Consider the following 72,089-nt stretch of genomic DNA (forward strand, 5'->3'; position numbering starts at 1 on the left):
GAAGTTGTTAAGAAGTTAAGTGAATTATTCAGGGTCATGGGAACTCTCCTAACTGCCCCATTCATTTTCTTTCCACTAACCTTCCTCTCCTGAAGGACAATTTGAGTTTTCTAGCAAAAAGTTCAAAGCACTTGATAATTTTTTTCAGTGGAACATTCCCTAATTAAAATATTGTATCTCTAATTAAAATCTTTTCTTTGCAATAATACCATTACAAAGAAAAGAAGGGGAAAAAAATCTCATCCCATTCACCCAGCTTCTCTTTCTAGGTAATTTTGATGTTCATATAAAGTTTTAAAAATGAGATTGTATCACACAAAGTGCTGTGTGTTCAATAAATATTGAATGACTGTTATACAAACTGCTTGAATGAACTTCTGCCTAAAAGAATTTTGGCTGTTATGGCATGTTTTCTCAGCCCTCCATCATTTATTTGTTTTTTGTTTTCTGAATTAAGTTTTGCTGTCTGGGGTTCCATGTCTGATTCTCCTTTGTTTTTATTTTCCATGGCACCAAACACTATGCTCCGAACATTGTATGTGCTCGATAAACACTGGTTGAATGAAGGAACGGCGACTTGCACTGGGGAAGATAAAACACATCAGTGACAGTAGATTTCTCCTTTCTGAGCTTCCTGATGGCTGTGCGGGATTTCTTCTATGGCTAGTAGCAACTGCTAGCAGCTGAATGCCTTGCTCACAGTTCAGGCGCTCACATTTCTGGTGTCTTCCTGGTTCCAGACAGGCAGTCCACAAGTGTTTGTCAGATGAAGAGAGGAACTAAAGGAGGAAGGAGAGAGAAAGTAGCGAATGTGAATACTTAATGAATGCTGCGTGCTCTCTAAGGGCCAAGAACTGCTTTAGATGCTTTTCCTGGATCATGTTATTTACTGCCCTCAACAATCCAATAAGGTGGATCCCACCAGTGTCTGCATTTAACAAACCCAAAGCACAGAGAGAGTAAGCAATTTGTCCAAACTCACATAGCTGGTGAGTGGTAGAAACAGGACTCAAACCTAGTGTTCTTAATCACTGAGTGATATGGTCTCTTATCTTAGCTACACAAAGCTTCAATATAGCACGAGAGGAAAGAGGGAAAGAAGGGCAGGATGGTTTCTAGTAAAACATCAGTGACAGTCAACACATCACAGTGGAGGACGTGCCAGAGAAATGTCCCCAAATCCTATGTCCCAATAATAACTTTTCCTGTTTTATTCAACTTCATCTTATGTCTCTGGACTCACTATTATAATCTGCTAAATGGGTCTGATTAGTCTAAAATCACCTTACTCAGAGTTGTAAATCTTTATGAACACAGTTTGAACTGAATGAAGTATAAAGAGTATGTAAGCTGAGTATTTTGATAGCTCTTATATTCACAGCACATATTTTATCTGTATTCTCAAAAAATCTTCTTCACTTACTCTTTCTGCCCTCTTCTGATGTCTGTGTCAAAAGCTTTCTCTATGTCTTTTATACTTTAATAAAACTTTATTACACAAAAGCTCTGAGCAATCAAGCCTTGTCACTGACCCCGGATTGAGTTCTCCTCCAGAGGCCAAGAATCCCGATGTCTTTTGTGGTTCAGCAGCAACCTTTCATCTTGGAGGCTCATCCAGGATCTTTCAGGACAAGGTGAGGATTCTTGGAGCTCTAGTTCTTTGTTCGCCTAGCAAACATGTTTTCTGCTGTTCTTTACTAACTCTACAGTGTGCTTGTGTGAATGAATGATGTGCTCTGCGTGAAGCAAGTGAGGAGCCCTGCTCTGTGGTTCTGCAGTGACCTCATACAGCTTGTGGCAGAAACCCTGTCAGGGGTTTATACCGACCTGCCAATGGACTTCCCTGGTGGCTCAGACGGTAAACCATCTGCCTACAATGCAGGAGACCTGGGTTCAAATCCTGGGTTGGGAAGATCTCCTGGAGAAGGAAATGGCAACCCATTCCAGTGTTCTTGCCTGCAAAATCCCATGGATGGAGGAGCCTGGTAGGCTACAGTCAATGGGGTTGCAAAAACTCAGACATGACTGAGCAACTTCACCTTCACTTTAATAAGTTAACTTTATTCTACTGAGTAGAGGCACCAAAATGAACGTTAATAGACGCTGTATAGATTCTTTGCAAATGCCATTTGATAAAATACAGGAATGTTTAATATAGATTTTGAGGAAAATTTTTATGATGAAGCGTAGATGGAGACTCAGTTTAATATCCGACACATCTGGTCTTACAACATAATGGTGGGGAAAGTGGTTGGGGAGGGGGGTAAAATTATAGTCAGAGGAAAGAGCTCCACCTACTGATCTGAGAAGCCACTTCCCATCACACCCTAGAAAGTCAAGCTAATACACAACTTTCAGTGCACAATTATCACTACCACCACTCTGCACACACCCAAACACACAAACCTTATCATTTATTGGATATTTATTATTTGCCAGGCAACTGAAAGTCATTTTTATTAATTTGTTGACAACACTAGCAGTAGTAGTTAACCGCAGACCTGCATCCAGGTCACTTGGGCTCGGAGCCTGAATCTGCCATTTTCCAGATGTGTGACTTTGGGCAACTTCCTTAATCTCCCTGGGTCTGCATTTCTCCATCTGCAAAACAGGGTTTGGAATACCTTCTACCTCATTGGGTGGTTATGGAGATTAGACAAATCAAGGTTTGTACAGAATTTACAGACGCTTGGTATTGAATAGGTATTTGTGAGATAGATCTTAAAAAGGAAAAGAATAGACGAGGAAGCTGAAGTTGACACACGTTTGTAGCAGACCTGCACAGTCAGGCGTTGAACACAGACTGTCTGACTCCCAGTACCCAGGCTCTGGTGCAGTAAGCTGTAGAACTTCTCAGTATGGGACTATATGATGGAAAGACAGCCTCAAAGACTAAGGATATGTATTTGGGGTCTTCCTTACTGATGATGATTTGTTGTTTGAATTAGATTAAATTAAATTAAACAGCTCAGCCTGTTCCATCATATCTTTTCCATCCTTATCTTAGATTCCTAATCATTCTTCAATTTCTTTGCTTCTAGCTTTTGCCATAAGAATTTTCATGAAAAATAGCAATAATTACCCCAAATGATGACCATCATAGAGCATTTCTCTTTTTTCTCCCTTGTAATCTTGAGGGCCATTCTTAAGCACCTCCTTGATGTTGCTTACAAATTTCTCATGTCAAGGTTCTATTTGAAGCTGATTGGGTTTTTTTTAATTTTTATGTTTAAAATTTATTTATTTTTATCAAAGTATAGTTGATTTACAATGTTGTGTTTGTTTCAGGTGGACAGCAAAATGATTCAGTTATATATATGATATACATATTCATGCTTCAGATTCTTTTCCATTATATATTATTATAAGGTATTAAATATAGTTCCCTGTGCTATACAGTAGGCCCCTGTTTCTTTACTTATTTTATATATAGTAGTGTGTATCTGTTAATCCTAAATTCCTGATTTATGCCTCCATCCCACTTTTCCCTTTTGGTAACCAAGTTTGTTTTCTAAATCTGTGAGTCCATTTCTGTTTTGTAAATAAGTTCATTTGCATCATATTTTTAGATTCCCCATGTAAGTGATATCATATGAAATTTGTTTTCTTCTGTATGACTTACTTAGTATGATAATATCTAGGTCTATCTGCATTGATGCAGATGGCATTATTTCATTCATTTTAATGGCTGAGTAGTATTCCATTGAGTGTGTATGTATGTGTGTGTGTGTGTGTGTGTGTGTGTGTGTGTGTGTGTGTATCATCTTATTTATCCACTCATCTGTCATTCCTCTTTATCTATTCATTGTTTGCTTCCATGTCTTGGTTATTTAAAATAGTGCCGCTATGAACATTGGTTTGAATGTGTCTTTTTGAATTAGAATTTTCATCTTTTCAGGATATATGCCCATGAGTGTGATTGCCAGATCATACGGTAAGTCTGCTTTTAGTTTTTTAAGTAATCTCTATACTGTTCTCCATGGTAGCTGCACCAGTTGCATTCCCACCAACAGAGTAGGAGGTAAACCCAATTGTTAAAATCACTATTCAACTCCTGATATGAAGCTGATATTAGTAAAATAATCTGTTCACCATGTTGAAACTGCTCATGGCAATCCTCAGCAGCAACTGTTGAGGCAACAACTTCACTCATTGGAAGAATTTGGAATTTAGGTTGAAGGGTGGGACACAGTACCCTGGGTTGACTAATGATTCCTAACTGAGAAACATAAATAGGCTGAAGTTAAAGAGAACCGTTAGAGAAAAATTCTGAGCAGCAATAACCCTTAAAATGAAGATGAACAATAGAGTGGTAAAAAGGGCAGGAGCATATGCTTTCTTTTCCTCCCTAAATCAACATATTAGAAGATATGGTCACAATTTAATAATATGTGAGATGGGAGAAAATATTTATTTGGGGAAATTACTGGAAATCTATTACAGCATTTAAGTATTAAAAAGCAGAGACATCATTTTGCCAACAAGGTTCTGTATAGTCAATGTTATGGTTTTTCCGGTAGTCACGTACAAATGTGAAAGTTGAATCATAAAAAAGTCTGAGCACCAAAGAATTGATGCTCTCGAACTGTGGTGTCTCAGAGCCCCTTTGACAGTAAGGAGATCAAACCAGTCAATCCTAAAGGAAATCAACCCTGAATATTCACTGGAAGGACTGATGCTGAAGCTGAAGCTGAATCTCCAATACACTGGCCACCTAATGCAAAGAAATGAGTCACTGGAAACGACCCTGATGCTGGGTGAGATTGAGAGCAGGAGGAGAAGGGGATGACAGAGGATGAGCTGGGTGAATGGCATCACCAACTCAATGGATATGAGTCTGAGCAAACTCCAGCAGATAGTGAAGGATAAGGAAGCCTGGTGTGTGTAGTTCATGGGATTGCGAAGATTCAGACACAACTTAGTGACTGAACAACAGCAAAATATGATTGAGTCTCTATATTTTACATGGGATTTACAAAATTTGTTAAGTACCAAGGAAAAACAAATATAGTTAAAATCTTTGGAAAAAGAAGAGATAAAGAAAAATTAAAGGACTGCAGGGAATTTAATCTGGGGGGCGGCAAAGCAATTAGGGATGACTTAAGTGTTTTCAAATCTATGGAATGTTATTTATTAAAGAACCAAGTATTTGTTCTCTATTTCAATAGAGATCAGAAATAGAAATGGGTTTAAGTTGCTGCAAGAAGTTTGTGTTTACACATGAGAAAGAACTCTTGATTAAACTCTAGAACTTACTAGGGAAGGAAATTGTGGGTCTTTGCTTCAGAAAATCTTTAAGAACTGAAGAGGTAAGCCCTGGGTAATCTGATGTGGTGTTGGGTTGACGCAAAGGCTTAACTGGAATTTCTTTAGGTCTCGTCAAGTTCTTAAATGCCATGATTGCAAAAATAAGATTCATCCACAAAGCAGGAAGAGAAGCAGACACAATCAGACACGGCCCATTTAGCAATGCAGTTGCTATTACTGAGAGAAAATTTTGAAAATCTGCTTTGAACACAGTTACAATGTCATAGCCAAAACCTTGTGAACATCTTGGAGGGTCCTGGTCAGACACTTTTTTTTTTTAGACTTAGTGACCAGCCAATTTGAGCAGCAAAGGACATGATCATCATTTTCCATATGTGTGGTAGTTTGTGACCCATGTGTATGTATATGTATGTAAACAATAATTCATGTTTTAATAAATACAATATCTTGGGTAAATTTGTCAGAGATAGACAATGCAGTCAGTTATTCTGGGGCAGTTTTCTGATCGTATTTTGGATTGAAAATAAAAGCTGATGTTAATGACTGGGGTGATACTGAGAAAGTTCTCAAAATTTTATAAATAAAATTTATTTTATTTATTTTATTTTTTAAGTTAACTTTTCTTAACATTAAAATTGGAAAATTCTCATCCCATAGATATGATTGGTGTTGGAGAAGACTCTTGAGAGTCCTTTGGACTGCAAGGAGATCCAACCAATCCATTCTGAAGGAGATCAGCCTTGGGATTTCTTTGGAAGGAATGACGCTAAAGCTGAAACTCCAGTACTTTGGCCACCTCATTCAGAGAGTTGACTCATTGGAAAAGACTCTGCTGCTGGGAGGGACTGGGGGCAGGAAGAAAAGGGGACAACAGAGGATGAGATGGCTGGATGGCATCACTGACTCGATGGACGTGAGTCTGAGTGAACTCCGGGAGTTGATGATGGACAGGGAGGCCTGGCGTGCTGTGATTCATGGGGTCGCAAAGAGTCGGACACGACTGAGCGACTGAACTGAACTGAACAGAATAGATATGATTATCCACCTGTATATGGTGAACAGAGAGTTTGGAAGTGAGTAAGGTTTCGGTCAAAGTAAACTGAGAAATACCAGGAAAGGTGGACTGGAGTGGGGTTTTAAGTTTGTAACTCAGCATGTGGAAATGTGAAACACTGGCTTTCTTTCCCATCTTGGAGAAAGCCTCTGTGAATAGAACAAGGCTCATCAGCTATAGAAGTTTCAACTTACAGGCCAAGCCACAGAAGCCAAAATGATCAGAGGAGACTTGGCAACACTCTCCTCTCTTGGCTGAGTGTCGCCTGCTGCTGGACTCCGTCCTCGCCATCTGACTCCATCCATGCCCACTAGCACCTTCAGAGGACTCACCTTCCCACCAGGGATTAACTATGGAAGAAAGTGTATTGATCAGTCATTTTCCCAACAGTTACATTTTTCATTGTAAATGATCTATGAAACAGTTATTTCATGTAAATCTACTCAAGAGAGATGGCTGACCTGTTGGCCTGCTGATATTAGTGATTTAAATCTATAGGTCTCATGGTGTACTCACTAAGGTAAGTATCAACATGTAGCGGTTTTAGCAGTTTCTCCCCCTTCTCTCATTAATTGCCTTCCTCAAACTGAAACAAAAGTATGATTTAAAATATTATCATTCATGTAAGTCAGACACAGACAGACAAGTATCATGTGATATCATTTATATGTTGATCTTAAGTGATACAAATGAACTTATTTACGAAACAGAATAGACCTACAGATATAGAAGACAAACGTTATGGTTACCAAAGGGGAAAGTGAGGGAAGGGATAAATTAGGCGATTAGGATCAGATACACATTATTCTATATATTATATATCTAATTATTATTATATATAAAATAGATAAGCATTATTATATATAAAATATGTATATAAAATAGATAACCAACATTATTATATATAAAATATATTATATATTTATATATTATATACAATTATTATATATTATATATTTATATATTATTATATATAATTATTATTATATATAAAATAGATAAGCAACAAAGACCAACTGTATAGCACAGGGAACTATATTCAATATCTTGTAATAACCTACTATGTATATATACATAGATATGTATATACAACTATGGGCGTCCTAGGTGGTGACAATGGTAAAGAACCCAGCTGCCAATGCAGAAGACGGAGGAGCTGTGGATTTGATCCCTGGGGCAAGAAGATCCCCTGGAGGAGAAGACAGCTGGCTACCCACTCCAACAGTCTTGTCTGGAGAATCCCATGGACAGAGGAGCCTGGTTGGCTATGGTCCATGGGGTCGCAAGAGTCAGACACAACTGAAGCAATGTAGCATGCATGCAGCATATATAATATCTATCTATATAATACATATAACTGAATCACTTTGCAGTATACCTGAAATATTTAAATCAACTATACATCAATAAAAAGAAAATGAAAAGTGAAAATAGATACCATAAAAATTTTGTTCAACTGACTATTCTTTTTATTCTGGCCATGCCAAGTCTTAGTTGCAACACACAGGTTCTTTGATCTTTGTTACTGTGGTATGTGGGCTCTAGTTCCCCAGTCAGGGTTCGAATCTTGGCCCCCTGCATTGGGAGCACAGAGTCTTGGCCACTGGAGCACCAGAGAAGTCCTCCAAGTGACTATTCTTCTCAGGTTCTTACGGATGAGTACTCCTTGTCTAGTCATATAGAGTGACAGTGAGGAGACTGGGTCAAGACCTAGAAAAAGGAGGCTCTGAGAGGCTGTCTGTCTAGCCTGTAGAGGACCCTTTTTTTGCCAGAACAGTGGTGTGATAGATGACTCACAAGATTAGGGGCACATCTATCAAACACTTTTAACCTCATCATTTTGAAATAGGACAGCCCCAGTATTTAATTAGACATATATTAGCAATTTCCTGCATGCTTTACAGTGATTCAATAGAATGGTCTTGTCTAGATGACCGGAAATGTCTGTTGCCATACATCATAAAACTATACACACTCATGTGTTGGTTTCAGATAGTAGTGGATTTCCTAGACTGGTGCTGTGCTGAATCTCACAACCGCACTACCTCCGGACGTGTCCTTATCAGGGTTCATAAGCAAAACAGACCTTGGCTGAGGAGGTTTGTAAATGGCAGTGGTCCAAGGAAAACCAGGTGCTACAGGAAATAAAATTGGTGATTCAGTCAGGTGAATTCTTTCTTGTGATTCAGGCTGACCCACTAACTAATCATGGTGAGTGAGCACTCTGCTCTCAGGGGTGAATGTGAATAGATGTATAGTAAAGGTCTTAATCACTTTTCCTGACTGAAGCGCTTTCATAGAGATTGCTCTGTTTAATGCCTTCGGAATTTCGCAATGGAGGAATCAATTCTATTGTGGTAATAAAATTTATTGGTAATACAATTTTAGGTATGTTATATGTCTTACTTCCTATCTTTGCTCAATATTGAAACATGGACTATATTATTACATACTCAAGGCATTTTGCCTCTGAGCTAGTTTTTTACTTGACAATGAATGTATTTGTTCTTGTTTTATTAGGTTTTTATTTTTTAGTTTGTTAAAATTTTAAACTTTAAAGCCCTCATATATATGCATACATCAATGTGTATTGTTTGTTTCCTTTATTTGTTTATGCTCTCTCTTTAGGATTTAAAAAAACTATTGAATAAAAGCAAATAGATTAATACATAAGAAAACTGAGGCCAAGAGAAAATAGGACTAAGAAAATAAAGCAGGACAGGAGTGAGGAAACACATATATCAAAGTATCTATAGCGTATACTATAGTTTACCTATAAAATGCTGTTATAGCAAAACTATTCTTGCCTAATTCAGAGGAGAAAGTCAATGTAGTGATGAAACACTTGCTTTTTGCCAGCAGGCAGATCTGGGTTTGCACCTCAGCTCTCCCATTTACTAGTCTGTCATTTGGGGCACATTCTGATGTCTATCCTGTGAAATGCAGAGAAGAATAGTATTCATCTCGAAGCCCTGTGAATGAGGATTAAAGAAGATAACCCATGTGAAATGTTTAGCATGATGCCTGGTACATAGTGAGGTTTATCAAGTGGTAACTATTTTTATACTAGTGATTATTATTTAATTTTTTCATAAACTTGTGATTGAATAAGGGAGTCCTTGATTGCCTTTTCACCACCCTTAATAGCTTTATTGAGATCCAGCTGCCTCTTAACCATGTATATTCTTTTGAAAATTGGAGGAGGCACAAGCCCAGTGGGCCTTGATTCATATGACACCATTCATGTACATTTTCTTCCCAAGCAGAGTGGGATCTCTCAGTGACACTCCTGACGTGACTTCAGGGCTATAACCAAGTGTCTGATTTACTTGAGGCCTGCTTTATCCATATCACTTCCAACTTTTAAGGCCTATATCCATGTCTCCTAAAGGTCTTTGATGATCTGTTAATAATATATTAGTTTATTTTATAAGCTGGGTGAGTTTGCAGAGTTGTAGTTTTCTGGTTTGGCTTCTCTCTGGGATCTACTTGTCTTGGCTCCCTCTCATTGCTCATGGCCTGGAGACAATGGAATCTTCCCAGGGCTTTGGCAAAGACCTTGTACAACCTGCAGGGATCCTCACCTAATCCCTCGGTCTATTCTTCTTTGTTGAGGAGCTGTCCCTGATTCACTGCCACGGGCACAACCACTTACTTACTTAGAGTGAAACTTTGATCCTGAAACGCAAGAGTCAGCCTAATGAAGCTGAAGCTGCCCTGGGCAAGACCATGGCTCACTATGCATTTTGGGGGAATACAAACCTGCCTTGGACGGTACAGCCAAAGAGGATAAAGGCTGATTGTGCAAAAAGAGAGAGGAGACCTCCTTGTGCTTTCTAAAAATATTTCATGACATTTAGAAAAATATTAAGTTTAGTTCTCAGCACTATTTCTTTCTTGAGGACATTTACTATAAGGAAAATAAATTATTCTCGAGAACCATCTTTTCAAGCCCCAAGTATTTTCCTTTCAAAGGTTCTTCTTAAAATGTAGAAATTAAAGTTTAAATATAAATCAGGTAAATTCAAAACCAGAACTTTTCATCTGAAAATAGGTCAGCCCTATTTGAGGTGACAGGCTTAGGGTTCCCATTCTTTAAATGAGCTTGTCACTTCTGGGAACCTTTGCCCCTAATAGATATTCAAATAAGTAGAGTAGTTGAATTGCTACAATAACATTTCCACACTGTGTTTATTTCGCCTAGTAAACTCTTACTGGAGTAAATTCTGATCTTGCCTTTCACATTTTTCTATCGTCTCTGAGCTTGTTCTCTCCTCAAATTACTGAATATGATTACTTCTGGTGGGCTCTGGAATCAGTAGGCATGGGGTTATAATTTCATCTCAAGCACTGACTAGTTCTGTAACTTAAAGCTTAAATCCTAAACATAAATTCTAAATCTTCTTGTCTGTAAACAGAGTATTAATAATATGGGGGTGAAGATTAATACACATCAATTGCTTAGTCCACTACCTGGCTCATACAATTTGTGTTAGCCAATATTATTATTAGTTATCATTATCTTAATGTAAAATGTTAACTTTAAAAATGATCAATTCAAGAATATGAATGTATAATTTACAAAAGAAAAATTCAAAAGGCAAATAAACTTATTAAGAAATGTTCATATTTACTAAGTATCAGATAAATGTAAGCTAAACACTGAGAGATGATTTTTACTATAGAATAGAAAAACTTGAAAATAATACTCTCCTATGTGGTCAAACAGGGGCTTCCCAGGTGGCACTAGCTGTAAAGAACTCACCTGCCAATGCAGGAGATGTAAGACACACAGGTTTGATCCCTGGGTCAAGGAGATCCCCTGGAGGAGAGCATGGTACTCCAGTATTCTTGCCTGGAGAATCCCATGGACAGAGGAGCCGGTGGGCTCTGGTCCATGGATCACAAAAATTCAGACACGACTAAAGCAATTTAGCACACACACACCGTCAAACAGGCAAGCTTAGACTTAAGTGTGAGACTAAATTAGCATAACTTTGGGGGAATGTAATACTATAAGTGTCAAGGGTTAAAATTTTTCATACTCTTTGACCCTATAATTGGGCACATCTTTTATGGAGATAATCAGTGAGACTGACAAATATTTTTTTTAAAGCATTACATATAATTGTGAAAAATGCAAAACTGATGTGTGAAAATAGGTGACTGAAAATTTCTTTCTACTAATGAAGTTTAAAAATAATATTCTCAAAGAACACGGAAGGTTAGGAAAAGTACTCCTATGATATTATAAAACTGAATAGTGTGTGTGATCTCATCTCATTAACGTATATATCATGACACATCAAGGCTTCCCAGGTGGCGCTAGTGGTAACGAATCTGTCTGCCAGTGCAGGAGACAGAAGAGATGGGGTTTGATTCCTGGGCAGGGAAGATCCCCTGGAGAAGGTCATGGCAACTCACTCCAACACTCTTGCCTGAAGAATCCCATGGACAGAAGAGCCTGGTGGTCTATAGTACATAGGGGCTCAAAGAGTCAGACACAACTGACGCAGCTTAGCATGCACACAGATTACACCTATCAATGATATCTTTCAGACATCTCAAATTTGACCTATCTCCAAATGTTTTTATTCTCAGACACAAATCCCTGAATCTGCTCCTCTTTTAGTCTCCCTTGCCTCAATGAAAGGAAATTCCATCCTGCAATTATTCTGGTCAAATACCTGGGATCTTTCTTCAACTTCTCTTTTTCTTTTATAATCAATCCAACAGTAAATCCATTCACCCCTCCTTTCAAGGTATCTGCAGTCTGGCCCCTTTCCACCATCACCAGCTTCTTCTGGCTCAGGCTGTCTGATGGGATCACTGCAGAGATCTCTTCACTGTGGTCCTTGTACCAGCCCTTCTGCACTCCATGCTCTTTTTGTCATACAACAGCCAGAGTGAGCCTTTAAAATATGTCCAACTTTGTCACTCTGCCCAAAGCCTCCAGATAAAAACCAGACCTATGCATTGGTCTGTAAAGGCCTTCCTGATTGGCATTTCTGCTCTCTCTGAATACATTCTCTACTACTCTTCTCAAACTTTTGGTTTCAGTCACACTAACTCCTTGCGTTCTCAATCCTCACCAAACACCCTCCCTTTCCACCGGGTCTTTCCACCTCCTCTGACATCCAGTGAGAATGTTCGATGTGGCTGGTACCATCACTTCCTTAGGGCTTTGCCTACCTGTCATTTCCCCATGTGACCACTCATGTTAAAAGATACCCCAGCCTTACGCCAATATGTCCTCTCCCTATCTCCTTAGACAATTTTTTAGATTATCACTAACCTCTGAATGCTTTATTTATACTTTGCTTGCTCACCCTCTCTCCAATAGAATAGAAGCCTTCTGAGAAATGCAGCTTTTTGTTTTTGCTCACTGTTGGAACTCTATTACCTATAATGCTCTCTGCCTTATTTGTTGAGTAAATAAACAAATGGACCAATGAAGCCTATATCTCTAGATGCATTTGATGTTTTTTATTTTCTGGTTTATACTCTTCTATATTTAAATTTTCAAAAGTGAGGTTTTTTCCTACTTATTATCAGAAAAAAAAACCCACTCTAAATGTTATTAAAGATTTTTTAACTAGGTCCTTTGCTGGTATTAAAGGGCTGACTGAATGCATGAATCTTCCAGTTCCCTGTACTTTGTTTTGGATCACTCACTATGAAATCTAAATCAGTTTATTAAAGGATGAAGTTATTTGCCTTTCCTCAAGTCTCATTTCCTCTTTCTTCATGGCATTAGTGAAAATATCATATTTCCTACACTTCTAAATCTGAATCAGTATTAGGCTGGTGACTTAACTCTTTGCCCAGTCTTTCAATTTATAACTACTACTTCTGGTACTTTAATTATTTTTTTGTTTGTAATCTTTATTTTTTAATTTTTAAAAAATATACATTGAACTATATTTCATTAGAAAAGTTGATTTAAGCCACATGGCCAGAATGCTTATGTCCTGAGCAGGTGCTATTTATTGTCTCATTGCCCTCCTCAGACCAATACACACACACACACACACACACACACACACACACACACGCGCGCACATACGCACACACACACACACACACACACACACAGAGGCTATGTTGAAGGAAGCACTTAAAAATGCAAAACAAAAGAACAGGACACAGAATACTCTCCCTTCCCCCTCTCTACAGCCAACCCACATACCTCTTCAACTCTTACCCACACACAGAGGAGCTCTCATGGAAAAGAAGCTGAACACCAAATAAACTGACCATAAGACACCCAAGTCCAAAGGAATTCTTAGCAGCTGCTCAGAAAGCAGGGTTGAAAATAACACCATCTCCCAAGAGCTGAAGTTGCAGCACAAGTCTTCATCTAAGAGAAGATGGAGCCAGGCTGCCAAGCACAGCAAAGCCTACGGCAGACTGGGGAGAAGAGTGAGATCACTCCACTCCACAGCCACAGGCAACCCCCTCACATCTCTATATTAAACAGTCTTTTCCAGAGCAAGAAGTATCCAGATGGAGAGGCCCTTCAAGGGCCTGCCGCTGCTGCTGCTAAGTTGCTTCAGTCGTGTCCAACTCTGTATGACCCCGTAGACGGCAGCCCACCAGGCTCCCCCGTCCCTGGAATTCTCCAGGCAAGAACACTGGAGTGGGTTGCCATTTCCTTCTCCAATGCATGAAAGTGAAAAGTGAAAGTGAAGTCTCTCAGTTCTGTCTGACTCTTGGCAACCCCATGGACTGCAGCCTACCAGGCTCCTCCATCCATGGGATTTTCCAGGCAAGAGTACTAGAGTGGGGTGCCATTGCCTTCTCCGCTTCAAGGGCCTAGTAACAGGTAATTCTCTGATCTGATCACACTGATGCTGAGCTTGCCTATACCAGGAACTGGTACAGCTGGAAGTATTTAGGACAGTGTTCCAAGGTTATAGCCAGTGGAGGGAGGTTTTATCACACCCTTCTGGATGGATGGTCTGCAAGGCCCAAGGAGGCTCTGTGTGGGCTCTAGTTGACCACTGGTGGTTCAGGGGCTCCCAGGGTATGGGCTTTCAAGTAAGTCCCCCAGGTTGATGGAGAGCAGGGTGAACACAACACCTAAGAGATAGAGGTTCAACACAATGCTTCATGACCTGGAGCTTCCCACTCCTTGTACAACAGTAAAGCTGCCTTCTGCTTCTGGAAGTTCTCTGCATCCTCCAGGAGGATGGGCCAGGAATGGCCTGCTTGCTGTAATAATGGGTAGTGTGGAGTCAGAAGGAAAGTCAGTCAACAAGCAGCACTATCCTGCAACCCAGACGCCTCTTCGAAGACAAAAGCTCAGCCTGCAGCAAAGCTGTTTGTAACCTTTAAATTTCTATCTTCCCATTGAAAGTGAAAGTGTTAGTCATGTCAGACTCTCTGCGACCCCACGAACTGTAGTCTGCTAGGGTTATCTGTCTATTGAATTCTCTAGGAAAGAAATCTGAAGTGGGTTGCCATTGCCTTCTCCAGGGGATCTTCCTGGCCCAGGGATTGAACCTGATTCTATTGCATTGGCAGGCAGATTTTTTACTGTCTGTTCCAGCAGGGAAGTTCCAGTCTTCCCCTTGAACTTTTTCAAATATAACAAAAATTTTAATTGAAACATAGTTGATTTACAAAGTTTTATTAGTTTCAGGTGTACAGCAAGTAATTCAGATATGCATACATATATGTGTGTGTGTGTATATATATATGTATCTTCTTTTCAAATTCTTTTTGATTATAGATTATTACAAGATATTATACATAGTTTCCTGTGCTATACCATAGATCCTTGTTGGTTATCTATTGTATTTACAGTACTGTGTATCTGTTAATCCCAGACTCTCTTCCTCCCTTCCCTCTTTGGTAACCAGAATTTGTTTTCTCTGTCTGTGAGTCTGCTTCAGCTTTGTAAAAAAGTTCATTTGTATCATTTTTTTAAGATTCTACATATAATGATATCTTATTATATTTGTTTGTTTTTCTCAGTCTGACTTACTTGTCTGAGAAAACTGAACAAATCCTCCTTGGAGGTCAGTGTATCTCTGCACATTGGAAGAACACTGATATCTATACAATAGCCCAGGTTCTTGGAACATTGTTGTCAAGTTGTTTTTATGTACACTATATTTTTCATCCTCAGAAGAACCATCAGGTATTATTGCTCCCCATGACTGTGAGGAAACCGAGGCTCTGGGAGCTTTAAAATCTCACTGGAGAGCACAGAGCTAAAAAGTGGTGGAGAGCATGGTGGTGGTTTAGTTGCTAAGTCATGTCCAACTCTTGTGATCCCATGGACTGTAGCCCACAAGGTTCCTCTGTCCATGGGATTCTCCAGAATACTGGAGTGGGTGGCCATTTCCTTCTCCAGGGGATCTTTCTGACCCAAGGATTGAAGCCGGGTCTCCAGCATTGCAGGCAGACACTTTACTGACTGAGCTACCAGGGAAGCTCCGGTGGAGAGCATATCTGACTTTAAAACCCAGTCTTTTCACTTTCCCTAGTATCTGTGGATGCTTCCTAGCCCTTCAATTTGTTTATTTGTTTATACTTTCTCTCTTTGCAGAAAGCATTTGAAGAATATGAAACTACTGTCACAGCTGCTAAGCCCCATGCTTTGCCTCCATCCTGCCTAAGCCTAAGAGGCTGGGAAGGATGCCATGGGCTAGAGGTGACTGTCGGAGAAACCTCATCCTGTCACCATCACTTGTCACCTTAGCCTCAACTGCCAGAAGCAGTGAACTTGCAACAAAATCTGGATTGTGTCCAAGAGAGGCAGTGTTGGGGGTATTTGCTATAGAATGAATTCCAAGCTTAGCTAGAAGAATCTAGTTTGGTAACCACCATACCATCACTTCATGGCAAATAGATGGGGAAAAAAATGGAAACACTAACAGACTTTATTTTATTGGGCTCCAAAATCACTGCAGATGGTGATTGAAGCCATGAAATTAAAAGACCCTTGCTCCTTGGAAGAAAAGCTATGGCCAAACTAGATAGGATAATAAAAAGCAGAGACATTACTTTACCAACAAAGGTCCATCCAGTTAAAACTATGGTTTTTCCAGTAGTCATGTATGGATGTGAGAGTTGGACTGTGAAGAAAGCTAAGTGCTGAAGAATTGATGCTTTGGAACTGTGGTGTTGGAGAAGACTCTTGAGAGTCCCTTGGACTGCAAGGAGATCAAAGCAGTGAATTCTAAAGGAAATTAGTCCTGCATATTCATTGGAAGGACTGATGATGAAGCTGAAACTCCAATACTTGGCCACCTGATGCAAAAAACTGACTCCTTGGAAAAGACCCTAATGCTGGGAAAGATTGAAGGCAGGAGAAGGGGAGGACAGAGGATGAGATGGTTGGATGGCATCACCGACTTGATGGACATGAGTTTGAGCAGGCTCCGGAAGTTGCTGATGGACAGGGAAGCCTGGCATGCTGCAGTCCATGGGGTCACAAAGAGTCAGACATGACTGAGCAACTGAACTGAACTGAACTAACAGGTGATCTTTGATTTAGAGTCTTCATTAGTAATTAACCGATTATTTTCTTTGGCAAATTATCTTTTCCTTTTGATTTTCTGGGAAAACTGCATTTTTTAAAAATCCTAACCTTTAAAATAATTGTAGTATAGCTGATTTACAATGCTGTGTTAGTTTCAGGTGTACAGCAAAGTGATTCAGTTTAGTTCAGTTCAGTTCAGTCACTCAGCCATGTCCAACTCTTTGCGACCCCATGAACCACAGCACACCAGGCCTCCCTGTCCGTCACCAACTCCCAGAGTCTACCCAAACCCATGTCCATTGAGTCAGCGATGCCAACCAGCCATCTCATCCTCTGTCATCCCCTTCTCCTCCTGCCCTCAATCTTTCCAAGCATCAGGGTCTTTTCCAATGAGTCAACTCTTTGCATGAGGTGGCCAAAGCACTGGAGTTTCAGTTTTAGCATCAGTCCTTCCAATGAACACCCAGGGCTGATCTCCTTTAGAATGGACTGGTTGGATCTCCTTGCAGTCCAAGGGACTCTCAAGAGTCTTCTCCAACACCACAGTTCAAAAGCATCAATTCTTTGGCACCCAGCTTTCTTTATAGTCCAACTCTCACATCTGTACATGACCACAGGAAAAACCATGGCCTTAACTAGACAGACCTTTGTTGGCAAAGTAATGTCTCTGCTTTTGAATATGCTATCTAGGTTGGTCATAACTTTCCTTCCAAGAAGTAAGCATCTTTTAATTTCGTGGCTGCAATCAACATCTGCAGTGATTCTGGAGCCCAGAAAAATAAAGTCAGCCACTGTTTCCACTATTTCCCCATCTATTTCCCATGAAGTAATGGGACCAGATACCATGATCTTCGTTTTCTGAATGTTGAGCTTTAAGCCAACTTTTTCACTCTCCTCTTTCACTTTCCTTTTTAGTTCCTCTTCAGTTTCTGCCATAAGGGTGGTGCCATCTGCATATCTGAGGTTATTGATATTTCTCCCAGCAGTCTTGATTCCAGCTTGTGTTTCTTCCAGCCCAGCATTTCTCATGATGTACTCTGCATATAAGTTAAATAAGCAGGGTGACAATATACAGCCTTGACGTACTCCTTTTCCTGTTTGGAACCAGTCTGTTGTTCCATGTCCAGTTCTAACTGTTGCTTCCTGACCTGCATATAGGTTTCTCAAAAGGCATGTCAGGTGCTCTGGTATTCCCATCTTTTTCAGAATTTTCCACAGTTTGATGTGATCCACACAGTCAAAGTCTTTGGCATAGTCAAGAAAGCAGAAATAGATGTTTTTCTGGAACTCTCTTGCTTTTTCGATGATCCAGTGGATGTTGGCAATTTGATCTCTGATTCCTCTGCCTGTTCTCAAACCAGCTTGAACATCTGGAAGTTCATGGTTCACGTATTGCTAAAGCCTGGCTTGGAGAATTTTGAACATCACTTTACTAGCATGTGAGATGAGTGCAATTGTGCGTAGTTTGAGTGTTCTTAAGTTATAAATATATATGTGTGTGCATTCTTTTTCAGATTATTTTCCCATATAGTTTAATACATATATTGAGCATAGTTTCCTGTGCTATAAAGTCGGTCCTTGTTGGCTATCTATTTTATTTATAGTAGTGTGTGTATACGTTAATCCCAATTTCTGGGGAAATTGTTAAATATATTCTTATTCAATTTTCTTTGAGGAAGAAAACATCATTAGTTTTTAAGAAGGGAAGAGGATGGTAACTAACATGTGTGGAATAACATGTTAAGTACATTATCTTGTTTAATCTTCTTAAATCCCTGTGAAATAGACTTCATTATCCTGTTGTTTTTTTTTTTAACCAGATGAAGAAATTTGGGTGGAGGAAAGTTAAGAAATAGACATAGACATAGACAACAGAAGTCCTAATGCAATTCTATTGGCCTACAAAGTCTATTTTCTTCCTATCACCTTATGTACTCATTCTACTTATACATACACAAATATCGAGATATGTTGGGCTATGTTTGGACACCTAGGGCCTCTTTAAAGTGGAAGAATATATAGGATGATTTAGAATTTGAGAGTGCTGAAGAAAGTGGCTTCAGTCAAGTACGGAAATGCATCCAGTCTTCCTGAGCTCTTTAGGAGGTTTGAGCATTGGCATGCCATTGGGATATCTATCTGTGACTTCCTTTGTGATCTGAAATGAATTTGTCTCTACACATTCACTTGTAACATCAAGATGTTGATACTCCTCACCAAAATGAACAGTACCAAGCTGCTTTCATGTATAAACATCTGAAGAAGAAAGTTTAAATACTGACTTGTCTGGGGACAACATTCAGTTCAGTTCAGTCGCTCAATCGTGTCCGACTCTTTGCGACCCCATGAATTGCAGCATGCCAGGCCTCCCTGTCCATCAACAATTCCCGGAGTTCACTCAAACTCACATCCATCGAGTCAGTGATGCCATCCAGCCATCTCATCCTCTGTCCCTCCCAGCATCAGAGTCTTTTCCAATGAGTCGGGGTTAGCAAAATGGCCATCTCAGCTCTTTTTCTGATTTTGACTGATACAATTCTATTGCTAAACTTATACTGAGATTATGTGTTATTAATGATGCATCACTTATCTAGAATGTGATCTTCCAAAAGTTGCTTGCACTTGGGAATGATCGAGTTCATCTCTGATGGAATTTAAGGGGTCTGTAGAAGTAAACTAGTTCCACCAGTGTCAGGAAATCATGAGTCATCTTGACTCTCATGCTCTCTGACTCTGAATGAAGAAGGGCAATGTTCACATAGAAACCGTATAATTTGTCACGTTAAGAACAGACTGATCTTGTTCTAATGCTCTTGTAGAACTCCAGATACTCTTACATAAAGAGAAGTCTTCTGAAATTAATAAAATGAGTTTCAGCCTTAAGGAATGTGACTAATACATCTGAGATGAATGACTCAAAACAGAATAAGGGGGAGACATGTAGTCTTAGCATTTAAACAGCTTTGAGTTATTTGAGATTAAAAAAAAATCATAAGAACTCACTGTATGTTTAAAACATGAAAATTTCTTTCTTTCATAGAGTTAAGGGTAAATCAACCATTGGACAGAAAAAGATAAATAATTTAGTCCCTAAAAGACAGTATTTTATTATTGTTATAAAAAAGGTCAAATACTAGATGCAGTTATCTGTGTATTGACTTCAGTGCATGATCTTAATCCCATGATAATTTCCCAAGATAATTTTCTTATGTCCACATTTCCCTGAGTGCTTTGTGCCACTCCCAGGGATGAGTGTGTGTGGTTAGATCTGCAGACTTGTGGGGACAAGTGTACATACAAGTGCATGCCTAGGTAATAGCCAGCCCTTCAGGGATATCAGATGTGCTGAATGTTGGAAATAGGCAATGTTCTGTGTTTCATGACCTTTGCCAAATTGTAAAGTGCAAATTGGCAAAGTGTATTTTATCACTCAGAAACATAGTTTTGGAGATGGAAGAGACACATAATTATCTAGTCAAATCCCTTATTATACGGAGGTGTGAACTGAGGGTTTTCTTATAGCGTATATCTTGGCTTTTATAATTATACACTCCAGAGATTGTTTACCCCACCACACTGTGGGGTCCACAGTGCTTTCCATCATGTTCTCAGCACTCATTGCCTAGCATATAGTTCCTACTAAAAACCTGTTAAATGATCAAATAGATGAATGGATAAAAGAGAAAGAGAATGAGATTGTGTAAGCACACATCAGGAAAAGAAACTCAGATGTTTCTTATTTTCTTTCTATTTTATTGTCCCTGTGAGTTGTCTTTTTACATGAGTTAATCAACTCCTCATTCTCTTTTAATCCTTGTTCCTGGAAACACCACCTATTATTTGCTAAACTCAGCCCCTTTCTCCCCCTGTTTTCACCTCTTTCCCAAAGCCTTGCTGAGTAACTAGACAAAAAAGCAATTTCTTTCTCAACTCCACTTTGCCTGAACATGCAGCAATGAGTCACTCTTCACCTCTAAGACACAATAGAGCTTTCCATGGCTTGTATTTGCTATAAATATTTACTGCCCTGATATCTGATTTACTTAATATTAACACAATTGTCTCAGACTTTTGATATATCTACACTAGTCTCAATATTTGTTCAAGATCTCAAATGACTTTAGATTCTAAATTCAGTAAATATGGGATCCATTCCAATTAAGTTTCTCAACAAAGGTGAAAGCACTATGTCATTTTTGCCAGGCAGGAATGCTAGATATTGCATTAGAGAACATCTGTCTGTTTATCCATCTTTCTGGATGATGGTTGGTTGATTGTTTATTTGCTAAGTCGTGTCTAACTCTTGTGATCCCATGGACTAGCCTTCTAGTCTCCTCTGCTCATGGGATTTCCCAGACAAGAATACTGGAATGGATTGCCATTTCCTTCTCCAGGGGATCTTCCAGATCCAGGGATCAAACCCATGTCTCCTACGTCACAGGAGGTCTCCTGCATTGAAAGCAAATTCTTTATCGCTGATACAGCAGGGAAGCCCATCCATCTATGTACTTACCCTCAAATCCTTCTAATGGCCTCCTAGGGCACAGATGTTCTTCCCCTTTCTTTTTCAGATGAGGAAGCTGAGATTCCAAGAAGTGGAATGACTTTTAGAAAGGATTGGATCCAGGATTCAAATTGAGATCAGTCTGATTCTTCAGAGCTAGTTCTTTCCATGACATTATGTACTCACTTCTCCCCACTCCACAGTCTTTCAGAGCATTTAAAGGCACTGGGACCAACAGATGGTGACCACTGCTTGCCTAGCAGGACAGACAACTTCTTCTCTGTCACCCCCTGCAGCAGGCCTATAGATCCCAGGAGGGCACAGAGAACAAGAGAACAAGGATCTAGACAGGGTCTGTTATTTTTTTTTTTTCCTTTCTTTCTTTTCTTGGTTTAAACAAGATGGAAATGTATTTGTCTGGCAAATTTACTTCTCTCACACATTAAAGTCAAAGGTTAGGATCTATGCTCTGTCCGTTTGCTCTTATATTCCATTTCCAAGGTTACTGACAGGTCCAAGATGGCTGCTGTAATGCCAGCCATCATCAAAGCATTCCTGACTAGCAAGTATGAAAAAAGGAGAGGAGAGTAGCATGCTGTATCTCTTTAAGGACACTGCTCCACAAGCTTCACTGCGTACTTCTGGCATAGCCTATCTGTGGCAGAGCCTGAAACAGAAGCCAGGTTTCTATCTTCTTAACCAAGCTTTCCTCAACAATCTGTCTACTACTTTTGGTATTTTTCATCAGGGTTATTGTTTTGTTTTGTTTGTTTTTAAGGAAGACACTTAGATTTCTCTAGACAGCCGTTCTTATGCCACATGTCTCAGAGCAGTTTATAGTGTCATTAAATAGGGGGGTGAGTAAAGAGATAATGACCTCGTCCTCCTCTCAGAATCAAGACTCAGTAATCTCCCCTTCATATCTATAGGGATGCTTTATTTTTTCTTAGCTGAGTTTAGAATACCAAGTTAAGTGGGAAGATCAGGGCAATTAGTCAGATCTTAAAACGCATTTCTGTATTCCTTAACACTGCTGCTGTAGTAATAATATTTTCACCCTTCAGCTTTTTCATAGCAGTTACTCTCTTGTTCTCTGTCAGAATGTTATCTTTATTTTGAATTAGTAGATATGCAGTGAGTGTCTAATTTGTGATACTTACATTAAAAGGTGCCAGGAGGGCATAAACATGCATACCAACACCTCTGTTCCCATTCCAGGGGCGGGGAAAGACATGTAACTCTTACAAGCTAAATTGAGACCAACACTATAAGTTTTATTATTCATCAATTTGATCAACAGACATGTATGAAGTTCTACTATATGGAAGACAAAAGTATTAGAATAAAAGATTGATCAATAACTTAAGTATGTGCGATAAGGAAGTTTAGAAGAGAAATTACCGAGAGGAAAACAAAGTTTCCTTTGAATGCTGTGGTATTTGCACTGAACCTGATGACTTGGGAAGAGAAAGCCCCTTCAGTAGGAGAGTTCATACAAATATCAGGGGATAGGAACAGATTATAGAAGGGGAGCACTTCCCCAGTGGCTCAGCAATAAATAATCCATCTGCAATGCAGGAGACACAGGACAATCAGGTTCGATCACTGGGCTAGAAAGATCCCCTAGAGAAGGGAATGGCGACTCACTCTGGTATTCTTGCCTGGAAAATCCCACGGACAGAGCAGCCTGGCTGGCTACAGTCCAAAGGGTCACAAAGAGTCGGACATGACTGAAGTGATTTAGCATGTGCACACACACCATAGAAGGGGGATGGATAGTAGGCCAGTCTGAATGGAAGAAATTTGAAGAAAAGTAGTAGGAAATGTGGAGAAGGTGATGGCACCCCACTCCAGTACTCTTGCCTGGAAAATCCCATGGGTGGAGGAGCTTGGTAGGCTGCAGTCCATGGGATCGCTAGGAGTCGGACATGACTGAGCAACTTCACTTTCACTTTTCACTTTTCATGCATTGGAGAAGGAAATGGCAATCCACTCCAGTGTTCTTACCTGGAGAATCCCAGGGACGGGGGAGCCTGGTGGGCTGCCATCTGTGGGGTTGCACAGAGTTCGGGACGACTGAAGGGACTTAGCAGCAGCAGCAGTGGGAAATAAAGCTAAAGAGAGTTAAACTCCTTCTGGAAGACAAGGACCATGTCTGAAAAGATTGATTGATTGAGGGCTCAGTGTATACTTGGAATAATTCTAAAGCCTCACAAATCATGAAAGTATTGCCAGAGAATATATTTGTGCAGGAATTGGTGGTGATGTGGCCAAAAGGCTAGGCTATGATGATGGTGATCTTGGGTTAGGGGTGATAGAAGAGGATGAGGATAATTGGTAGAAAAAGCAGATTATTAAAAAGGGAACGGAAATTCCACATTTTTCCTCCATCACATTTTTGGTGATTAACCCTTTATTCTGCTTAAGGAATGCATCTTCAAAGATGATATTAGACACAAGGGAGATGGTGGCATAGATAATGCAGTGAATTTAATAGTCAGTCAGTTAAAGAAGGGGCTTCCCTGGTAGCTTGGATAATAAAAAATCCACTTGCAATGCAGGAGACCCAGGTTCGATCCCTGGGTTGGGAATATCCTCTGGAGAAGTAAATGGCTACCCACTCCATTATGCTTGCCTGGAGAATTCCATGGACGGAGGATTCTGGTGAACTACAGTCCATGGGGTCGCAAAGAGTCAGACATGACCGAGTGACTAACACTTCTCACTTAATTAAAGAAAGCAATGAATCTAATAAGAGTGATTAGGTCTTTTTTTTAAACAAAAAAGACCCAATTAAAAACAAATAAAACTGGTAACAAAGAAACAACCTAAAATACATAATTTACCTGTAGAATTTAGTGCCATAGCATAGAATTTATGGATAGTCTTAATTTAAGTAGAACGTAAGACTTAAAAAGCATTTGGCATTTACATAAATAAGCAATGTTATTAGTATCTAATATCCCCAGAGAGAAGTATCACTATCATTTGTTAAATTCATTTAAGATGCTGAAATATGTATTCTATTCCTTGCTCTTATGACGTTCAGTGAATATGAGATTCCTACATAGCTTTGAGTTAATTAGGTGTCACATTTATTCTCTAGCATAACATCATTGAAATCAGAAGTAGAACTGACATAAAAATTAATCTATGTTTTTGTTGCCAGGATAGTTGTTTCTTTTAAATTTCTACTAATATCATTTTCTGTTGGCTTTCAACATTCCCATGATGGCTTCCATTACTGCCCTAGGGTCCTTATTTTTTGAGGCAATACCTGTTCCTCTCTAACAACTTTTCTTTTCTGCTTACAAAGTTGATTTATTTTTATTTTTTTAATTGGAGGATGATTGCTTTACAGTGTTGTGTTGGTTTCTGCCATACAACAATGCGAAATCAGTCATAACTATATATATATATTTATATATATATATCCCTTCCCTCTTGAACCTCCCTCCCATCCCCCATATCCTACCCATCTAGGTCATCACTGAGCTGAGCTCCCTGTGTTATTCGGCAGCTTCCCACTAGCTACCTATTTTACACATGATAGTGTATATATGCGGAGAAGGCAATGGCACCCCACTCCAGTACTCTTGCCTGGAAAATCCCATGGATGGAGGAGCCTGGCAGGCTGCAGTCCATGGGGTCGCTAGGAGTTGGACACGACTGAGCGACTTCACTTTCACTTTTCACTTTTCACTTTCATGCATTGGAGAAGGAAATGGCGACCCACTCCAGTGTTCTTGCCTGGAGAATTCCAGGGACAGGGGAGCCTGGTGGGCTACTGTCTATGGGATCGCACAGAGTCAGAGACAACTGAAGTGACTTAGCAGCAGCAGCAGCAGTGTATATATGTCAGTTTTACTCTCTCTCAATTTGTCCCACCCTCTTCTTCTCCTGCTCTGTCTGCAAGTCAGATCTATATTCCTGCCCTGTAAGTAGGTTCATCAGTACTTGTTTTTTCCTAGATTACGTGCATATGCATTAATATATGATGTTTTTCTCTTTCTGGCTTACTTCATTCTGAATGACAGACTCTGGGTTCATCCACCTCAGTTCAATTGATTCACATTCTTTCTTTTTTATGGCCAAGTAATATTCCATTGGTTATATGTACCACAGTTTCTTTATCCATTCATCTGTTGATGGACATCTAGGTTGTTTCCATGCTCTGGAGATTGTAAATAGTGCTTCAATGAACAGTGGATATGTGTCTTTTTTAAATTGTAGTTTTCTCAGGGTATATGCCCAGTAGTAGAATTGCTGGTTGATGTGGTAGTTTTATTTCTAGGTTTTAAAGGAATCTCCATACTGTTCTCCATAATGGTTATCAATTTACATTCCTACCAACAGAACAAGAGGGTTCCCTTTTCTCCACCTCCTCTCTAGCATTTATTGTTTGTAGATTTTTTCATGATGGCCATTTTGACTGGTGTGAGGTAGTATCTCATTCTAGTTTTGGTTTGCATTTCCCTAATAATGAGCAATTTTTTCACGTGTTTGTTAGCCATCAACATGTCTTCTTTGGAGAAATGTTTGTTTAGGTCTTCCACTCAGCTTTTGATTGGGTTGTTTTTTCTCTTAAACATTTATTTGGCTACATTAGGTCTTAGTCGGAGCACATGAGATCTTCATTGCATCATGTGGCTTTCACATCTTTATTGTGGCTTGCAGACTATCTAGCTGTGGCACACAGGCCGAGTTGCTTCACTGCATGTGGGATCTTCATTCCCCAACCGGGAATCAAACTTGTGTCCCCTGCATTGCAAGGTGGATTCTCAACCACTGGGCCACCAGAGAAAAGCAAGTTTTCTTTACTCACAGACCTCCTCTTTCTTTTTCTAGCCATCAACAAAATCTCACTTCCCAGATGTACATTCTTCAAAAAACACAAAAATCTTATTCAAGTCTTATGCATATTTATATCTTCTGAATAGTTGTACTTTCATAGTTTTTAGTCTTTTTTTCCTGAACCCACTTCTTGCATTTATTCATTAGTCTGACAAACTTTTTGGAACATCTATTTAACACACTGACAGGCAGTTTGGAATGGTGAAGAGAGGGACAGCTTTGGAATCTATCTATCTGAAGGGTCAAGGTTAGGACCCAGCTATGATAGGTGATGTTACTGAAAGGAGTGTGTGGGTCTGGCTGATCGCTGCTCAAAAGCCAATAAATAGGCCAGGTTGGTGGAAAGGAAGGTTTGCTTTGTTTCAGATGCTTGCAACTGGGGGTGGGGGTGGGAGAGGGTGGTGGGTGTCTGTCTAAAAGGCCGACTCCTCTCCTTCTCTACCAACAAGCAAGGGGTGAGGACATTTACAGACAGAGTGGGGAGTGGGGAGCTACATGCAGAAACAGCACAGTCATCTCTAACAGTTATCTTCAAACTGGTCATCAGTGATCTGACCAGGATCACCCTGATAGTTTTAGGTACAGTTAATGCTCAGTTCCAGGTCTGTTTGTTCGTATGTCTTTGTGACCTGTTCTTGGAATTGTGGCAGCTCAAGTCCTGGGTACAGTCTGGTCATCCTGTAGTTAACTTTTCCACCTGGGGTTTTAGTATCTGTAAGACAGTTCACAGGATATGGCTCAGAATATTATCTACAGCCCTTGAGAATGAGCTAAAGGTCCTTGACTCTGCTTAATGACCCTATTATTATTATTTAGTCTCCTTTGACTGTTATCCTTTGTTTCAGCATTTCTCACTTCTCTGATTAAACTTATCCTTTGACTAAATTTTTCACAGACAAAGGCCAGGCAGAGGATGTGGTGGAGGAGGCAAGGTCCATAGGGTCCTGCTTCATTTCAGTAACAACTCAGTGACCTTGGACAAATTGTTTAACCTGCTTGAGCCTTAGTCTTCATTGGTGAAAGGGGGTCAAAACGTTTGTCTCACAGGTTCTTGTGAGGGTTTGAGGCAATATCTCCTAGGACCCAGCATACATGTGCACTCAAGAAGGGGTAGGCATTTGGGCTCTTTTCCTTACTCTGTTGCAAATGCACTGAGCTGCTTTAATTTTGCACTACTGTGTCCTAGGAAAAAATTCAAAGCAAAGTATCTTTGAGTTCTCTTTTACTTTTGCTGCTTATTCTTGCTTTCTATATATTTTAATTTCAGAATCTCATTTCATGACTAACTAGACTCTGACTCTCCACACTTCCTCCCAGAGTGCCTGCCTGTTTTCCGGAATGTGGTGAATTTGCATCAGCTGACAAGGTACATGGAGGGTTATCCCTGCTTCCTCGGGGAGTTCACCTTGATGCAGACAACATTACCTAATTCTTTCTTCCAGATTTATACATGATCATAATGATAGGGAAGCGGAAGCTTTATTTTATGAAATAACTTTGTCTCTGATTTTAGAGAAACAAATGATTTCATAAGAAGGCTCTTTCTTCCAGTGTAAAGATTCTAAAAGGCATAAAAGATATTTCTGGATTAGCAGAGAAAATTTTTTATCTGTTTGCTTTGTTGTTGGCTACAAAACAGTTCAATGCTACTTCAGTTCAGTTCAGTTCAGTCACTCAGTCATGTCTGACTCTTTGTGACCCCATGAACCATAGCATGCCAGGCCCCAACTCCTAGAGTTCACTCAAACTCATGTCCATCAAGTCGGTGATGCCATCCAGCCATCTCATCCTATGTCATCCCTTTCTCTCCTCCTACCCCCAATTCCTCCCAGCATCAGAGTTTTTTCCAATGAGTCAACTCTTCGCATGAGGTGGCCAAAGTATTGGAGTTTCAGCTTCAGCATCAGTCCTTCCAATGAACACCCAAGACTGATCTCCTTTAGAAAGGACTGGTTGGATCTCCTTGCAGTCCAAGAGACTCTCAAGAGTCTTCTCCAACACCACAGTTCAAAAGCATCAATTCTTTGGCGCTTAGCCTTCTTCACAGTCCAACTCTCACATCCATGCATGACCACAGGAAAAACCATAGCCTTGACTAGACAGACCTTTGTTGGCAAAGGTCTCTGCTTTTGAATATGCTATCTAGGTTGGTCATAACTTTTCTTCCAAGGAGTAAATGTCTTTTAATTTCATGGCTTCAATCACCATCTGCAGTGATTTTGGAGCCTCAAAAATTAAAGTCTAACACTGTTTCCACTGTTTCCCCATCTATTTCCCATGGAGTGATGGGACCAGATGCCGTGATCTTCGTTTTCTGAATGTTGAGCTTTAAGCCAACTTTTTCACTCTCTTCTTTCACTTTCATCATGAGGCTTTTTAGTTCCTCTTCACTTTCTGTCATAACCCACTCCAGTGTTCTTGCCTGGAGAATCCCAGGGATGGGGGAGCCTGGTTGGCTGCCATCTATGGGGCCGCACAGAGTCGGACATGACTGAAGTGGTTTAGCAGCACTTTCTGCCATATGGGTGGTGTCATCTGCATATCTGAGGTTACTGATATTTCTCCCGGCAATCTTGATTCCAGCTTGTGCTTCTTCTAGCATTTCTCATGATGTACTCTGCATAGAAGTTCAATAAGCAGAGTGACAATATACAGCCTTGACATATTCCTTTTCCTGTTTAGAACCAGTCTGTTATTCCATGTCCAGTTCTAACTGTTGCTCTCTGACCTGCATATAGATTTCTCAAGAGGCAGGTCAGGTGGTCTGGTATTCCCATCTCTTTCAGAATTTTCCACAGTTTATTGTGATCCACACAGTCAAAGTCTTTGGCAGTCAATAAAGCAGAAATAGATGTTTTTCTGAAACTTTCTTGCTTTTTTGATGATCCATTGGATGTTAGCAATTTGATCTCTGGTTCTTCTGCCTTTTCTCAAGCCAGCTTGAACATCTGGATGTTCACGGTTCACATATTGCTGAAGCCTGGCTTTGAGAATTTTGAGCATTACTTTACTAGTGTGTGAGATGAGTGCAATTGTGTGGTAGTTTGAGTATTCTTTGGCATTGCCTTTCTTTGGCATTGGAATGAAAACTGACCTTTTCCAGTCCTGTGGCCACTGTTCAGTTTTCCAAATTTGCTGGCATATTGAGTGCAGCACTTTCACAGCATTATCTTTCAGGATCTGAAATACCTCAACTGGAATTCTATCACCTCCACTAGCTTTGTTCATAGTGATGCTTTCTAAGGCCCACTTGACTTCACATTCCAGGTGTCTGGCTCTAGGTGAGTGATCACACCATCATGATTATCTTTGTCGTGAAGATCTTTTTTGTATAGTTCTGTGTATTCTTGCCACCTCTTCTTAATATCTTCTGCTTTTGTTAGGTCCATACCATTTCTGTCCTTTATCGAGCCCATCTTTGCATGAAATGTTCCCTTGGTATCTCTAATTTTCTTGAAGAGATCTCTAGTCTTCCCATTCTTTTGTTTTCCTCTATTTCTTTGCATTGATCACTGAGGAAGGCTTTCTTATCTCTCCTTGCTATTCTTTGAAACTCTGCATTCAGTTTCTTATATCTTAGTTGCAACATAATATAAAATACAGCTGCTTGCTCTCTTCTTGCTATCTTATATTTTTAATGTTTGGCTGTTGTTTTAGTTTTGGGTTGTTTTTAGAAATCTGTTAAATGGATGTCAAATCTTGATTTGAAAATGGAAGAAGAAGCTGCTATATAACACAGGGAGCTCAGCTCAGTCCTCTGAGATGATTTAGAGGAGTGGGAAGTGGGTAGTGGGAGTGAGGTTCCAGGAGGAGGAGATACATGTATACTTACAGCTTATTCATGTTGTTGTCCAGCAGAAACTAACACAACACTGTAAAACAATTTTCCTCCAAACAGAAAGAAAAAAGACTCTGTCCAATAAATATTGTATCCTGATTTGAAAATGGAAGAAGAGAGAATCATTCCCAGAACAAAGATGAGAAACAGAGAGAGAATAGAAAAAGATATGAGTTGTCAGCGGGCTAGGAATCACTGATTTTTACTACATCAGATTTTTCAAAGCACCAGAACTGTAAAGAGCTTGATGTCCAATGCCTGGGGTAGGGTAATAATCAGTATCTGTTGAGTGACTGATGGGAGTTACTGGCCCTCTCTAGTTCTCTGTCTAAGAGATACCTTTTTCCCTCTTCCCTTTACTATAACCTCTTAAGACAAGAGCTTCTAGTCTCCCTGGAGGGTAGACACATACTATCCTACACCTGTCCTTCTTATGAAAGACACCTGGCTCAGGGCCCAGCACCCACTACCTTAGGCCAGGTTAGCAGCCCACCTGGTGGGAGCACCTTGTCTGCAGACTTAAACATGCTGCTCCACAGTTATCCCCATAGGGGATTCTAAGTCTAGATTTCAGAAAAACTTGAAAGAAGTCTCTTCTCCACTAAAAAGGCAAATGTTATTTTCTAGTTCAGGCTTACAAACACATACAAGCTAAGTCAGTGTCCATCTGATCTTTGAGAGTATGTTTCAGTGGGTGTCGGTCTCAGAGGGAGGTAGTGGATGAGATGTGTTTAATGATCTTCTTTACAAAATGTGAACTTCAAACTTGTTTATCCCATGGTGAGTTCACTGAGATAAGTAGGCCCAAGGGCTAATTTGTATCAACCAGAACTACAGCAATCCAGGATTTGGACTCAGCAGAGGTGGGAAGTATGGGTTCCTATCAAACATACTGTTCATTGATCTTTTTTTTTTAATGCGAAATTTCAATTTCATTAGGTTATTTGTGGAATACAACTTAAACACACACAGAGTTTAAAGTATGGTGTAGTTGTGGGAGACTTGTTGAGATACACAACAGCTCAATGTCCCTGTATTCCATTTTCTCAATGGAAACCATTTTTTCAGCTCACACACCTGTTTATTTTGGTATTTTCTTCCAAAGGGCTAAAGAACACACTTATCTCACTACTTCTTAATTTTGAAGTTGCAGACATTACTTACCTACTTACGCTTTCCTTCTTGACTTCCCACTTTGGAAAATAAGGACTTGGGTCTCTTTCACATCTCATCATTCACCTCTTGTTCCCCATTCTCCTACTATAGTTATTACACTACTTAGTTCATTCTTTAGGGTTGCAGCAGTGTGATTGTGAAAACACTGGCAGCTGAATTAATTATTGTTATTCACTCAAGCCCAAATTTGTGCCTTTAGCACAACTGCTATTCTGTCAGTTTCACTTTCAAAAGATGTCTCCTCTGGAGATGACCAACCTGTCTAGTATGGACCAGCCTCCCTGCTTTTGATGCTCCATTGTCATCTTGAGAATCTGTCTTCACTATAATTTTGAGGATTTCCTTTTGTCCCTCTTGTGTTGGACTCTTTCCTTCCTGGACACTAGGTCTTCTTTGTTTTTTTTCATGGAGGACATCCTCTGGTCACTTCCTGCCTAGAACACTCAGCCTGGAGAAATCAGATTTGATTTTTCCCAGAGATGAGTCTCTAGTTATAAAGTTCTCCTCAAAATTTTTTTTCTTCTAATGTTTTAATTCTTATTTCTAATTGGAGGAAAATTGCTTTACAATGTTGTGTTAGTTTCTGCTGAAAAGAATTCTAGCTGCAAGGTACAGCACAGAATTAAAATGATCACACACATACACATATACACACATGCACAACCACATACCTTCTTATTGTTAAAGTCTAGAAGTCAGAGTCAAATGGAAAGATTGTTGCTAAAATATTAACACACTAATCATCATAGATTATTGTTCTAAGAGATATGCTGAAAAATTAAAATAACAAGCATTTTCCAAGAAAATGAAGATACAATATTCTGAAGGGCAGCATCTTTCATTGGTCCTTCTAATAGTCTCATGGTTTCATTACTTTTGCTCAAGTCAATAATGCAAATGTTAAGCTCCCTTTCTCTATTACTGCCCCTTAAAAGTAAGTTGATACTTTGAAGCTTTTAAATGAGCATAAATGGTTTTCAGGCATATTCATTTCTGTTTTTCACTAGCCAGGGAAACCCTAAGGGTGGGGAGTCATGCCTTCTTTGTAACTCCTTGCAGCTCGCAGCTTCTGTACAGTCCATTATGGGCTGAGAAAGATTTTTGCTATTCACTTGGGAACCCAAGAGTTGGTCAGTAGTTGTCTGCAGAAATGAACAAGAAATAAGCATTGTTTATAAGCACTGCTTACATGAGAAAACTGGTACAGCTTCTACACTATGTACTTAAAGTACATTTTCAAAGCCCATATTGATGTTGAGACTCAGTATTATAAACTAAGGATTCTATGAGATATCTTTGTACAGGGCTATTTTACTTAAAATTAGCAACACTGTCCCTTTGACCTCAATGGTCAAAGAATCAACTAAAATGAGAGTTGAGCTTGAGACCATTCATTCTCTCTCCCTCCATGAATTTCAAATTGCTTGGGATGCCCAATTTACAGATAGCCAATAAAATATGGTTTTCTAAGCTATAAATTGGTGGGCAACTCAGAAAATGCATGTAGGTCATCTTCCATCCCTAACTTGGTGGAGCAAATTGCAATGGATGACTCATTTCTCGTGGATCCAGCATGTTAAATCAATGAGCACATTTGCTTGAACCTTCTCTCCTAATGAGCTGACACAGATAGAACCTTTCTCATGCATCCAGATGGGATTATTTTGGAAAGTAAACTGATGCACATGCCCACACAAAATTCCTCTGCTATCTCTGGCCAGATTCTGTTAGCTGCTCACTGAGATGATTTACCAGCAATTCTTAATATTACTGGCTCCATACAAGTTCCTCCAAAAGACAAATAACATTCTATTTTGCTTTGCTCAATTTAATAATATCATGTATAATATTTTCTAGATATTGTGAATTTATGTCTGTACCCATGAATGTGGGAGAGGTTTAAGTTTTATTACTGTAGGTGGAATTCATTTAATATGGTTATTTGACTTGGGACTATTTATGTCAATAATTGCTAGCAAAATTATGTCACTAAGTTTATTGCCTTTAGTATGTAAAACTCACAAGTCACCAAGAAAAAGCATACAAAAAACCCAAAAGAAAAAAGTAATTTGCTTTGACTATGCAAATTGGAATATCTTCTGGAGGCCGATTTTTCAAGTATATTTTCAGAAGCCCTAAAAAATATACTTTCTGTGCCACCCGCAGTTACATCTCCAAGATCATATCCTACAGAATTAATTAATAATGGTTATCAGATCTTATAAGATATTTCATTGCAATGCTATTTATTAAAAAGAGATGCAAAAAACTTGACATAAACTCATGTTCAAAAAGAGGGAATTGAGTCATGCTAGCTCAGATCTTTTTTAAAAGCCAGAAGCCAAGATAAAATAAGTGATACAATAGATTTATTTGGATAAATGCCAGTGAGGGAAGATGAAGAGGGACAGCCAGTGGACCCCAATGCAGGTCTTATACTTTTGAAAGAGAAAGGAAAGGAAGAAGGGACTTTCCTGACAGCTCAGTAGGTAAAGAATCTGTCTGCAATATGGTAGACACAGGAGATACGGGTTTAATCCTTGAGTTAGGAAGATCCCCTAGAGAAGGAAATGGCAGCCCGTTCCAGTATCCTTGCCTAAAAATCCCATGGTCAGAGGAGCCTGTTGGGCTACAGTCTGAAGTGTCACAGAGTCAGACACAACAGCAGGAACATGAGATAAGACAAGGGGAGACAGGGGTCTTAGAAGCTCAGCTGAACAGTTTTGGCAAGGTTGATAGAGAGTCCTCAAGCCAAAGTTGCCTATCAAAGAAGTTCTGTGTCTCTCAGAAATGTTCCTGGGAAATACAAACTTTGCTCAAACCCAGCGGTAGATTCAGAGAGCAGCAGCCGAAGCCATCAGTCAATTACATTCCATGCAACCAGAGATTTGAGAGGAGCATTTTCATGGCCTCCATGCATTAAATAAGTTTTGGCACTACCACAAATGAATTAAATCATTCAAGTGATATTGATGAATAATTGTTGCCAGGGAAACATGTTTGTCACTTATTTTTATAACTTTACATTTCAATTTATAATTAAAATATTAATCTATTTACAATTCTAATTAACCTAATATTCTTTATCATACACAAAAAGTAGTCAGAGATCATTATTACATCTTTTACAATTTGGAACAAGAAGACAGCTGAGATACAAAATCACACTAACAGAATTGTCACTGGAAAGACAATTCAGTTACTCACATTTGCTATCATTTTTGCTTTCCTAACCTGTACTGCTAAGTTATAATCACAACAAAGACAAAGAAACTTATAAAATTCAAAAGAGAGCAAGGGTCAGTCATACGTGAATATTAGATTGAGGAAACTCTTCTAGTTAAAGTATAAGACTGTAACTGAGGCTATTGCTTTACAGTATTTACAAATAAAATGTGTTTTATATTCTGGAAAAGAAATGATGTAGGTGTGGTGGGTACAATGTTGAGTAGAGAAAAACAGTTTGTCGATTGCTTGGCCTGTAGGGAAGATAAGAATTACAGGGTGCCATGGGGTTCCCTGAAAGCTCAGTTGGTAAAGAATCCACCTGTAATGCAGAAGACCCCGGTTCGATTCCTGGGTCAGGAATATCCACTGGAGAAGGGATAGGCTATCCACTCTGTATTCTTGTGTGTCCCTTATGTCCCAGCTGGTAAAGAAGCCTCCTGCAGTGCAGGAGACCTGGGCTTGATCCCTGGGCAGGAAAGATCCCCTGGAGAAGGGAAAGGCTACCCACTCCAGTATTCTGGCCTAGAGAATTCCATGGACTATATAGTCCATGGGGTTAAAAAGAGTCAGACATGACTGAGCCACTTTCAAAAAAAAAAAGAAAGAAAAATAGCAGTTTACATTATGATGTTTGGAGCTTTATCACCCTGACCAAGGCCATATGTTCAGGAGAGATCAGCCCCCCAAGAATGATGAGATGAGATGGAGAATAGGAAAGCCATCCCACCGAGGTAGGACTTTGTATCTGCCTGGTCTGTTCCACATTCCCACACATCCATCTGTGAAGCACATCATTCGCTGATGAGTAATCATGGCTGTGATGATGACCTTTGTAAACATGCCAATTTGCAATTAGCTACTTCAGATTGAAAAACGGAATTTTAGGGCTGGAAGCACCCTTAGTTTATTCCCATAATTCTCTATGAACAAGAGTCCTGCAGTCAACTAAGTTTAGCTATTTCATATTACAACCTCCCCTCGAATTCATGATAATAATTAGTGTATTAAGAGATGTTCCCAATCCTGTCATAAAACTCCATTTAACTTTGTTTAATACAGTATTTCTTACAGATAAATAAAAGTAAAAATCTATCTTCACATAATACCTAATAACTAGATTCTAGGAAACCAGAATCTTTATTCTATCTTTTCATTCTTACGTGGGAACTTTGAGGCTAAAGGGGGTCAACTTACCCGTCCAAGGTCACACAAATGGGGACTGGAAGACCGGGTCCTGAGACCAAGGCTGGCTGACTCAGCAGAGATCCTTATCCTATCCATAGTCCACTCTTCCTACTATTAAAGTTGAGATGGCCATTTTCCCCATCTTTTTCAGATAAGGTAGTTAAACTTAAGCAGACCTTTGGGAACTTGAATAAAGACATTTGAAACAGCTACTTCAGAAAGTATTCGAATTATTTTGAAGTATACCAAAGAGCAAGTGGGAAATAAGATTTATTGTCTTTTTTCTTCCTCCTCGGCTATTGTTCTCGTGATGGTTTTCCGTTATTGGGCAGAAAAGCAAGCTTCCTCGAGGAGCTGCTACTGACTAGCAATTTATTCATTGCTTCTGAAATGATTTTGAGTTATGTTTCTTTTATTGGATCCCATATTGGAATGCTCCAGAGTGTGCTGCTTTTTGTTTGATGCTTTTAGAGTTATTATGGAGGCAACCATTCGGCCAAGTGGAAAGCAGATGAAAAAGCAACCATCTAAATGTGTGCTTTGGGATGATTGCAGATTCTTTATCTCCTATGGGAAACTGAACAGCTGTACCCTCAGGTTGCCCCTTCTCCTGCCTCGAAGTCTGAACTATGTTCCCAGAAGATTTGAGATAGATTGATGTGAGGGTGTGCAGGCTGGGGGTCAAACCATAGGCTAACTGGCTCTTCTAGTTGTTGATGTTTCTGTTAAAGTTTCCAGTGATCTTGATGCCTCATGTTGAGTAAGAGATCCAAGAATGTAGCCAGGTCGCTGGACTGGATCCAACTACACAGATTCTGAAGCTCTGCTGGGCTTGCACCAAGAAACACAGGTGGTCTCACCAAGCCACTTCAATCTCAGTCCAGCCCAAGAAGAGCAGCAAATACCTGGGTGTGTTTATTATTCTCTAACAAATATTTTCCCATTTATTTCATTTTTAAAACAACCAAAGACAAAGCTTATTCAGCTGTAAAAATGAATTTATGTCTTGATTCAGTTGACTTTTGTATCTTTCTCAATAAAAGGGAAAAGAGAAAGTGCTGGGAAATAGCAGTTATTGACATAAGAGCATTAGTGAAGGAGTCCTGAAAAGAAAGTGTAGCCTGACATTTTTTTTTTTGTGGAGGAGGTAGGGGGTCTCCTGGCATCTTCGATTATTTCTGGACTGTTCCACAAAGACCCTCCACATGTTTGTTTCCACAGAAATCTCGACAAACACTAGAGACTCCTCAAGCAGAGTGAATTCCCTCAGTGAAATATATGTCCTCTGCCAAGAATCAAAGGTCATCCCAGTGGAGTGCCGTCTTCGTGCTCAGCCACTACGGAGTGTCTGGAACAGAGTGAGAACAAAAATTACCCTATTTCGGTGCCCCCTGACTCTTTCGGGAAGTATCCCAACAAAACAGTCACTGGGAATTCAGATAGCACATTTGGAGACTGGGAAAGGGCCAGGCCAAACAGAGGAGAATGTGACTTAGAGACAATAAGGTAAAGGAAATAAATGACTCAAAGAAGAGTTTTAAGCCAATATTTACACCCATATTGCCATATTTACAGCTTAAACACTATGCCCTGACCAGGCAGGAAGTACACTTTTATGAGTCCCTTAATGAATGTTAAGTCAATAATATCCCAAACAATGGGCCCCAGTGAATTTTCTTATGAAGGCCATAGAGGGAGTTATTCAAATGGAATCAGAGTCATTTGCACTCTGTAATGCACATTTTTTTAGGTGAGAGATTTTCAAATTAGCAACTTTTAATATGATCGAAAGGCTTTTCTACATGTTTATTGTTAAAGGGAATCATGTCACAGAAGACAGGTATAATGCCTGACTAAAAACGTCTCTACAGCAGATTTTATTGTCAGCAGAGGCAATGGTCAAAGAACATTTGCCTTCATCATAACCACAATAACAGAATAATTACACATGCAGAAAAAACTAATTAAATGGCTAATGAGCAAACCAATATGTTCGACTGTAACATCCGTGGCAGCCAGGCAACTGAGCATTTGGAATAGATTTTATCAATTGGTTGGTGCCATGTAATCAGTAACTGCTGTTTTTTGAACCTTGGTGACACCTGACCCATATTGGCTGATTGGCAGGTCCAGATAAATGATCAATAAGACGAAAGTACTCTGATTTCACAGAACACAAGCCCAGCAAAAATACCACTGACCTCTTCGATCTTACTGAGATACTCAGGAAGCACTTTTGAAATTTTATTTATTTTTTGGGTGGCCCATTGTTCAATGTTCTCTGGTTGCATTTACAAGTGTAATAGGAAATGACAGTCCTGCCAGTCTTTCTTAAAATGTCAAAGACAGACCACGTAAAACAAAACTCAGAGACATCCCCCATTTGCGCATATCATGCCAAATAAGCAGCATCACAGAGTAGAGCTCATATTTTTGAGAACACTCAGTCTTGAAGATCCTGACTTTCAAAAAAAATCCTTCTGATCAAAAGAAGAGAGTATGCTAATTGATGGCTCACCTGCGAATTAGTGGAAAATTATCACATCTACAGACAGTCATATGGAGCATCATGTTGGATTATCTACCCGGAAAGATGCAAATCTCATTATCACACAATCTACAGAGAAAGTTGTTTGTGTAAATGCTAACCCTTTCTCTCTTCCTTTTTTACCTTTAAACTTTTATTGGAACACAGCCCTGCCTATTTTTTGTAATTGATTTAGTTTTTGGCTGTGCCGGGTGGGCTTTTCTCTAGCTGTGGCAAGTTGGAGCTGCTCACTAGTTGTAGTGCCCGGGCTTCCTTGTGGCAGAGCACAGGCTCCAGGCCATGCAGGCTTCAGCAGTTGTGGCACATGGGCTCAGTAGTGGCAGCTCTCATGTTTTAGAGCACAGGGTCAGTAGTTGCGGTGCACGGGCTCAGTTGTCCCTCTGCAGCTTGTGGGATCTTCCTGGATCAGGAATCGAACCTACATCTCTTGCATTGGCAGGTAGATTCTTTACCAATGAGCCACCAAGGAAGCCACTAGCTGTTTCTTAAAAGGAGAATAATAGAATTATTCAGGCACAATGTTAGTGTAGAGTTGTAGAGGTCAAACCACTGGAGATAAATCTAGATTCAAATTCTGGCTGTGGGGAGTATAGGGCTGTGCAGACTGTAGATGTGTAAATTTACCTCTCTGAAACTCAATGTACTCATTGGCAGAGCTGACACAGTATCTCACTCCTAGGATTGCAGTAACAATAAGATATTTGTATGTATGAAATTATGTAGCACTTTGCCTGGCAACTTCTGTTAATTGAACCTGGATAACTGGTTCTTTGGAGAAGGAAATGGCAACCCACTCCAATGTTCTTGCCTGGAGAATCCCAGGGACGGGGGAGCCTGGTGGGCTGCTGTCTACAGGGTTGCAGAGAGTCAGACACGACTGAAGTGACTTAGCGACTGGTTCTTACTATCAGAGGTTTCTACTGATACAAATGTATGCACTTATAAAAGCACTTATGTAAGAGAAAAATCATCTTAATATGGTGGAAATAATTTTGACCTCATGGACTCCCCAAAAGTATCTCAACTCCTGTCTCCCAGGATTTCCCAGGCCTACTTTGAAAGAAACGAGACTAGGCAAAGCATACGGACCCTTTGGAGAGGGTGAAGCTCTAATAGCAGTAGTAAGGAAGAGAATTAAGAAAGGGGAAATTGAGTTGAGTCCTCCTCTGTTGGGTAATTTTACCAAAATCTCCAGGCAAAATGTGTCATGGTAGGAAGATGCCAAATAAGAGATGATTGCTATGGAAAGACAAATTAAAATATACATTCATGATACATCAGTAAATCTCAGGAAGATTAAAGGAGTTGGCAGATAAGACTAGATATCCTCCCCCTGCCTTAGGCTGTAGCCCCTCCTATTTTTGTTTCATCCATCACCTTTAAAAAGTCAGTGCTTCTTTAAAATCGACTTGTTGATATTATTAATTTACTGCTGTACTTGTGATTCTAGACACTGTAGGTACAAGAAGTTGAATGAGACAGAAGCTCTGGCTGGAGAAGAATGAGCTGTGAGAGGACTCATATGAACAGTGCTGACAGTGGATGCCTGAGCCCAGGGATGGGTCCCTGAAGGATAGAGAGGATCAGAGGAACCCAGGCCAGGGCTAGGGACCAGAAATACATAGCAAAGAGAAGCCAAGTTCTCTCCCAACATGGGTGTAATAAACCAGGAATGAGGCAGGTGAGATGGACTCATCCTGGAAAAGCAAGTTTCCATGATTAGAATAAAAGTAAACGTGGATCCAACATTTTTTTTAACTTTTTATTTAAATTTTATTTTATTCAGACATGCATATACATGTATCCATTCTCCCCCAAGCTCCCCTCCCATCCAGGCTACCACATAACATTGAGAAGAATTTTATGTACTACACTATAGGTCCTTGTTGGTTATCCATTTTAAATGCAGCAATGTGTACATGCCCATCCCAGTTGGTGCAGTGGTAAAGAATCTGCCTCCTAATGCAGTAGGTAGGTTTGACCCCTAAGTCGAGAAGATCCCCTGGAGTAGGACATGGCAACATTACAGTATTCTTACCTGGAAAATTCCATGGATGGAGGAACCTCATGGGCTACAATCCGCAGGTTGCAAAGAGTCTGACACAACTAAGCAATTATACACGCATGCATGCACATGCCCAAACTCCCTAACTATCCAACATTTTGTCGTGGGCAATCATGGTGTTGTGTTTCAAGGGTATAGACCCTTAGTTCCTCCTGATAAGAGCTACAAATGAACTACTTAGACATGTTTATTCGAAGTCAGCAGTCCTGAACATTTTTGGCTCCAGGGACCAGTTTTATGGGAGAGATTTTTTCCCATGGACTGAGGCAGTGGGCATAGTTTTAGGATGATTCTCATAAGGATCTTGAAACCTAGATCCCTCACACGCGCAGCTCAAAGTAGAGTTTGAGCTCCCATGAGAATCTAATGCTGCCACTGGTCTGACGGGAGGTGGAGCCCAGGCAGTAATGCAAGTGTTGGGGAGCAGCTGTAAACACAGATAAAGCTTCACTTTCTCACCACTCACCTCCAGCTGGGCAGTCTATTTCCTAACAGGCCATGGACCTCTATTGGTCTGCGGCCTGCGGACTGGGAACTCCTTTTCTAAATGAAGTAAAGGTGATTCCATGGCAGAGAATCTGTGAAAATTTCAAAGTCCAAAAGATTATAGGAACATATGCTTGTGAAACACCTACATTTCAGTCTTGAGAAGAAAGTGATTTTTTTTTTCAATCTCAGCTATTTTTAAAAGGTCACAGAATGAAAATCAATGGGAAAAATCTTGGCCTGATATGGAATTCATGGTTTCACAAACTAAATTCAGCACTGTAATTTCTGAAGTTTTGAATAGTTTGTACTCATTATGGTAAATCCAAATGATATTTAAAAAAGAAAACTTTTGTTATCATACTATGATTCTAAGAAAAGAGTAAATGGGCAGTCTATTAAATATAAAAAGACATGCTTGTATACTCTATTTTAATTTAAAACTATAACATAGTATGATTCACAAATTCACTCTTTTAGAGACTTGTGGGCTTCCCTGGGGGCTCCGTGGTAAAGAATTAGCCTGTAATGCAGGAGACGCAGGTTCAATCCCTAGATTAGGAAGTGACTTGTAAAAGTTTTTTCACCACAAAGTATTAGCGTATTATTAAAACATTCTGTTTTTGTATGGATTTTTGTTCCTTTACATCCATATAATAGTTACTTCACTCCTGTTGTTTTTAAAACAGTAGTATTTTCTAAACATGTGTTTTGTTTACTTTTATTCTACAAGATGCTTGTGTTTCCCCAAAACAGTTTTATTCTCAAAGAAGTTTGGAAAACCATGGGTTCAACAAAGAAGAAATTTCTTTATAACAGTACTTTCATGAGCCTTTGTTATGAGTTCATCAAGAAATTTCAAGAAGGTCATCCAGAAGGAAATGCTTCATAACTTACTTGGTTTGAAATACTTGACCTCATGGTGGATCTGTTAACATCTTTTAGAACTAATACTCTGCATGAAAGGATTTGAGAAATGTTTTGCACCAAGAGACAGAATGACTGGATTTGTACTTAATATCATTTCACTTATTGGGTTTAAATTTCTGAAGGAACCTCCTTTGGGATTAAGGAAAATCAAAATGCAACATAAATATGGCAGACCTGTCTTTAGCATTCTGTTGCTTTTCAGGTGAATGTCAGCAAGAGAGCTTAAGTTAGAATAACTAAGGTGGGAGAAAGTCATGGCAGAGGTTATAGTACCTTCCTTCTACAGGGCTTCCCAGGTGGTTCACTGGTAAAGAATCTGCCTGCCAATGCAGGAGATGCAGGAGACAGGATTCGATTCCTAGGTCAGGAAATCCCCTGGAGAAGGCAATGACAACCCACTCCAGTATTCTTGCCTGGAGAATTTTGTAGACAGAGAAGCCTGGCAGGCTATAGTCCGTGGGGTCGCAAAGAGTCGGACACAGCAGAGCAGGTGCCACCCCGTGATGTTTCACTACCAGGGTGAAAGAGACAAAATAAGAGTGGGACTCTGCCTCTGAAGAAGAGAATGTGTTTGTAATTATTTTTATACATATCAATGGCAACGATCAAGTTGTAATTGTCTGCAAGTCATTTGTCCACAGTCGTGTTCATATTTGCTTTTGCACGTGCCACACCTATGGCCAGCTTCCTGTAGGGCGTGAGGGGCAGGAAGGAAGTGTGTTGTCCCTTGAATGGGAAGATGGCTGGTCCACCACCTTTGTCAGAACTGGAGCTTTCTCATTTTGTTTGAATTATTTCAAATGCCCAGAATTCAGACATATCAGGGCTTCCCTGGTAGCTCAGCTGGTAAAGAATCTGCCTGCCATGCAGGAGACCTGGGTTTGATCCCTGAATTGGGAAGATCCCCTGGAGGAGGGCATGACAACCCACTTCAGTATTCTTCCCTGGAGAATCCCCATGGACAGAGGAACCTGGTGGACTACAGTCCATGAGGTCGTGAAGAGTTTGGGCACGACTGAGAGACTAAGCACACAGTTAAACATAAACTCAGAAACACTTTTCAAGGAGGCATATACAGGAGCCTTTGAATGCATTCATTTTCTGTCATTACATTATCATTGTCCTTTATTGACATAGACGCTCCCCAACTGACTATACTTGGTTTATACACATGTCCAAACATGAAATCAGCAATCTATTCAAAATTGAACTGTTTCTATTTTAAATGGGCTTAACTAGAAACGAACATAGGTTAAATACAAAAGGCACTACAGATGGAAGTTGGGGGAGAGGTGACTGGATGGAAGTAGTATCCCAGGGACGGGGGAACCTGGTGGGCTGCTGTCTATGAGGTCGCACAGAGTCGGACACGACTGAAGTGACTTAGCAGCAGCAGCAGTCAAAAGGTACAAGCTTCCAGCACTAATGGTAAAGAACCTGCCTGCCAATGCAGGAGACATAAGAGATGATGGTTTCATCTCTGGGTCATGGCAACCCACTCCAGTATTCTCGCCTGGAGAATTCCAAGGACAGAGGAATCTGGTAGGCTACAGCCCATAGGGTTGCAAAGAGTCAGACATAACTGAAGCAACTTAGCGTGCACACAGGAATGTAATATAAAACAGGATAAATATAATGAACATTGGAGTACATTATATATATATATATATATATATATATATATATATATGTGAAAGAGGAAAGTGAAAAAGTTGGCTTAAAGCTCAACATTCAGAAAACAAAGATCATGGCATCCGGCCCCATCACTTCATGGGAAATAGATGAGGAAACAGTGGAAACAGTATCAGACTTTATTTTTTTGGGCTCCAAAATCACTGCAGATGGTGACTGCAGCCATGAAATTAAAAGACGCTTACTCCTTGGAAGAAAAGTTATGACCAACCTAGATAGTATATTCAAAAGTAGAGACATTACTTTGCCTACTAAGGTCCGTCCAGTCAAGGCTATGGTTTTTCCTGTGGTCATGTATGGATGTGAGAGTTGGACTGGGAAGAAAGCTGAGCGCCAAAGAATTGATGCTTTTGAACTGTGGTGTTGGAGAAGACTCTTGAGAGTCCCTTGGACTGCAAGGATATCCAACCAGTCCATTCTGAAGGAGATCAGCCCTGGGATTTCTTTGGAAGGAATGATACTAAACCTGAAACTCCAGTACTTTGGCCACCTCATGCGAAGAGCTGACTCATTGGAAAAGACTCTAATGCTGGGAGGGATTTGGGGCAGGAGGAGAAGGGGACGACCGAGGATGAGATGGCTGGATGGCATCACTGACTCGATGCACTTGAGTCTGAGTGAACTCCGGGAGATGGTAATGGACAGGGAGGCCTGGCGTGCTTCGGTTCATGGGGTCGCAGAGTTGGACACGACTGAGCGACTGAACTGAACTGAACTGAATGTGTGTGTGTATAGATATATAGTGTTAAGAGAGTAAATCTGAAGAGTTCTCATTACAAAGAAAAATTTTTTCTGTTTTTTAAAAATTTTGCTTCTATATGAAATGAGGGATGTTCATTAAACTTCTTGTATTCATCGTTTCATGATACAAGTCAAATTATTATGCTGTATGTACTCATGTCCCCAGTCACGTCTGACTCTTTGCAACCCCATGGACTATAGTCTGCCAGGCTTCTCTGTCCATGGAATTTCCCAGGCAAGAGTACTGGAATCAGTTGCCATTTTCTCCTTCAGAGGATTATGCTTTATACTTTTTTTTTTTTTTTTTTTTGCTAAACTGTACCTTGAACATCTTAAATTTAAACAGTGTGTGCATGTGTGTTCAGTAGTGTCCAGCTCTTTGGGACCCAGTGGATTGTAGCATGTCAGATTCTTCTGTCTATGGGATTCTGCAAGCAAGAATACTGGAGTGGGTTGCCATGCTCTCCTCCAGGAGATCTTCCCAAACCAGGGATCAAACCCATGTCCCCTGTGTCTCCTGCATTGCACCTGGATTCTTCATCACTGAGACACTAGGGAAGTCCCCAATTTAAACAGTACTGTGTGTCAATTATATCTCAATAAAACTAGAAGAAAGAGCAAACCAAAACAAACAACAACCACAAATGTACTACAGAAAGTTTATGATTTAATATCACTGTACATCTTTATAGAATTCCCAGCTGTCACACAACCCCCGAGCTCTCTGGATTTCCTCCCTGAACACACTTCAATAGCTGTATGAGCCCTTTTGGTCCAAAATATAGGAAATCACTGATTCCAGGCAAAGTCAGGGTGTGGGAGAAGGGGGAAAGACTAAAGTTTGACTCTAATTAACCAGTTCCAAAACTTGTTTGCACAAACGAGTTAATTTCTTGTTTCAACAGTGAGAGCACTTGGTTTTCCGTATTTATATGTCTGTCCTTGTGTGTACAATGCATGCTTTGTTAAGGCTATGTCTGGCTAGTGCTTTGCATCCCTTTATGAAGGCAGTAATTGTAGCCAGTACGTAATGTACCTGGAGATGAAGAGTTGCTGGAGTCTCCTTTCGGACAGCCTTCTAGCTGGCACAGCCATGGTATTTTCGCCCTCCTCGTCCTTCTAACTCTCCTTGATTTAATGACAGTCTTATGTTTTATTTGTTTCCTCTGATCCAACATGTTTATCTGAGGGCAGTTCTAGAATGCATGAAAGCCAGTGGCAGGGTGGTAATTACTGACACTGTTGTACATATCACCTCTCATGGTGAAAAGATAAATGCGTAATCACACAGTAATATGAAAAACTGACTGAAGGACCAAAGAACTGTGTCATTTCACTCCACCCTCTGTGAGTCAGTGAAATGGATTGAATTATAAACCAGAAACCAGCACTTGAATTTGATGAAACTCATCCTCAGGAGGAAAGTGTCACTACATGTTGGCAGTTTGTAAAATGTGATGAGCTGCCCTAATCCATTGGAGCCAACATGTCCTTAATCATAGCAACATTCTTGGTAAATTAAATAGCTATTAATTTTTTTTTTTTTCAAAAAAAAAGCCTGTCAGGATATGCTTCTGTAATGAGGCACATACAATCATAGGCATTTCCACTGTGTCAAATATGTAGAAAAATAGAACCCCTTTGGGAATTTGTAAAATGGTGTCAGGCATCAGAGAATTTAAAGGAATGGACTGAACTTGATCAAAAACTCGGGAATAACTTTCCATGTCTGCAGGTCCTGAGTGCTTGCATGGTGATATATGTCACAGGTCATTGTGTAAAAATCATCTGCACCCTCCCCCCACGTCAAGTATCCAGTGAAGGCCTATGCTGCTCCAGGTATAGTGCTGAGGGACAGCCCAGAGGTGGCAGGGGTCTTATTTATCTGTTTTCACTTCTCTGCTGCTTGTTTAACCCTCTCTAGTCAGGAGCAAGACATTTGTGTTCTTTTTATTCCTCTCTCATGAGGAGGTCCCCTGCCTCAAGGAGATGAACTCTGGGCCTTCTGCCTTCAAGGTAGCCCCTACAATGGGCTCTTTTCTCATAGATAAAAGGGAGTGTATCCACTACTATATTTAAAAGAAATAACCAGCAAAGACCTACTGTATAGCACAGGGAACTCTTCTCAATATTCTGTAATAACCTAAATGGTAAAAGAATTTGAAAAAGAATAGATACTTGTATATGTATAACTGAATCACCTTGCAGTAACCTGAAACTTACACACTGTTAATCTCTAATACTCTAATATAATTGAGTATATAATCTCTAATATAACTAGAGATTAGTTAATGTCTAATACTCTGATAATAGAGCATTGTTAATGCTCTAAAATAAAATAGTTTTTTTAAAGAGGCAGTGGTTTATGTTAGTGGCTTTGCTGAAAAGGAATGTATTCCTAGCATGGTGTTAACTTTTTTCTTATAACCACCAGGGATCTCAAAGGAAATTCTCTAAAATTATGTTGGAGTACGTTGGCAATTCTTTTGCAAGGTTATTTAATGACCTGATGATTAGGACAGATAGAGACTGCAATATGAAGTCACCTCAGACAGACAAAATATTTCAATAATGCGGAGAAATTTTATGGCATGTCTTACAGACAAACCACAGCAAGATTCATCTTACAGTAAGGCTTTATCTTTGATACATCTGCTTATAACCTTGGTAATGACATGTCTGAATCAGACAGGATATGGCAAAGTGGGAAGCCAGTGTATCAGGGGGCTTATTATCAGCAGGTCTCACCTAATGGCATGTCATCAAGATGCTGCTGAAAATTGTAAATTTTAAGCTTGAAATACCTGATGGTTGCTGTTTTGTTCATAACATTTGAAGTGACAAAAGAATAGCGAAAGGCATAGCTATTTTATATGTATACTGTGCCCTGCATAAGGCACCCAGCGGGAAGGTAGTGTGGGGTGAGAGGAACCTATCTTGCACCGTGGTCATGGGTCCTGCACCTTGACTTGACGCTACGTCTGCCCAGAAAGGTGCCTTTTTATAGCTGCATAAAGGTGCTACGTGGGGGTGACTCTGACATTAGAATAAGTGTCTTCCCAAGGCAGATTTCTGAAAGTTCTTTTAGGTCAATGGTAAAGGAGGCAGGCCTGAAATGGCTAAGATTCGAAAAGGGCTGTCCTACTGCTATTTGGAGGGACTCATGTCAGGGATGACGTTTTTTCCCCAAGCAAGCTGGGCACACTTCAGTGATTCCAAGTCACTACGTAACTCTGGGGGCTATAGAGGTTGGTTGCTGCACCCACTGCCCTTTCTTGGAAAAACGTCAAGAACCTGGATTTCCCCTGAGCAAGGATAATTACTGAGCAGAGTCCAGCCCTGCTGAGAAATTGTAAATTTCCCCTGAAGGCCACGTCTCCTGCATCCTGCTACCTGTTTCAAGCTTGTAGTTTGAGAGTCTAGTCCAATAGGATTGCAAAAATAGAGGGCCCAGACTTAGAACCACTCTCTACATGGTGTGAACATAGCAGCTTGGAAGAAATTCTACGTTTCCAATGTTCATACACACTTCCATGAAATTACACTGACTCTCATTGTGGAATGTTCATTATCTTAATGCAATGTTTGTATGTGTGTGTGTATTATGAGACTGTAACAGTTAAGGATTACAACATTGCTCTCTGTTCTACATTTCCTAGCACGCACACACATACACACACACACACACACACACACACACACATATACACCACAATTGGTACCAGTAAAATTAAATGAGAGAAGCTATCAGGAAAAAGAGACATAAAATAGAGACTTTTTTTCTGGAGTGAATGAGGCAAGGCAAATGGATTTTAAAATTCTGTTTCTATGACTGCACTACATTTATAAGCTGAAGGCATCAATAGTTGACATTGCTCACGGAATACCAAGGGAAAATTCTGAAAAGGAAATATCTATTCGCTTATTACCCAAATGTAAATTATATGTGCTCTTGAAGTATGCCCTTTATTTAATTTTAATGCATTTTAAATTTTAATATGGATTTCCCTATGTGAATCACCCTCTTTGTTTTCAACACCATTAGCACACAAAAATTGAGGAAGAGTTTCTATTTTCTGGCAATTCAAAGTATTTTATGAGGTGTAACACATAATATTGCATCTTCCATAGAAGAGGAGCTCAATGTTTGTTGAAGCAATTTCAATGTGATGTGTTAGCTATGATTTACCATGAGTAGGTAATAGCTTTCTCTACTTCCAGCTTAAAAGGATTCTTCTATTGCCATTGACATTAAAAAAAAACAAAACCCTTGGTTCTCAGTAAAACCAAGGCATAGCTGTATTAGAATATGTTGGCATCTCTCTCAAGGACTTATGCAATCAGAGTGATTCAAAGTCAATTCTTCTGACCCAAATTATTTTCTTATCCTATAAAGATACTCTATATGATATGAAATTTTTTTCCATTTGAATAAATTCAGTAATTGAAGAACCTGTATTTGATATAATTTAGAGGGCTAGATAGAGTAGAAGCAAACACTAGCTTTAAAAAACAGACAAAAAGATTTGGCTCTTTTAAAAAAATTAATTAATTAAATTTTGGCTGCACTGGGTCTTCTTTGCTGCACACAGAGTTTCTATAGTTGTGGCTAGTAGGAGCTACTCTTGTTTGCAGTGCTCAGGATTCTCATTGCACTGGCTTCTCTTGTGGAATACAGGCTCAAGAGCATGGGCTCAATAGTTGTGGTACATGGGCATATCTTCCCCGAGGCGTATGGAATCTTTCCAGATCAGGCATCGAATCCATGTCCCCCACTTTGGCAAGTGGATCCTTAATCACTGGACTACCAGGAAAGTCCTTGACTCGTGTTTTGATATATACTTTTACATTTGTAAAGGAGAAAAGATAAGTATACAAATGATGGTGATGTACGTTAGAATGTGAAAAGTGTCAGACAAGAGGCCCCCCAAACTGGGCCAGAAGTTCAGAAGGCAAGGCTGAGGCAGGATGGGAGCCTTCATGGAGGAGGTGAGGAATACAGCATGAACTAAGGCAGAGTGATAGGATGGCTCATGGCCATTAGGAGGACACAGTGTGGTCTCATCTCATGGCCATTAGGAGGACACAGTGTGGTCTCATCTGATTAAAGGCACATACAAAGGGGAAGGTGGAAGATCACGCTGCAGGACAGGTTGGAATCGGGGTGAAAAGGGTTTGAATACTTGTTATAGGCAGTGGTATCCTATTAAGCATTGAAGACTCAGATACAGGATGGGGAGAGGGGTTGCTGATTTTCTATCCCTACATGAGGCCATTGCATGTGCAACTGGGAAAAGATGCTAACATTCAGGTCTGAGCTGCATAAGTTGGCTCCAACACACTAGCAGTTAAACATCAGTTGAAAAAACAAGAAATTGAAAAGGGAAGGTATAGAAAAAGAAAAAAGACAAAAAGGCCAGGACAGAACCTATGGATTACCTGCATTTAAGCTCAGTGAAGGTGATGTGGAGCCAGATGAAGCAAGAGGAGCTAAAAATTGGGAATACAGGAGATCCAGGTAAGCAAGTGTCCTAGAAGTCAAAGGAGGAGAAAGAATAACAAGACTGCGAAATTACTGCTGAGTTTGGCGATTCAGAGAAATCTGGGGGTTTTAAGAAAACAGCTTTAGGGAACTGGTAGTCAGTATATCAGGGATTAAGAACTGAGTCAGGGGTCTATGGATTTATATTTATTAGCGAACATCATTGTGTCACATTTAAGTGATTCCACTATTTAAAGGAAAAACTGTATAGGGAATTATAATCAACATACCAATTAGTCTGAAAAAGCAAGGTTAAAAATTTCACAACCAAGATTTTGGCAAACTCTCCAAGACTCAGCTGGTTTGAGACGCTTCAGTTACTTTTACATTCTCCCCTATTTCTCAAATTTGTCCCATTCAAAGAAAGCCTCCTGAAGATTTATTCATGAGCAATTAGGCATGATATGTGAGGATTTTTTTTTTTTTTTGTCTAATCCTACATTGAAAAGAATTTTCAAGATGACTAAATCCAGTAAGTCTGTTTAACTCTTACAAGACCCTTAGGCACTGCCCATCTTTAACCCCCTTGCTTTTCTGTTACCGTCCTGAGTCTTTGCCTGCATATCTGTCTCTTTAAAAGCTAAGAGCACAGGAACCTCAACCTTCAATATGAGTTTTCCAAATGCTTTGGTCCACAGAGTTGTTCAAATACATCGAGACCTTCTCAGGCCCTTTACCTAGACAGACCACAGGCTGATTTTTACAAGCTAAGACACTTTGGAGGCTTCCCTGGTGGCTCAGCAGTAAAGAATCTTCCTGCAATGTGGGAGACCTGGGTTCGATCCCTGGCTTGGGAAGATCCCCTGGAGAAGGGAAAGGCTACCTACTCCAGTATTCTGGCCTGGAGAATTCCAGGGACTGTGTAGTCCATTGGGTTGCAAAGAGTCGGACACAACTGAGCGACTTTCACCATTAGTAATTACACTAGGAAAGTAAGCTTATTTCATCTTTACCCCATGAGAAGGTTTGCCAGATAAAATACAGGACATCTAGCTGAAATTGAATTTTTTTTATAATATGATTTTTATGTATTTATTGTAATTCATTTTATTTTTTTAAAATATAAATTTTTTATAAGTAATTTTCATTGAACAACATCTTCAAGAATATGTTCTGTGCTTATGTGCTTAATCGCTCAGTCGTTTATGACTCTTTGCAATCCCATGGACTCTCCTGGCAAGAAGACTGGAGTGGGTTGCCATGCCCTCCTCCAGGGGATCTTCCCAACCCAGTGATTGAACCCAGGTCTCCTGCATTGCAGGAAGATTCTTTACTGTCTGAGCCACCAGGAAAGACCTTTCAAGAATATATTCTATTTAGAGTAAGCAAAATAAAGTATGAAATATATGTAATAGATTGAATATATGTTTTTAAATGAAAATCACAAAGTTGAACATAAATATTCTGTACCCAAAGGATGAATGGGCAATTTATTTGCTAAATAGGCTGGAAAGTGATGATCTCTGCCCAGGGAACTTTGTTCTGTCTTTCCAAAAGTAAATAACACGCTAAAATGACGACTGGTTACTTTCTAATCATGAATGGACAAATCTTCTGCTCAAGGTTATCTGTCAAGTATAATGGATACTTGGAGTCTAGACAACAGTTTTTAGTTACATAAATTTGAATTTTATATAGAGTAGGGATAACATTTTAACATAAATATGCAACATGGGGTTGAATTCCATGGAATAATGGAGACATATGGGCTTCCCTGGGGTTTACTGTATAGCTCAGTCGGTAAAGCATCTGCCTGCAATACGGGAGATACCTGGGTTCAGTTCCTGGGTCGGGAAGTTCCCCTGGAGAAGGAAATGGCAACCACTCCAGTATTCTTGCCTGGAGAATCCCATGGAGAGAGGAGCATGGCAGGGTACAGTTCATGTGATCGTGAGAGTCGGACATGACTTAGCGCTATCTGTCTTTCTTTCTTTCTATGGGCTTCCCTGGTGGTTCTGTGGTAAAGAACCTGCCTGCCAGTGCAGGAGACATAGGTGTGATACCTGGGTCAGGAAGATCCCCTGGAGTGGGAAATGGCAACCCACTCCAGTATTCTTGCCTGCAAGATCCCATGGAGGAGGAGGAGCCTGGTGGGGTACAGTTAATGGGGTCGCAGAGTCAGTCACGAATAAGCAACTAAGCACACATGAAATGAAAACTGGGTGTCTGTATGTTTATCAGCAACCTACACACTGAAGCGACTTGGCAGCAGCAGTAGCACTCATGAACTCTTTACCCATTTACACAGGCAACACACCATCTCTGCACAGAGCAGAACAACTTTTCTGACCACAAACTGGCTACCTAAATTGTAGGGCTTGGTGTAACATGTAAATGTGGGATCTCTTTGCTCAAAAATTATTACACATTTTAAGATGGTGAGAGCAGAGATCTCTTAAACCAGTCACAGGGCTCTGCTAGGCGTGGATTCCAGACACAGATCAGAAGTCCATGAAGCTGGCCCTATTCTTACCATTTGGTGTGATGTGTTTTGCTATAATGAAATCTGGAAAAATCTTGAAAAATTTGTTATTGAATAGAAGATTCTTTAAATTCTATAGTACTTGATAATCCTCAAAAGTTTCACAAACATGATTTCATACAGTCCCATAATAAACCTTTCTTTTCCCCTATACTCCTCTATTGCCCCTTCCTCCTGCCCTCTCCTCTGGTAACCACTAGTCTGTTCCCTATATCTGTGAGTCTGCTTCTTTCCTGCTGTATTCACTTGTTGGATGTACATATAAATGATATACACATATAAATAATTTCATATAGCATTTGTTTTATCTGACTTATTTCACATAACACAATGCCCTCTAAGTCCATCTACATTGTCGCAAACGGCAGAACTTGATTCCTCATGACTGCCACATCTTTATCCATCCAACTGTTGATAGATAGGTCGGTTGAAGAATTAATCCTCTTTTTGTTGCTGTTCAGTTGCTCAGTCATGTCTGACCACTTGTGACCACATGGACTGCAGCACACTAAGCTTTCCCATCCTTCACCATCTTCCAGAGCTTGCTCAGACTCATGTCCTTTGAGTCAGTAATGCTATCCAACCATCTCATCCTCCGTCATCCTCTTCTCCTCCTGCCTTCAGTCTTTCCCAGTATCAAGGTCTTTTCCAATGAGCTGACTCTTCACATCAGTGGCCAAAGTATTGGAGCTTCAGCTTCAGTATCAGTCCTTCCAGTGAATATTCAGGACTGATTTCCTTTAGGATGGACTGGTTGGACCTTCTTGCAGTCCAAGAAACTCTATAAATAGCCTTTTCTAACACCGCAGTTCAAAAGCATCAATTCTTCAGCTTTCAGCCTACTTAATGGTCCAACTCTCACATCCATACATGACTACAGGAAAACTGTAGCTTTGACTATATGGACCTTTACCAGCAAAGCAATATCTCTGCTTTTCAACATGCTGTCTAGGTTGGTCATAGCTTTTCTTCCAAGGAGCAAGGGTCTTTTAATTTCATGGCTGCAGTCACCATCTACAGTGATTTTAGAGCCCAAGAAAATAAAGTCTATCACTGTTTCCATTGTTTCTCCATCTAGTTGCCATGAAGTGATGGGACCGGATGCCAAGATCTTGGTTTTTTGAATGTTGAGTTTTAAGCCAGCTTTTTCACTCTCATCTTTCACTTTTATCAAGAGGCTCTTTAGTTCTTCTTTGCTTTCTGCCATATGAGTGGTGTCATCTGCGTATCTGAGGATATTGATATTTCTCCTGGCAATCTTGATTTAGCTTGTGCTTCATCCAGCCCTGCATTTCACTTGATGTACTTTGCACATAAGTTAAATAACCAGAGTGACTATGTATGGCCTTGACATATTCCTTTCCCAATTTGGAACCAGTCTGTTGTTCCATGTCCATTCCAACTTTTTCTTCTTGACAAGAATATGGGTTTTTCAAGAAGCAGGTAAGGTGTTCCAGTATTCCCATCTCTTTAAGAATTTTCCACAATTTGGTGTGGTCCACACAGTCAAAGGCTTTAGTGTAGTCAATGAAGCAGAATTAGATATTTTCTGGAATTCTCTTGCTTTTTCTATGATCCAATAGATGCTGACAATTTGATCTCTTGTTCCTCTGCCTTTTCTAAATTCAGCTTGAACATCTGGAAGTTCTCAGTTCATGTGCTGTTGAAGCCTGGCTTGTAGGATTTTGAGCATTACATTGCTAGTATGTAAAATGAGTGCAATTGTGCTATAGTTTGAACATTCTATGGCATTGTTTTTCTTTGGGATTGGAATGAAAACTGACCTTTTCCAGTCCTGTGGCCACTGCTGAGTTTTCCAAATTTGCTGGCATATTGAGTGCAGAACTTTCACAGCATCATCTTTTAGGATTTTAAATAGCTTTGCTGGAATTCCATCAACTCCACTAGCTATGTTCATTGTGATGCTTCCTAAGGCGCTCTTGACTTCACACTTCAAGATGTCTGGCTCTAGGTGAGTGATCACACCATCGTGGTTATCTGGGTCATTGGGGTCTTTTTTGCATAGTTCTTCCATGTATTCTTGCCACCTCTTCTTAATATCTTCTGCTTCTGTTGGTCCATACCATTTCTGTCCTTTATAGAGCCCATCTTTGCATGAAATGTTCCCTTGGTATTTCTAATTTTCTTGAAGAGATCTCTAGTCTTTCCCATTCTGTTGTTTTCCTCTATTTCTTTGCACTGATCACTGAGGAAGGCTTTCTTATCTCTCCTTGCTATTCTTTGGAACTCTGCATTGAAATGGGTTTATCTTTCCTTTTCTCCTTTGCTTTTCACTTCCCTTCTTTTCTCAGCTATTTGTAAGGCCTCCTCAGACAGCCATTTTGCTTTTTTGCATTTCTTTTTCTTGGAAATGGTCTTGATTCCTGTCTCCTGTACAGTGTCATGAACCTCCATCCATAGTTCATCAGGCATTCTGTCTATCAGATCTAGTCCCTTAAATCTATTTCTCACTTTCACTGTATAGTCATAAGGGATTTGATTTAGGTCATACCTGAATGGTCTAGTGGTTTTCTCCACTTTCTTCAATTTCAGTCTGAATTTGGCAATAAGGAGTTCATGATTTGAGCCACAGTCAGCTCCCAGTCTTGTTTTTGCCGACTCTATAGCGCTTCACCATCTTTGGCTGCAAAGGATATAATCAATCTGATTTCAGTGTCAACCACCTGGTGATGTCCATGTGCAGAATCTTCTCTTGTGTTGTTGGAAGAGGGTGTTTGCTGTGATCAGTGCGTTCTCTTGGCAGAACTCTATAAACTCTTTAAAAACTATAAACCTATTTTCAGTAGATTGCTTTTTATTAATATAGCATATTTTAAAATTAATATTAACATTTTATAGCTAATTGACATTGACTCAAGATGGCACCAAAATGATCCTTTTCTGGTATACATACATAATATTAAGTTTTTGTTGTTTTTGTTTTGTTTTTGGCCTTGCTACATGAGTTCCCAGACCAGGGATTAAACCCATGTCCCCTGCAGTGGAAGCATAGAGTTTGACACTGCGCCACCAGGGAAGTTCCAATACTAAGTTTTATGCTGTATATTTTTAGGTTTTCTTAGGTCTATATATTAATGTCACATATATATGTGTGTGCATTTATATTATATAATATACGTATATAATGCATTTAGTCTAGGTAATATGCACATATATAATATATATGTTTTCCTTTTTCTAAATATGGACTAAACTTATTGTAATAAAAAATTATTAAATGTTCATCTATAACAGCTATATTAAGCAGTGATTTTCATGTATACTAATGTGTAAGTTTTTGGTGAGAGAATTGTATCTAAGAAGTGTTGGTACATGGTTGCTTATTTCTAACTGGATAGACCTCAGTAGATGATGCCTAAAGACAGCACAACAGATTATTTTCCAAGACTTCATCATGAATTCCAAATGTACCATAAATTGAAGACTATATACATTTGTCTCAGTGGGATGTTTCATTTTGTAACAGAAAAAAAGGCTTGGTGTACTCCAGTTTTGAGGCAGCAAAGTATGGTAGAGATAACATTGGTTTAAGAGCTGGAAGTCCTGAGCAATAATCGCCAGCAACTACCAACTGTGTGAACTTGGGCACAAGGCTGATCTCTCTGCATCTCAGTTCAGATATGTGTAAACACAAAGGTTATAAAGATTAAAGGACCTAAGGCAGGACCCATGGCCCTAGGAATGAGAACTTGTGCTGTTGCCTGAATATCCAAGCTTTACTCATGTTTGTTTAAAACTGGGTATCTCCTAGAGGTGTTACTCCTCCCTTCCTCATTGGCTCTCAATTGTCCTATCCTCTTGTCATTCCTTCTCAAACCATCCCATACACTGTGTGGGGCAGCTCAAGAATACATATGGAGGTCCATATGCCATATGTCTAAATATTTACAAGCTGTAAATCAAGCTAACACACTGCTAAATTAAATACCTGCTGTCTTCCAGTCTGATAAATCTACATTCCCAATGGCCTGGAAGGCTAGTTTGACTTTGGAATTTTCAGACTCTTGGGGGCAGGTGGTGGGGTGAGGAGAGCTGGCCCTAGTCTTTCATTCCTGTCAGCTTTCCCCTCTAACCCCTAGCTCTACCCACACTATGGGGGTTCTCGTTTATATTTGTGTGGACATATCAGCTCACCCCTCAAAGTTTCTTCCATACTCCCCAGTCACTTCTGGATCACCAGAGGATGGATACACTCTGCCACCAGGAGAATAGACCAGGTAAAGGGACCACATGGGACCTGGTTGCAGATTTAGGGCCACCAGGGAAGGAAATTCTGGGATTTCCAGATACCTAGAGTGTGGTGTAGATATGGGAGTGGGGGTAGACCAGCCTCCTGGTGGGTGTACACTCCAAGTCTCATGGATTTTTCATTCTATAGGAAAGGGAACAGTTAGGCAAGAGCCATGATAGAGTCCTCAAAAGCACAGAGCCCAGGGCTGAGGTCATCTTCTCCAGATCAAAAAGCAGGACTTTCCAGTATTTAGCTAAATATCCAATATCTTAGACCCTGTATTTTCCAAAAATGAGCTCTAAGGATGTTACTAGCTTTTAATATGGTACTGTATACTGTGAATCTCCAAAATTTCTGACGATGAAACACTGTGTGTGTGTGTGTGCGCGCATATCTGTATGGGGACACCTCCATGGGACAAGATTTGTCAAAAATAACTTTAATTTCTAATGTCATGTATTGCATATTTCTCTTCCTCCAACTACCATAAGGGATTCTATCTTCACCTGCGTTTATCTTCTTGCTTTATATTCATGCTAGATGACTTTATCCATATTGAAGGTTTTAATCAGCTATATTCTAATGATTCTAAACTCTCCATATTTCACCTCTCTCCTGAACTTAGTTGTTGTTGTTTTTTAGTCACTAAGTCATGTCTGACTCTTTGTGATCCCATGGACTCTAGTCCACCAGGCTCCACTTTCCATGGGATTTCCCAGGCAAGAATATTGGAGTGGGTTGCCATTTCCTTCTCCAGGGGATCTTCCTGACTCAGGAATCAAACTCACATTTCCTGGTTGGCAGGCATATTCTTTACCACTGAACCACCTGAGAAACCTCCTGACCTTCATGTGTGTGCCTAGTTGTTCAGTAATGTTCAACTTTTTGCAATCCCATGGACTGTAGCCCTCAAGCATCCCGGGTTCATGGGATTTCCCAGAATACTGGAGTGGGTTGCCATTCCCTTCAGGGGATCTTCCCAACTCAGGGATTGAACCCACATCTTCTGCACTGCAGGCAGATTTTTAAAGTTTGAGCTACCTAAGCTTCATTGTGGTGAAGTCACTCAATCGTGTCCAACTCTTTGTGATCCCATGGACCGTAGTCTACCAGGCTTCTCTGTCCATGGGATTTTCCAAGCAAGAGTACTGGAGTGGGTTGCCATTTCCTTCTCCGAGGGATCTTCCTGACTCAGGGATCAAACCCAGGTCTCCTGCATTGCAGGCAGATGCTTTACCCTCTGAGCCACCAATACTTACTACCTAACATCTCCACCTGGTGATACAAACTCCACATGTTGAAAACGTAACTCATCCTCTGTCTCCAGTCCTGCCTACCCCAGCCTGCTCCTCTAACGACTTCCTTCTCCCTGTAAGTGTTTCATCATCTGACAGTGTTTCACCAACTGCCCTGGCCAGAATCCCAGAGTAATCTTTGATTTTTTTTCCTTTGGTCTCACCCCCTTCCCCAACTTATCTCCCACATTTACTGATTCTGTCTCTTTGGTATTTCTCCAGTTTCTCAGATATATCAATTTTCAAGGCTCTTATCATTTCTTGCCTAAATTCCTATAATTTCCCATTTCCTCAATTTTTATTTTACACTTCAGTGAGAGTATTCCTTTTTAAATGCTAGGCAGTTAAAAAAAGACCAAAGAAGCTTTTTGTATGCTGATATGTAAAAATCTCCAAAGTATATTAGTAAGTAAGAAAAAAGTTAGCTGAAAATCTGAGCATAGATATTAAGTTTAATGTAAGAAAGGAAGAAAATAAGAATATATATTTAATATTTATTTGTGTTTGCAAGCAGCTAATAAAAGCTATCCGTTTGATAAGGGTATTTGGGATGCACATTTCCAGATAGGATGGATATGAGAAAATTTCATTGTATACCTTGTTGATTGTTTTGATTTTTGAAAATATACCAAATTAAAATTCAAAAATTATTTTAAAATTTAAAATATATTCAAAACTATATTATGCATTATGGTGTAATTATTATGTGTTAAATGCATAATAAAGAAAAGTGAAAAAATTAAAGAATGGAAAGCTAAAATGTTTGTCTGATCATGCCATGTCTTTGCTTAAAATGATTCTTGGGTCCACTATTACCTTTAGTACCAAGTGAAAACCATTTAGAATGGCATAGAATTCCCTTTAGGATATGGATTTAGTCCACTTCCGCAGCCACATCTCTCTCCATACCCTCATTCAGCCCACTCTCTCCTGTCACGCCTCAGTCTCTCAAGTCTGTGTGTTTCCACCGTTTGGAATCCCATCCAAGCAGACTCAGCCTGCCTGTTCATCCCAAGGCAATCTTCAGGACTAGGCTCAAATACCTCTCTCCAAATAACTCCACTGGTAAGGAATCTGCCTGCAATGCAGGAGACCCTGGATCGATTCCTGGGTCAGGAAGTTCCCCTGAAGGAGGGCATGGCAACCCATTCCAGTATTCTTGCCTGGAGAATCCCCATGCATAGAGGAGCCTGGCAGGCTATAGTCCTTGGAGTCACAAAGAATCAGACATGACTGAGTAACTAAGCACAAACTGAATCAAGCGACCCATTTGTCACCTATTTTATCACTCTATACCTTTCTTATTGTACTCACCTTTTTGGACTGTATTGACTTATATGACTCTTAACCTAGTTGTGCATGCATTAAAGGTGAAGACTATTTTGTATTCACCTCTGTATCTAAATGTAAGGCCTGGCTTAGCACTTATGAAATTAATCTCTAGGTGGAAAATGAATGAAAAGTAAATGAGTGAGTGAATGAATGGGGAAGCATATTTACGATGCATTTCTCTCTCCTGTAAGACTGTGTTGTGGACCAAATCAAGCACTGGTGAGAAAGCTATTGTTCTGCACCTGATTATTCAGTGCGCCTGACTGATGGAGTCTTGATTTTGGTGCAGTTTCTATGTTTGATTCATGTCAGTGCCAATCCCTCACACCTAAATCAGAATTATCCTTTGAAAAGTAGTCTTAAGTGTTTTCTGCCCTGACCTGAAAATTTTGCTTGATATTTTCACTTTATTTCAGCTTTCTGAGAAAGGATCAATTTTCATAATGATCTTTCCAAATTTTCCCTGAAGGAATTTTTGTGGAGGGAGATTACAAAATCCCCATCTCAGTGTTAGGATTCAGTCCTGGATTAAAAAGACAGAGTAAAGGAAAAAAAAAAAAAGTAATGTGAGGTTTTTTTCCTTCATGAATTTTTTTTATGAGGTTTTTTCCTTTCATAATACTTATGTGTAATGATCAAACACAATATTTTATTCTTTACATATAGCTGCCAGAAGAAGAGGGCAGTTCATCTTTCTGGGAATTGAGATTTAAGTATTTCCATAGGTCATAGAACAAGTATCCTTCTAAAATTAGAAATTTCTTTTTTAAGTCTTGAGAATGTATTTTAATCATTTTTAGAATGAACTTCCTTGGAAAGACCTTATTTCTCTAAATAATGCCAAAGAAGCCCTAATTTTGATTGGCAAAATCTAAAGCAAAAAAGATTGATAATCAATCTTTTAGGTTGTGTTCAAAAAAACCTGCATTTACAGGTGTGGCAGGTTATCCTGGAACTCTTAGCAGAGTTGAGTCTCCTCACCTGCTTCCCAAGCACCAAATCTTGGTGTGGGACTGTCTCAAGGGCTCTGTGAAGATGATTGCTGCTTGGGTCTTGTGAAAAAGCCAAAAGGACAAAGCCCCCCATCACTAGCCTCCTTTTATAGGGATCTGGTTTCATTGGATATAATTTTACATTTTGATATATTCCATTTATTTGGGCTCTGGGCCCATCAATATCAAAAGTTCATAAAGATTTTAATATTAAAAAGAATTCTATTCATGGATTACATTGAGAAAATTATTCTCTTGGACCCAACTGCCTGAATCCCACTGCTTGCTTATTGCATTTTGTCTTATGCTTTGCCTACCATTGTTCTTTTGAGATGTGAAGAAATCTGATTGAATCTTATTTTCAGGAATGTTTAAAATTAGAGAGCATTCACTCTGAAAGATATGTTAGTAATTAGAATTTCCAGCTTGTGACTGAAGCAACAAATTATTAAATAACTGCATAAGCCACTAAATGAATCTTTGTTAGTGTTACACCTGAGAACACTGAACTTTCCTGTGTCCGTTAATGTTATGTATAAGCTCAGACACATTTCTCTCTCTCTCCACAGACACATGCACGTACACCTCTATAGTATATTATATGCAGTAATAGTGTATTTTGTTACTTATTATAAGTCAAGCTGAAAAAAGCTAACTTTTTAAATGTCAGAGTTCTGAGGAACATGAAATTCATAGTTTTAGCATTTAAACTTCTATTTTTCTCAACACTAAAGGGCTATTTTAATATAGATGTTAGTGCTTATGCAAAACATCAGAAATATAGATACAGTTAGGAGATTGGGATTGACATATACACACTATTGATGCTGTATATAAAACAGAAAACTAATGAGAACATAATGTATAGCACAGGGAATTTTATCAATGCTCTGTGGTGACCTAAATGGGAAAGAAATCCAAAAAAGGAATATATGTAATATATATAGCTGGTTCACTTTGCCATACAGTAGAAAACCAATACAACATTGTAAAGCAACCATACTTTTAAAACACTTTTTATTTTTTTAATTTTCTTAACACCAAAAACATTTTGTATCAGGGTATAGCCGATTAACAATGTTGTGATCATTTCAGGTGAACAGAAAAATAGGTGCAGTGTCCCATTTCTTCCATTTATGTACAGACTATGCACCTATTGCCACATATTTTCTAGTAAAATCAAGAGCACTTGAGGCATTTTGGTAGCCTCTGTTTGGGGAGTTATTTGTGTTTCAATAAAGGTGCATCTTTGCGGGGTGGAATTTGGAAAAGCGCATTTTCAGTAGGATTTCAAACTAGATCCTTCCTGGGCACAGAAGCTGTGATGATTGCTGCAGTATCCGTATGTACAAAAAGCCTATTTGCTACATAACTTTTACCCTTTGGCAAGAAGCAACACAACCTCATCTCTCTCATCTCAAATCCCTGGGCTGCCTCTGGGGGATACCTGTCTGTTTGATTTGGCTGTGTACACCTTCTCTCTGTTTCAGCAAAGTCGAATTTCCATCAGTGATTTATTAAGAAGTCTTCCAGTAGCTCCTTATAAACCTGCTCTGAAATACTATTGTGGGCCATTGCTTGAGTGGATCGATCTTATAAGAAAACATTTGCTAGGTACTCTCTGGCAACATCTGTCAAGCTCGGGTTCCCTGTCCTTGGGTGTGATATTGCTGCTCCAGGCCAAGATAACATGGATTGGAAGAGGTGTAAATCTGACGGCCAGGAGTCAAGGAAAGAAGGGAAATGAACATACATAAGAGGTTGTTTTGAGGGAAGACAGGAATAGGCATAATGAGCCCAAAAAGGACATTTACTTAGAAACATATTTGAAACCTGGCATGAGAGGAGAGTTCTAGAGTTAAATATAACTTCACTGCATTATCCAAGTGTTGACTTATGAGGCAGTTTTGAGAGCCAAATGAAAAGCTTTTCATAAAACAGTTATTAGAATATGGGATCATTAGTTTTCTCTATGCATTCCATTGAATTATTTAGTTCTCCTGCTGTGGTTCAGATGCATATATACATAAATACAGAATGTACATCCGTTTAAGCATGTTAAAAAGCATTATTGATGATTTAGCCTAGAAATTTGCTAGCTTCGTTAATATCCAAAACCTTTCTTTTCAAACTTGTACTCTGGGGTGAGATTGCACTCAATTGAAAATGACATCTGTGAGGTTCAAGATATTTACAAATACGTGATAATACTTCATATGGTATGAAAAGTTTTGACTTTCAACTGAGGACAAGAAGCAATATGAGTTGTTGTTGTTGGGTTTTTTTTGGTGGCAAAAAATCAAGCAATGAAGACGTCTGAGATAACCTTCTCTCATGGTTGCACCATGAGCCTTGATGAACCCAAGTCCCAAGTATTCCCCTAGAATGAAAAGCAGGGTTGACAGTGCTCTTTATAAATGGAAACCTTGCTAAGAAGGGTCAACTTGGAATTATGAACACCAGCCAGTTTGTTGGTGGGCAGCCAAAAACCTTGTTGGAAAAATGCCCCATATTTCCCAAACCATTTGGCTCACCTCCTGATGGAACTCCATCTGCAAGAGAAATATCTAAATGGGCTGGAGCGAGGGTAATGGAAGGATTTCAATTATCAAGGTGCATACTGGATTACTTTAAGTGCCATGGATGGACCTTAAGGCTAACTCAAGGGATCAGACCCACTATAGCTTTCCAATGCAATATGCATCTACCCTCTCTGAAGGTAACACTGTGTGCTCTTAGGTAATACAAAACAAAGGTTGGGAGTCAAAATACAATTGGAGAGAAATCTATCAGGAAATACAAATCATAATTTCAAATGTGGAATAAGGCCAAATGATTGAGCCTGCTGAAATAATGGTCAAGGGTATTTACAGAAGTTTGAAATGATAGAAATGATTTTAAAAATTCATGTAAATATGCACTGAGAAATATTTAGAGGCATCAATAAATAGTTGTTCCAAAGTTTTAGAGCAAAACATAATATCTAGAATATCCAGCCAATTTAAAAAAGTCAGTGACTCTGCATTAAAACACTTAAGCAAAATAGACTAGAGCTTAGCGCTAAACGAAGAGATTCATGTTTTACCGTCTTGCTCTCACGTCGTTGGCTGTGTGTGAGCAAAGCCTACTTATTGAGTGCTAGAGGATGTACTGTCTTCATTTCCAGGCAAAGAGATAACGGGAGCTGTGCGTCACTTACTGTTCCATTCTTTGTTTTTCTTGCCTCTTTGTTTTCTTCTCACATAGATTCTCTCCTATAACACCTCCTATAACTCACCTGTCTTCCTCCTTTTCTCCCATCTAAAACACTACCTCTGTCCCAAGGGTCTTTCCTCTGTCAAAGTATCACATTCATTTTGCCCTCTTGCCAAGGCCCACGTGACTGGACAGGCATCTTATTTTCTCTTTCAAGTCACCTTAATAGGTGTTCAACCTACTAAGCTCCTTTGCTTCTTGGTCAAGTAAGTCAGGTACAACACGTATACTTTATATGATTTTCTGAAAAAAGGAGCTAGTAGGCAAGACCAGCCTGAAACAGTATATATCTGGAAATAGCAATAATTAAAATAATATATGGTACAAAAATAGACATGTATTCATGGCACAGTAAGAGGCCAGAGAGGAAATCTAATGAATTTTGAAATGTCACATAGCTAAGATTTACTTGTCACTTACTACGTGCTGAGTGACTTCACTTTCACTTTAGAAGCCCGCTTGTGGCTCAGATGGTAAAGAGTCTGCCTGCAATGCAGGAGACCTGGGTTCGATCCCTGGGTTGGGAGAATCCCCTGGAGAAGGAAATGGCAACCCATTGCAGTAATCTTGCCTGGAAAATTCCATGGATGGAGGAGCCTGGCAGGTACAGTCCATGGGTCGCAAAGAGTCAGACACAACTGAGAGACTTCTTCACTTCACCATGTACTGGATGCTGAACATACTGGTATCTTTGTCCCAGTGAGCTGATGATGGCTTCATTAGGGACAAATGAGCTGAATATTAAAAGGATTTTTCCAGGATCAGCTAATACTGTAGCTAATATTAAATCCAGGCCACTGGGCTCTGATGCCATATTTTAACCTTTACACTCTACTGCCTCCAAAAACTGAAGTTAATAAAGCAGTTTGGAAAGTAATCATTAACTTTTAAGTATTTGGGGGGATAATTAGCTTTATGCCAGTTCTCCTGCATTGCAGGCAGATTCTTTACCATCTGAGCCACCGGGAAGCCCATGGTTTTTTATACCATAAGTCAAAATGAACCAAGGACAGTGCTACATGTTATTTTAAGCCATGGGAAAACACTAGAACTTACAACATAAAATTTATTTCAATTCTATAGCAATGATAATTTTCTACTTATTGAACAATACAAAATATTACAGAAAGTCACATTTGTCTACAATCTGTTACATATTATAGTTGACTTTAAGCTTCATTATAATTAAAAACAATGAAACTTTAGACACCAACAGAACAAGAAAATTTTTATGTTCAAATATTAACTGATGAACAAAATTCATTCCTCCAATGTACAAAGAGCTTTAATATTTATAAAAATACAAAAATTCAAATACCTAAATTGGCTAAGTTGAGTCACACAAGAGAAGATATCAATAATAGTGAATAAATTTGTACTGGTCAGGCCACATACACAGTGTTACAATTATTTATTTAAACTAATTTTGTTATTGAAAAGGATATGGAAAAGTTTAATACACTGTAAAGGCCAATTAGAATGGTGGAGAGAGTTGAAACAATTTTAGATAAGGAATGGTAAGCAGTGAGGCTGTTGGGCAAAGAAGAGTTGGGGGTCTAGGAACATAGCCAGAGATAAGGCCCAGACACTGCCAGAACTTGAACTTCAAAGAAGGCTCAGAAATTAAGATATAGCTTATGGCAGTGGCTATCAATTTTTGACAGACATCAAAATCACTTTAGGGCTCATTAATACATAGCTGGGTTCCACTCTCAGAATTTCTTATCAAGTAGGTTTGAGGTGAGACCCACTGCCTGCATCTCTAGACTGTTCTCAGATGATGCTGATGCTACTGGTCTGGGGCCCACCATTTGAGAAGCAGTGACTTACAGAATCATCTGCAGACATACAGTGAAGATAGGAAGTGCAACGAAATCAACAGTGGAGAAAAAGAAGGGAGAGGAGACCGGCAGAAGGAGACACAGGAAAGGATGGATAAAGACACAGAGACAGAAGCAATAAGCATTAAAGAGGCAGCAATGAAAAAGGAAAACTTTCTTCCCCCAGAAAATATCTAGCCAGGAGAGGTGAGTGAGACTAGAGAGGATAGAACGAGGCAGACTGACATCACTCGAAATAATGACCACAGTTCTCTTATCCTGCCTTACCCTGTTCCCTTTCCTTCCCTGCTAATGATTTTGAATGACTAATAATCTACTGTAACTGAGTCCCCTGTATCCACAACCAGCACCCCAATCTTCACCTTAACTCCCTGAAATCTGTCTCCTATCTTCAGCTCACCATTGAAATTATTTTCTTAAAGGTCACTGAACCTGTAGCTCTATTCTCCTTGGTTATAATAACAAATTTTAGAGCACAGCTTCTAGAATAAATTCTAAGGTTTTCCAAAATTCTTTTCTTGTATCAGAAGAGATAAATGTATATTGCCCAGCTTGGCACTTAAAGACAGAAACATTCTGTCACTTATAATTTAGTAAATATTTATTATCTATGGGGTGAAGATCCCCTGGAGGAGGGTATGGCAATCCACTCCAGTACTCTTGCCTGGAGAATCCCATGGACAGAGGAGCCTGGTGGGCTACAGTCCATGGGGTCACAAAGAGTCGGAAATGACGGAAGTGACTTAACACACTCATAGGATGGCATGCAATACAGACACTGCAGGGAACAAGCTTGATGAACCCTTTGCACTTATGAAGCTGACATTCTGGTGGGGAGGATACAGACTATAAACTGGCAAATATAAATATATGAGATTATTACAGACATTATCTAAAAAAATAAACAAATTGATACAGTAGAAAATCCTGATGCAGCAGTGCTTTTGAATGGCAGGAAGGCTTCTCGGAAGTGATATGGAGCTGAGATCTGAATAAGAAAGAAACAAGCCTTGTGAGGATTAGACGACAAAGACTTTAAACAACTGGAAGGAGGTAAATGTTGGAGCAGAGTAAGTGAAAGGGGGAAAGACAGTGATGGGATAGAAAGACATACAGCCTCAGATACATAAGGCCCAGAAGGTTATGATGATATTTTTGAATTTTATTTTTTTTTTTTGAAGGTTATGTTTTATTCAATGGGATTTTTTAGGATTTCGAGCTTGGGAGACACCATCTCAACTAACCCTGAAAGAACTACTCTGAGGAGGTTGGGGGAGGAGTCAGTCTATATAGACCTTTGCAACAAAGGTCAGGTAGTCTGAATATCAAAATATTTGTGTGAATTAAAGATAATCAGATATCTCATCTTAAGGAATTTAGCGAAATGAAGAGAGACTAAAGACCTCTTGATGAGAGTGAAAGAGGGCAGTGAAAAAGCTGGCTTAAAACTCAGCATTCAAAAAACGAAGATCATGGCATCCAGTCTCATAACTTTATGGTACATCAGTTCAGTCAGTCAGTTCAGTCGCTCAGTCGTGTCCGACTCTGCAACCTCATGAATCGCAGCACTCCAGGCCTCCCTGTCCATCACCAACTCCCGGAGTTCACTCAGACTCACGTCCATCAAGTCAGTGATGCCATCCAGCCATCTCATCCTCTGTCGTCCCCTTCTCCTCCTGCCCCCAATCTCTCCCAGCATCAGAGTCTTTTCCAATGAGTCAGCTCTTCGCATGAGGTAGCCAAAATACTGGAGCTTCAGCTTTAGCATCATTCCTTCCAAAGAAATCCCAGAACTGATCTCCTTCAAAATGGACTGGTTGGATGTCCTTGCAGTCCAAGGGACTCTCAAAGTCTTCTCCAACACCACAGTTCAAATGCATCAATTCTTCTGCACTCAGCCTTCTTCATAGTCCAACTCTCACATCCATACATGACCACAGGAAAAACCATAGCCTTGACTAGACGGACCTTAGTCGGCAAAGTAATGTCTCTGCTTTTGAATATGCTATCTAGGTTGGTCATAACTTTTCTGCCAAGGAGTAAGCATCTTTTAATTTCTTGGCTGCAGTCACCATCTGCAGTGATTTTGGAGCCCAAAAAAATAAAGTCTGACACTGTTTCCACTGTTTCCCCATCTGCTTCCCATGAAGTGATGGGACCAGATGCCATGATCTTCGTTTTCTGAATGTTGTGCTTTAAGCCAACTTTTTCACTCTCCTCTTTTACTTTCATCAAGAGGCTTTTTAGTTCCTCTTCACTTTCTGCCATAAGGGTGGTGTCATCTGCATATCTGAGGTTATTGATATTTCTCCTGGCAATCTTGATTCCAGCTTGTGTTTCTTCCAGCCCAGCATTTCTCATGATGTACTCTGCATATATGTTAAATAAGCAGGGTGACAATATACAGCCTTGACATACTCCTTTCCCAACTTGGAACCAGCCTGTTGCTCCATGTCCAGTTCTAACTGTTGCTTCCTGACCTGCATACAGATTTCTCAAGAGGCAGGTCAGGTGGTCTGGTATTCCCATCTCTTTCAGAATTGTCCACAGTTTATTGTTTCCACTGCTTCCCCGGTGGCTCAGAGGTTAAAGCATCTGCCTGGCATGCGGGAGACCTGGGTTCGATCCCTGGGTCGGGAAGATCCCCTGGAAAAGGAAATGGCAACCCACTCCAGTACTCTTGCCTGGAGAATCCCATGGAGGGAGGAGCCTGGTAGGCTACTAGTCCATGGGGTCACAAAAAGTCAGACACGACTGAGCAACTTCAGTCACTCACTCACTATTGTGATCCAGACAGTCAAAGGCTTTGGCATATTCAATAAAGCAGAAATAGATGTTTTTCTGGAACTCTCTTGCTTTTTCCATGATCCAGCAGATGTTGGCAATTTGATCTCTGGTTCCTCTGCCTTTTCTAAAATCAGCTTGACCATCAGGAAGTTCACAGTTCATGTGTTGCTGAAGCCTGGCTTGGAGAATTTTGAGCATTACTTTACTAGCATGTGAGATGAGTGCAATTGTGCAGTAGTTTGAGCATTCTTTGGCATTGCCTTTCTTTGGGATTGGAATGAAAACTGACCTTTTCCAGTCCTGTGGCCACTGCTGAGTTTTCCAAATTTGCTGGATGGGGAAAAAGTGGAAACAGTGACAGATTTTATTTTGGGGAGTCCAAAATCATTGCAGATGGTGACTATGACCAAGAAATTAAGACACTTGCTCCTTGGAAGGAAGGCCATGACAAACCTAGATAGTATATTCAAAAGCAGAGGCATTACTTTGCCAAAAAATTCCATATAGTCAAAGCTGTGGTTTTTCCAGTAGTCATATATGGATGTGAGAGTTGGACCTTAAAGAAGGCTGAGTGCCAAAGAGTTGATGCTTTCGAATTGTGGTGCCAGAGAGTCCCTTGCACTGCAAGGAGATCAAACCCATCAATCCTAAAGGAAATCAGTCTTGAATATTCATTGGAAGGGCTGATGATGAAGCTCAAGCTCCAATACTTTGGCTACTTTATGCTAAGAGCCAATTCATTGGAAAAGACCTTGATGCTGGGAAAGATTGGGGGCATGAGGAGAAGAGGGCAACAGAAGATAAGTTGGTCAAATGGCATCATCAACTCAATGGACCTGAGTCTGAGCAAACTCCAGAGATAGTGAAGGACAGGGAAGCCTGGTGTGCTGCATCTCATGGAGTCGCAAAGAGTCAGATATGACTTAGTAACTGAACAGCCACAACAAATGTATGGGAAGATACAAGAGTTTAGATTTGCTGAAATCCTTCCTTTCATATGCATCTCAGCTATTTGGGGCCAGTATCACGTGTTTTTCCACAGTGCTCACTACAGGGAACAACTGCAGTCTGATGGCTGCTGGATTCCAGGTATTGTTTTTCCTGGGTGCTTTTGGGGCTCAGAAATTCACATCAGGAGGACAAAATCAGCTGATGACTGTGACATCCTTAATGTGATACAAATCCACTGGAGAATTTTAAACAGGAAGTTATTATTTTGATTAATGATGCTAAGGTTTTTGATTTGCCACATGTAGTTTTCCCCTTATCCAAAGACTTTGCTGAAATAATAGTAAAGGAAGAAGAAAGGCATAAAACTTTAAGAACAATGATGAAAGGAGAGAAGACAGCAGGAGCTAAAGCATTACTGCATATTTTTGGAAAACGGAAGCAGATGGACAGAAGAATGGTAACTGACTCAGATAGATGCAGGTAATTATAACCCAAAGTATGTGCAGAGAATACCAATGAAGGATGAGTCAATTTTTTATTGCCCAGAACTTGAAATCACACAGAGCAGGGTGAAGCAAAGTTTGGAAATAAATGGATTGGATGAAAGTTTGCACAAGAAGCTATTAGTCTTCAGATGCCTATTCTGAGCTCTGTATCAAGGTGATATCCTCTATGGCAGGAGTTTCCAACCTCTGGGATCTAAAGCCTGATGATCCAAGATGGGCTTCCAGGTGGCACTAGTGGTAAAGAACCTACCTGTCAATGCAGGTAGACTTAAGAGATGCAGGTTTGATCCCTGGGTTGGGAAGATTCCCTGGAGGAGGGCACAGCATGGCAACCCACTCCAGTATTCCTGCCTGGAGAATCTCATGGACAGAGGAGCCTGGCAGGTTGCAGTCCATAGGGTCACACAGAGTTGGACACAACCAAAGAAACTTAACACTCAGGCAAGCACTGAAGTGAAACTGATGTTATAAGAAATAAAGTACACAATAAATGTAATGCTCTTGAATCATCCCCAAATCATCCCCCATCCTACCTGGTCCATGGAAAACTTGTCTTCCATGAAAACAGTACTTGGTGCCAAAAAGACTGAGGACAGCTGCTCCATGGCAAGAAAAAGAGTGTATATTCTACAGAATTTGAACTTGAGTAGCAAAGGCACCAAGGTACATGGCAGAGTGAAGGACATATACATGCAGCTTGAGGAATAAAATAGAAAATTAATCTAAAGCTTGAAAACTGATTTTCCTGTTGTAAGAATGTTGGTCTATATTCCACAGGCAAGAAGCTCAAATGATTTTTTTTCAGAAGAAACCGAAAAGTCCTAGAGAACATACTTTCATATAATTCCCTGACAACTAAACTCAGAATGAAGTCCACAACTTGATCAGTCCTGATCATGGACTAGATCTTGTTTCCAAGCACCATTAAATATTAACTGCTAAGTTACTTCAGTTGTGTCCGACTCTGTGTGACCCCATAGACAGCAGCCAACCAGGCTTCCCTGTCCCTGGGATTCTCCAGGCAAGAACACTGGAGTAGGTTGCCATTTCCTTCTCCAATGCATGAAAGTGAAAAGTGAAAGTGAAGTCGCTGAGTCGTGTCCAACCCTCAGCGACCCCATGGACTACAGCCTTCCAGGCTCCTCCATCCATGGGATTTTCCAGGTAAGAGTACTGGAGTGGGGTGCCATTGCCTACTCTGAAATATTAACTAGAAGATAATAAAATATTTGTGAAAACCCCCAATTTATCTCTCCAATAGAAAAGAGATAAACACAAACAGAAAGGAAAATCTGGAGGAAACAGAGGTAAATCAAACAGCAACATAACTATTTTTTGTTTTCAGAAGATAATTATTTTTGTCTGCATTAGGATGTTTAGTCACTAAGTCGTGTCCAATTGCATTGTTTAGTCAATAAGTAGTGTCCAACTCTTGCAACCCCATGGACTGTAGCCTGCCAGGCTCCTTTGCCCATGGGATTCTCTAGGCAAGAATACTGGAGTGCAATGCCATTTTCTTCTCCAGGGGATCTTCGCAACCCAGAAATTGAACCTGGGTCTCCTGAATTGCAGGCAGATTCTTTACCGACATTGCACACCTAATATGAGACTAGAAAATTTAAAAAGGAACCAACAAAGAAAAAACGTTCAGATGAAATGAAAAATACAAGGAAATAGAGTTCAAAAGAAGTAGAACCAAGGCAAAATGACAGGAAAAAAGTAAGACAAGGCTTGGAGGATCAGGGTATCTAACACTTAACTCAGAGTGTTTCAGAGAATAAGAAAAGACAATAAGGAACATAATGAAAGAAATACAAGATGATTTCATCCAATTTGAGGACATGAATCCTTAGATTGAAAAAGTTTACAAAATTCCCAGGAGAATGAATAATAAAGGCCTATTTCAAGCATATCATTAGGACACATAAGAGCATCATGTTAGAGAAACTTCAAGAAGATTTTGCAGAAAAAATAAACAGATTACAAAGTAACAACATTAAGCATACCATTCAAATTTTCAGTAGTAACAAAGCTACAGACAAAGGCAATGGAGGAATGCTTACAAAGTACCAAAGAGAATAATTGTCAACCTAAAAATATGTACCGAATCAAATTATCATCAAGTTTGAGGATAAAATCAAATCATTTTCATATCTGTAACTCATGCAAAGTCTCAACAAAATTACCTCCACAAGCAAAGCACAAAATATGTAGAAAAAAGAAACTATCTAGCTTTAGAATTAAAATACATCTAAACAAACAAAATAAAGAAACCTCTGCTAAGTTGTCTAATACAAAAAAATGCTAAATAAATATATTAATAGTAGTATTACTATGGGAAACAGAGAATGAGAAGTGGAGAATGCTGGCACAGAAAAACTAAGTCTTCACCAACCATAAAAGGAAGCCAGTAGATAGTATCTAAATTCACAAATTAAGAAATAGAAATCATATTATTTAGAAATGTGGAAGCAAACACCGATGAAACAAAGAAATAAAGGCTAAGAAAGGGATGGCTAAGGAACTACTGATTTTCACTGAAGTTTTAAAATATTATCATATATTTTTCAATTATGTGTATATATTACTTTGACCAAAACAAGCAACCTTCAGGCAAAAGTTTCTTGTGGCAGAGTGGAGATTACATTGTAGTGAGGCAAGAATGGAAAGAGGTGGCTATTTCCATGCTCCAGATGAGAGATGATGGTGGCTTAGACCAAAGTGGTAGTGGTAGAGAGAGAACTGAACAGCTTCAGTATACAATTTAATGGAACAATAAATTTTTACTGATAC

The sequence above is a fragment of the Capricornis sumatraensis genome, chromosome 12 (genome assembly GCF_032405125.1).
Source record: "Capricornis sumatraensis isolate serow.1 chromosome 12, serow.2, whole genome shotgun sequence".
Taxonomy (NCBI): Eukaryota; Metazoa; Chordata; class Mammalia; order Artiodactyla; family Bovidae; genus Capricornis; species Capricornis sumatraensis.